The sequence below is a fragment of the Seriola aureovittata genome, chromosome 15 (genome assembly GCF_021018895.1).
Source record: "Seriola aureovittata isolate HTS-2021-v1 ecotype China chromosome 15, ASM2101889v1, whole genome shotgun sequence".
Classification (NCBI taxonomy): Eukaryota; Metazoa; Chordata; class Actinopteri; order Carangiformes; family Carangidae; genus Seriola; species Seriola aureovittata.
In genome coordinates this window covers 21,081,519-21,134,022 of record NC_079378.1, presented here as the reverse complement: position 1 = coordinate 21,134,022, position 52,504 = coordinate 21,081,519, and the positions used below count along the sequence as shown (strand labels likewise).

General features: G+C 43.8%; 1 protein-coding gene across 1 annotated transcript; it reads left to right on the top strand.

The window, feature by feature from the left end:
* Window positions 1-7,266: 7,266 nt before the first annotated feature.
* Window positions 7,267-43,806, top strand: nrip1b (nuclear receptor interacting protein 1b). Its single transcript, XM_056397260.1, has 2 exons — window positions 7,267-7,581; window positions 37,412-43,806. The coding sequence occupies exon 2, from the start codon at window positions 37,869-37,871 to the stop codon at window positions 41,499-41,501; it is 3,633 nt and encodes a 1,210-aa protein (XP_056253235.1). The 5' UTR covers window positions 7,267-7,581; window positions 37,412-37,868; the 3' UTR covers window positions 41,502-43,806.
* Window positions 43,807-52,504: the final 8,698 nt, after the last annotated feature.

Here is a 52,504-nt window from a genome sequence, read left to right as displayed (position 1 = left end):
AATAATAACAGCCTATGTAGGCTTTGCTATCAATAAACATTAGACGTGCAGGCTTTGTGCCTACATGGGTATCACACTACCTTGCACCTGTCATGAATTTCAATTGCTTGGAGAGGGGCTGTCACAGACTACACATGTCCACGCTGCATCCTAATGTGTGTAAGATGTTTTCCTGGCTGATGGTTCGGCCTTCAAATGAATAAAATAGTGTGAGCTTTATGCTTTGATCTATTGTTAGACATACTGTAACGAGCTAAAATCAGCCTCTGTATTATATTGACAGGACTTAATGAGCTGACAGTGGTTGTTGGTTGGCAGCTCATTAGTAGCCACACTACATTTATGTCAACGCATTTAGTGACAATCAGCAAAGCTGGGAAGCTGTGGCCATCCCCCGGGACCCGCCAGCATCTGTGGAGGAGACGTACCGGTGGGCGTTGAGCTCCTGGTGGAATGCAATAACACTGAAGAGTGATCGCTAGAACTAGCTTAGTGGCCTACTGTGGGTTTGAGGGTAGGGTTGCTATGAAGCAGCGGGCCAAAATACCGCTCTGAAAGCAGAGTAATCTGCAGCCAATGTATCTGTGTGTGTGTGTGTGTGTGTGTGTGTGTGTGTGTGTGTGTGTGTGTGTGTGTGTGTGTGGAGTATGTGTATACAGGGTGGGTTAAAGCGTCCCAGTGTGTTCCATGCTGATCTGATAATGAGTGAGCAGGGTCAATAGGATGTTAACGGCCCCGTGGGAATGGCTGGTGGTGGATGGGTGGAGGAAGGACGAGGGCCCAGGGACACTGAGCTGTCTTTTCACTGTCCTCGCTCACCACCATGTTTGTGTGTGTGTTTGTGTGTGTGTGTGTGTGTGTGTGTGTGTGTGTGAGTGCAGCTGGGACAGTAAGGTGCCTCTGTCCCTGATATTTGACTCTGTAGCTCAGCCCCTGCTGTGTCCTCCCAGTAAAGCCTCAGTCAAACAAAGCAGCTCGTCCAGTGTAAAACCAACATCAACACAGCAGCTTTGACTACGGATTAGTCTCTTACTCTGCTGCATTCGTCACACACATATTAAACAATTACGCATATCATATGTCCACAACAAAAAAACAGGAGAAACTTGCTGCTGCTTTCGAAGTCAGGCTTGTTTTAACACGTTCTCTCCATCATTCTGGCGGTGTTTTACAGAAAACTGGTGGTATATAAAATATTAATAGCACATTTGACTGATTATTCTTGCAGATGGGCCATACTGAGTGTGTTAGATAAGCCATAAACCACAAGGTGAAAGAGTAATTGGATCATCCAAACATAAGTAATAAAGCCTCATACAAGGAGACAGCATGTCAGCTGTGTGTCAGTGGAAAAACTCTTGTTACATATGTAAGCTGACAGACCAGCATTGGTAGCTGAATGGTGTGGATGTCTACATGGTCAGGACTACAACCGGACCTCTAATCGCTCAGAAAACACACACGCACACACTGGCACGCACAAACACAATGAAAGTATCAGTGTCACTTTGAACTAGTAGGTCAATATGGGCAAAAAATATGGATGCCTTTTATGTCTGACAAGTGGATGAAAGAAGAAGAGCCATGATAGCACACAAGAATGAGAGAGAGAGAGAGAGAGAGAGAGAGAGAGAGAGGGGAGGTGCAGGGAGCACTAAAAAAACATTGCGTGTAGTGTTGGCAGGCGCTCCAGTCAAATCCCTTGGCGGTTCAGAGATGCTTTTTTTTTTTTTTTTCCTCCACAAGGCCCCGCCTTTGCCATCTGATATTCAAATGCAGAGGAAACTGGAGGAGAGCTCCTCCCAGACCACCCGCAGAACCGTCAGGGATTAGTCAAAGAGCACCAACTAGGTCAACAAGATGCAGGGCCAGTGCGTGTACAGGGGGACGGGAGGCATCTCACCCACACAGGAGCCGGCCTAGTCTTGCCTGCGCTCTCCTATTCACACGCGTGAACTCTCTCTTTGTTTCTCACACACACGCACTAACACACACATATACACACACAAACGCTGCGCTCTCACACAGAGGCAGCCACGCTTACGCAGTGACCTGTTTTCCCATACTTTGACAGTTATCCAAAAACAACTCCAAAATTCCTCTTGATTTCTCTCTTTCAGAGCAAGTGAGTATGGGTTAAGAATTAGATATGAGGACAGGCGTAGGGAGATGTAAACATTCCCACTGCTGTCAGCAGCCTTACAATTGATTCCCTGGCAGAACATTTGGTTTGCCGGGTAAAAGCTAAATGATGAAATGAGCAGTGATTTTAATAAGTGAGGATGTCCTTTTCTGGAACAAACTAGTTGTTTCATCTCTAAACTTTACATGCTGAGTGAGTTCAGGTCATGTAGACTATTGAATAACATCTCTGCAGTTTCACAGTCACACCTTAACAAAACAGCTGCAGGCAGGATGGCTTTTTCTTCTTCTCTCTTCTTTTTTTTTGAAACCATAGGTGTTTATGAAGCTTATTTTCCCCTGTGCTGGTAGCAGACTGAAGAAACTGTTGAATGGGAAAGCAGACACCACCCCTATTGTGAGGCCACCATCATGATATCCCTTCAGAGAGCTCTGCGTTGTGTGTGGATCCTTTCAGGCAGCTCATTGGCTCTCCAGAGAAACTCAACACGGAGCTGCTCCACTAAATAACACTGACATACCTGGACAGTGACCGTAGTATCAACTGTCTGAGCGTCAGTGCCCCTGAAGACATTTGTCAACGTCCCACGATGACCTCAGTCAGATATAAGGTTGCTTACCTGGGTTTTTTTTTCCCCCTACAGAGCAAATTTAAATAACCCACAGAATATATTTATTGTGAGTCTGATGAGAAAATAATGTGAGAAGAGAGAGGTGGGGTCAATCGTATTCAGTACTTTGGCGCCTACACTTTTCCTGAATGGCAGCTGTGACTTTCATGTATCTCCTCTCGTAGCGCAGTGCAGCTTTGTACTGGAACTATCTATCTTGTCTATCAGACACAGTTTCATTTCCCTGACACACTTCAAGGACAAAAGTGGAATATTTACTGAGACGACTGAGATGGCTGTTTAGCATGTCTGCCATAATCCAGTCATAATCACTCTTGTCTGTTTATTTTGAACAGAGGTCATTGATTTTCTTCTCCATCTGTAGTTTGTTGCACCAATAAAAACAGTTTCTCTGGTTAATGAGTGATCCGTTCATCATAAGGCCGGCGTTGAGGCTGTAGTGAGGATGTCACTTTCATGACACTGTTCAATGTTCAGCAAGTTCGTGCACTGACTATTACTTTAACAGGCAAATGTAGATCTCTTAACACTTTATAATGCAGCCCGTGATTTACAGTGTAGCAGGTAAAATACTGAACACTTCCAATTGCTACTTAAATGTTGACAGAAAACGTGACTATGGGAAACAAGAGGGCAACAACTCTCATGATATTTAAGTATCAGCTGGAGCTGGTCAGTATTTTACCAGTACCTGATTCATACAATGAAATTACAATGTATATCGCAGACTGTATCATGAGGTGTTACGCTAGATTTACCTGCTTATTTATTTATTTGCTTTTGAATTAAACATGTGGCCTCTGCAGGGTTTTATCCAAGCAAAACAGTGGAAGAATCCAAACACACCTCATCAGTCTCTCTCTGTGGGGCAAGGTTTTGCTGTGTCATATGGTTTTCAGTAGAACCTTCCCTGCAGCTGTAAACGTGGGGAATGTCACAACCACCCCACACTCATTCCAGTTCAAAGGTTACAGTATGGTGTGACTTCCAGCGGGCCCTCCCACTGCAGCTCGCACCTGCCTCCTCCCCGAGAGGGTCCTCCTTCACTCCCAACCTTGGGTGACAATGCGGCCGACGCTGGGGAGCAGGGGGTCAAAGGTGAAGGGGTTAATGTCTCCTGACACTCCGGCTCCTTCCCTCTGAGACAATCAGGCGTCTGAATCTAAACTCTCCTCTGTTTGCGCTGCTGGGCCGAGAGAACACCGCTACAGAGCTGACCTTTGCCCACGCATTCATATGTTTTTCATCTATTTTTTTTTTTTCTTTTTTCTTGAAATACTGAGTGGAGTACAGTACTGAACTGATTTAAAGAGGGTTGGGGGTCAGATTACTTTATTCCTGGATGGAGGAACAAATCAAATCTGCATATCTCATCCAAAGATTTGAATGATTATCTGCCCCAGTAACCACTAAGTGAACTCGCGCTGATGCAAAAGGTGAATCGCAGATGAACTGGCTATATTACAGTATTACACTGATGAAAATCTCCTTGTGTTGTGTCTGCTGTAGGTATTTCTGCTTTTAGTCCTGCAATGTGGAATCACAAAACACTGTGAGGTCTGCAATTGTTTAATCAGACAAATAATATTCTACATGAGGATATGACTTTTGAAATTCTTGAATTATGCTTCTCACTTGCCCCCCTTTGTGCGTTGTTAAATGATAACTTCTGAAATTTGAAATTCTCATTTCCCTTGTACTTTCACTGGATTTATTATTATTTTGCTAAAATCCTGGTCCAGCAATATTTTACACACTTAATACGACACTGTGTTAACAGGATTGTGAAAAGTCAGTCCTGTAAAACATCAAAGTCCATTTACTGATGATGTTTTAACGCTTGTTAACCTTCCCGTTTATAACCCGCCACACTTTTCCTATTTTCCTCACTTCTTTTGTCCCTGGCCACAGCTGGATCAACCAGCCCGTTAACATCTGTATCCAACCTTCTTTTCCTTTGTCCCTAACAGAATGTGTTTAAGCACCTACATAAATAAAATCATGACAAAATGTTTTCCAAAAGGCCTCAGACTTTCTTTTTTTTTGTCAGCCACAATCTGTTGGTTCAGGTCAAAGGACAGAGTTTCCCGCACCACATTTCAGTGAAAAGCTTCAAGGGCAAAGTTCAACACGTTCTGGTTGGGGGGAGGAATGAAAGGAGGGATATTGTATCTCCATTTATGTGGCACTCAAGGTCAGAGTTCAAAGATGAAAGGTCACTCCAGTTCAAAGGTTACAAGGTGAGATACCATCCAAATTACTAGGCCAGTCAGCTCATCTGACTTAAGGGGGAAAAAGCAGCACTCGTGGTTCAATCAGACAACAACAATAAACGCAGCAACATCAACTTTTTATGAATAGCACTTTGGCGAGGACTTTGATCAGACTTTTAACTGCTGTTGTACTCAAAATGCAAATTGCAGGTAACACCTACTGCGCACAACAGCCTTGTAAAAGAAAACTATCCAATTTACCTGAATGACATGTTGAGTGCCACCTCTGTTTATACTACTGGCAATGAACTGAATCACTGTTTAAACACCACAGTGGGGTTACAGCAGGTTAGGAGGCACAGTATCCAACTGGCTGAATACAAGTGGCCAATAACACAGCGGGATGTGGTAGCAGAGCCCCACACACACACGCACGCACGCACGCACGCACGCACGCACGCACACACACACACACACACACACTCACACCCACATACACACTACGCCCCATTCTGCATTTGAAAAGGGAAACACAGACAGGGATGGGTAGAAGTAGGTTATGTTGTTGTGTTCTTATTCATGAGAACACTGATGTTCCCCAGGTCCTTAGAGACATTTTGTTCAAGGCCATGTTGAGATGACAGGCTGCAGGCCAGTGGACCTGATAGCACAGATTAGCACAAGATGTCAGAAAAGAAAAGAAAAAAAAAGAAAAGAAAAGGTAAGAAAAAAAAGTATTTGAAAGCATTTGGAGCACAATCAAAAGTGTTACAGAGTTCTGAGTTACACCTTCAATGGTCAACTGAAAATTATTTTTTCAAAAAAGAGGCGATATTTGAAGTCATTCAAGTTTCCATGAGTACGTATTTGTGAATGACACCCTGCTTCACACTTTAGCGACACACATTCACACCTGGGAGCTGCCTCGGTGCCTCGTTCAAGGACACCTCGATGGCATTTATGTTGTTCATTTTCTCCACTTGGTCTCCGTGTGCTGAGGCAGGTAGTAAATCTCCACTACTGTGGCAGATATATTCTTTTAACGCTCATATTTTGGACCTCATCCAAGCAGAGGCCTAATGATTTGTTTAGAGATGCTGACTAAAAGGTTGGTCAGGGCACCTCTTACTTAATTCTGCATTTAACTGAAAGGCCATTCTATTAACCCGCCTTTGTTATAAGGGAGGTAGGTTAAAGAATTATCATGTAGTTTCCATTTAGATTTTTGAATTCAGTCCTCCCATTAATTGGTATTTCACTGTTCAAACACTAGGTCTTACATTTCCCATAATGCAACGCAACATGTGGAGGTGATGTACTGTTGTATCATAAACAATGTAATTTCTATTTGTCAGTATTAAGTTCTATGTTGGTCAAACAACAGGAAAGATATTAAAATATTATTCCATTACATTCATGTTTATGACATTGATATTCATCTTACAGTAGAATCTATATATGAGCAGACCCTAAACATGTGCAGCCTTAAAGGGACACTCCAGGGATTTATAACTGCACTTCCACAGACTTGTTAGAGTCACACATTAGGTCAAAATAAATGTATCTGAGACCAGGGTGATCTGATTTTTTTTCTCATTACTAAGGATGAAGCTCCAAAAATACTGTGACTTACATTTCTCATAATGCAACTTAACAGTATTTTCATTAGACTTTGCCTACCCGGTGAATGCCCATGTCTTTCGAACTCCACGCCCCAGGCTGTCTGTTAAAAAGCCCAGACCGAGATAACCCTGATGAGATCATCAGAGGTGGTTTTCCAGACTTTAAAAAGATGAGCCACAGCCACATAAGACATTATCAAACTGTGTTGACAAGCTGAGTGGTACCCCCCTTATAACTAGTAAACTAAACCGTATGTGTAAATTCAGAGGCATGCCCCTTTAAGTCGTTAAATCCAAGAATATCAGCTGATATTCACTCTAAAGCACCTTTTTGGAGGATGTTGTGTTACTTAAGCTTATATGTAAGTGGCTCTTTTGTCATTACTGGCAAGTGCTGCTTGACACAGAAGAGGATTAGGGCCACATGTGAAAAAATTGTTTTTTTAGAAGTCAGAATCCTAAAAAAAAAAAAAATGTAGGACTGTCCCTGCTGATAGAAAAAAAAATACATAAACGCATTTATTATCATTATTATTATTATTATTATTATTATTATTATCATCGCAGCCTATGTATTTTCCTTGTTTTGCACTGGGAGCAGTGGGAGTGTGTGGGCAGCAGCAGAGTGAGGCTTGTTCCTTTAAGGGTGGTGTCAGCGGCAGCAAAGGAGGAGGAGTGTGGCTGTCTCCGCTCACTTCTCCACAGCGAGGAGACTCCGAGAATAAACAATTCACACAGACTGTACGCTACACGCCTCAGCTCGCTCGCAGTCGTAGCACCAAAAAAAAAAAAAAAAAAAATACGAGGCATTTTTTTGGACTAACATTTTGATTTTTAAAGCCTGCCTCCCCTTTTTTTCTTTTTCCTTGCCCAGAGTGTCAAGACAGATGCGACCGTTTTCATTGGATTTGTCTCCTCCTGTCGAATAATAACGATGCGCCTCTCCGGCTGACTGTGGGGTGGACAACGCAGGTAGGGGATCTATGTGCTACAGATAAACGCACTGTCATATGTGGACAATTGTTATTACTACTGGGGGGGGCTGAAAAATACACGGTGTGTGTTATATCCGGGACGCGGTGTCGATGATTGTGCTGGGTGATATGGTGTGTTTTTTTTTCCGAGGAGAGGAAAAAGCTGTTTGTGTGTCGTAAGGCGAGCAGAGGCGCATATGGATTTAGCGCTGAAAACGCTGCATAAAGAAGAAGTGGGGAATAAACCTGTGTGTGTGTGTGTGTGTGTGTGTGCGTGCGGGGTTTGTAGGCTTCTGATTTAGCCCACAGAGTCGTTTAGTAATAACAGCCTCTGTCTGTGTCCCCTGGCTGCCTTCAGACCAGCACATTTGGCCTGGAATAGAGGCATTTCTCTGTGTAAATGTGGCTAATTTGCCAATGTTCATTTATCCTCACGGAGCGACCGCAGCTGAATCAAATGAAACCGTCCTAAGTGTATTTTATGCTTCTTCAGCCCACTACTGAGCATATGAACACTGACTGGGTATTGACACCGCATATTCTAATCTGATAGCAATACACACTATAGGGCTGTTCAAGTCATAGGAGTTGTAATGTAACGTTAGTACAGTTAATGTACTTCATCACATTGAGTCATAACAGTAGCAGCGTCCTATTCTGAGGTGGTGTTAGCACCACCAATGGGAAACACTTCACAGTTGCACTATTCTGTAAATGACTATTGGCAAGTCGTGCTCCTTTTAAAAGACCTGGAAGGCTTGTAAGTGAACCTCAAGGCCTTGAGAAGGACCTGAGTGCAAGTTAGGTGTGTGTTGAACATGAGTCATAAATAGGGTGTCAGAGGTGTTCTGGATGCATCAGGCCACTTCATGAGAAAATCTCCATGGCTGCCCAGACACATACTTCACTGTGAGGTTTTCATGGGTGTCCGTCCGTCTGTCCCAATATCTCAGGAAGGCCTTAAGGGGGATTCTTCAAATTTGGCACAAACGTTTGCTCAGACTCAGATATGAAATAATTCGATATTAGTGGTCAAAGGTTAAAGGTCTAGGTCACTGTGACCTCACGCCTGTCTCGTTCTCATGAATGCAATATCTTGGAAAGGCCTGGAGGGGATTTTTTTCAGATTTGGCACAAACATTCACTTGGACTCCAGGATGAACTGATTAGATTTTGAGGGGCAACGGTCAAAGGTGTAGGTCACTATGACCTCATGTGCATCTCATTCTTGTGAACAGGATATATCAGGAGCGCCTGGAGGGAATTTCATCAGGCCTACATCTGGCACAAATGTTCACTTGGACTCAAGGATGAACTGATTAGAATTTGGCGGTCAGAGGTCAAGGTGACTGTGAGCTCACACTCAGGAATTCATACGCTAATTGTAAACTGCAACTTGACTAGTTGGCGGTTGGCGGAGGCAAACAGCCGCGACACGGTAATTCTAGTTTTAGGTTGAAATTGATTTTAAATTGGATTAATGTCTGAAAGAGTCTTAAATCTGCCTTGCATATACTGGTGTATTCCCTGTAATGTCAATTTCTGTATTTTACATTGCATAACCACTAAGGGGGGGCAAGTACAGTTAATACAGTGTGGGCTGAGATAGTTAGAAATGTTACATGGCATTGTTACTACTAGAAGTCTATAACATTATAAGTATCAGGGCAAGATCTAACCTTTTACTGCCACGGTCTGGATTCATGGCTTAGTTAATGATCCCCACTAATGGTCATTTTGTTTTGCCTGCACCACATTTTTAAAAAAATGGACTTGTCTGGAAGCACTGGCTGGTCCCTTCAAGTTTGTGGAAGGATGTTGGATCAGTGTGCAGACTAAAATGCAGCTGGTTGAAGTTGGTCAGTTGCAGCCTGTCACATCACTGTGTCATCATGTCAGATATGTTTTGATAGAGTTCAAAGACTCAGAGATGTTGTTAAGTCACTGCCAGGGAAGCTTTCTGAATGGCCTTTGCGTAGGTGCTCTGTTTCCTGAAATGTCCTGTTGCTTCACTGGACTTTGGATCAGTGTGGAGGCAAAAGGTCAGGGGCCGAAGTTTGCTGCAAGTTACGGGAAAGAGGGCAGAGTACTTCTTCAGTTCAGGTTCTAAAAGGGCAGTTTACAAAGCCTCCCAGCTGCAGCTTGTTTGGGTGTCGCGATATGAAGATAAACAAAAAGGTTTGCTCAGTTAAATGTGCTACCTTGCAGAGAACCTCTGTAGCTTAGACTAACAAAAAAAAAGTAAGGTGGAGAAAAGTTAAACTTTGTTAAAGCCTTCTAAATACTGTCTGTGTCTGGGGGTCTGCCTTTTAGCCTTTCTTTTGTTGAGCATTTAAGCTGCTTAATTATTTGACCTGAACTTAGACAAGATGTTCAGGGTAGTTCAGCTTGTCCTCTGTTGCCATAGATAACTAAAACCTCCACATTCATAGCCCGACGTTTAAGTTACACTTAAAAAGTACTTTTTGTTTGCGTGGTCTGACCAGACGCGCCATACCTCTAAGAATTCTCTGTATTGGATGCAGCTCGATTTGACTGAGCCATATGCTATTGTCCAGGGAGCTGCTGTTGAGTGATGTGCAGGAGTCTGCAACAGGACCAGAGGACATTCAAATGGCCAAATGCAAATTATGTTGAGGCTGCTGATGAACAGTCGCAAGACTGGACTCTGCACTCCTTGCTCACTGGCTGCCTTTCATAACACCAAATCTTATCTGTCATCAAAACACGACTGCTGCTATATGAAAGTGGCATGTTTTGACGCGCGCGCGTGTATGTGTGTGTGTGTGTGTGTGTGTGTGTGTGTGTGTGTGGTTCATGCAGGTGTGCTCTTGTGCCCTGCTTGTCTTTTTTTCCCAGTGTGTATTTATAGGTGAAGTTTACATTTACATTAAGTAATTTCAGAATCACACAGCTTGTTGCATGTGAGTGTGAGTGACTTTCCTTTCTCCTTTTAAATCGTTTGATGTAATACTATATTTATGTACAGGATGATGCCACAGATACAGGAGTACATGCCCAGGCACTTATCTCCACTAACAGCCTCTCTAACTACTACCACTGTGCCAGCTCAAAGCCCACTGTTAGTAAATCTGTCAGTCACAGCAGTAAGAGACACAGGACAGACAAAATTGAGGGTGGCATCCTGCTTTTTGATTAGTGAGATACTCTGCGAATAAACAAACTAATGTGCAATCTACATGAACAAGTGTCATGCATTTACTGCAGAGTTTTTGATTTATAATAGACCTGGGAGCTGCCCAGCTCCTGTGTTGTTGGCCACTGAACATTGTTCAAGGGCACTTTGACAGTAGATGTTGAGGAAGAGTGCATTTCTCATCCACTTACAGGCCTGGACTGTGTCAGCCCACTGAGGAATCAAACCAGAGACCTGCAGGCCACGAGCTCATTTCTCTAATTGTCCGGGCTCTGTAATATCTGTGCGGAGCATGCATTAAGCCAAATCATTTTATTGTTCACTTTATTGTTTGTTTATTCAGTTGACACTTTGTGCTAATAACAATACTGAATACAATACTGCTGAGATTTACACCACAACAAATGCTTGTCACTTGGGATAATAAAATGTCTGAATCTGAATCTGAATGCGATGTTTATCACAAACTGACAAGACAAAAAACACAACACAAGTCAATGCTGTGCTTGATTTAAGTGTTTGAAATAATCTTTCTATCTTTCTATTGAATGATCGATGTCCATGTATTTTCTGATTATAAAGCAGGTCTAGGTTCTATATTCATACTGTGAAAGTATCAAAGCGCTCAGTCCACAGAGCAATACACACGGCCTGTATTCAGAAACTGAGCCTTAAAACAAACTGTCAGGACTTCTGTAACTTTTGGATGTCACAACGAAGCAGTCACTGCTCTCGGCCATGCCCGAGCCCCGCCCACCTGGACCCACCATCCAACCTTGCAGGATTCGGTTTCTTTTCTTTACCTGATATCTACTATACTTTTATTTGATCGCTCGGAAAAGCCATTCGGGAGAGAGTCTCTGAGCCTCTCTCCCGATTGGCTCACTAACCTGTTGTTACTAGAGCTCCGGAGAGAAGCCCGGAAGATGAGATGTAAAACTACATTTAGATGGTTTTTGGTGCTAAAAACCAACAAATATATCTTCTTATGAATCAATACCACAAATGAAAAAGCCGCACAAAAGTGTAAAATATGGGACCTTTTAAGAGGATATTAGCACTCATTAGTATCTTGACTCTGTGCCTCCTTCTCCACACCTCTAATCTTTCAATGATTTCATGTACACACACACGCGTATCACACAGAGCACAGTATCACCTCTTGATACTGCAACAGGGCCAGATTACATAAAGTTGGAATAGAGAAATGGTTGCCTTGATATGACAAAGACAAAGCTAAAATGTCAAGGCTTGACTGATTTCAGTGTAAACATACTCAGATTGATGTAGAAGCTGATGACCACTGAAGCAAACAAAGTATGCAATACAGACTTTAAAATCAACACTGGAGCTCCACTGTTCCAAGCAGATCATAAATTAGTCAGGCAAATACATAAAGAGGCATGTGGAGACGTGAACTATTTACCGATCAGAATGAATTATTAGTGTATTTTCTCAGAAGAGCCTGCCACTAGAATAACCGCTGAATGAGACCACATCAGAAAACAAAGCACAAAACCACTGAGGTTAATTTTTGCTTTCTCGAATAAGATCATTGTGTGGACAGTTGAAGATTATTCCCACTGTGTGCTGCTGAGGAGATAGGGTTTTAGTGAGGCCTCTCCGTTATAGCGGCACTATCTCACTCAGAGGCAATCACTCCGGCTCCTGTTGGTGCTTCTGTCATGAACAGAAGGCAACCAAAGTCAATGGGACTCATTTTGATGACAAGGCAGGAACTGCTAAATGCGTCTTTACAGCCATCGCTCCTGGATGCGGGCTGGAATGACGAAATGTGAGGAAGAAAGATGGATGCCTCCGCTGCAACCCCTGAGAGCTATACTAGCCAGAGCTCATCTGTTGAATGACTCCCCTCCCTCCCTACTCCTACTCCCCCCCCCCCCCCCCCTTCACCCTCACCTCCAACTCTCCACCCCTCTGCCTTCACGCTTCACCTTGGCCTTGGCGCAATGACAGGCCCCTCAATTATCACCCCCGATTGATCGCTGCTGATTGCAATTGCTGTGAATTATTTAGACTTTGCTGAGAACCGCTCACAGAATGGGAAAGAGCCTGAAAGAGAAAGATGTTGCAGGTCAAATAAATTACATGTTACCCACGTGAAGCAGCGGCTTGTTTCAAAAACAACAGCTGTGGGAGCCTCACTGTGACGATCAATGAGCAGTGCAGGGTAACGGCATCAAGCTACCTTGTACTGTGGTAACAGGGCCGCCGGCTTCACACTGCATCTCCATTGTCCCTCTCCCCTGGTACGTTAAGGAAAGGATGAGGAGATGTAGCGTGGAGCAGCAGACCTCCTGGGTGATGTGAGAGGAGCTGACTCTTTTCCTGGCCAGGCTGGTGTGGTCACAGCAGAGGAGCGGAGTGGAACTGACTCCCTCCCTCGCTCCTTCCCTCCCTCCCTCCCTCTCTCCCTCTCTCCCTCTCTTTTGCTCCTGTAGCAGAGCTGCTGCCCCGGGCTGTAGAGGTGCAGTAGGAAGGTTTCTCTACCCATTGTGGTGAGCGTGCTGCCAGGATGCTGCAGTCAGACGAGGGGAAGGTCTTTGCTTTGCCACAAGCAGGCCAATGTCACATGCGTGACAGAGTGGGGAGGCTGCAAGGGGAATGAAAGGACAGACGCTCATAGATAGGAGGCATACGCAACCTGCGTGATAGAGAGCATCTGCCTTGTTTTCTTACAGAGGAATACATAGGATAAAGACGGCAGACACTTCTCTGTATGTTGGCTGCTTTTGTTGTAATTGTCTAGCTGCAACAGTCAGAGCAAATTTGTAAGAGTCTGTGGTAATACAGTTGTTGATCCCAGGGATCATAGCAAGCATGGATCCACATGAACTGGCTTCAGATGAACCGGCCCCTGACATGCATCAGACGAGGTTACTGCACGTAGCACATTAAATGCTATTTGTGTTGCCGCCAAATGTATTATTGCATATGTCCCTGGCGTGTTCTAAGAAGCCTAAGGGTTGAGGGCTAGAACAATGGGTCACAAAGTCCAGAGACTGAGGTCAGCTGTTATTCAACTGTGTCTTATTTTAACCAGGTTATGTGGCAGGAGTGCAGGGGAGAAGCTGGGGCTAAGTGAAAATGCCACTCATTCCTGAAGAGTCCCTGGCCTCGTCAAGGTTAGTGGCTTGTCTTTGTAAGTTGAGGGATTGATGCATGAGCCTGTCTGGCGCTGAATTCAAAGTCCAAGGCTGTCACAGGGAGCAGCCCCCCCCCCCCCCCCCTCCCTCCCTCCCTTTGCAGGCTATCACAGGGCCCCGTCCTTCCCAACTTCTTAGCAGCCTGTCCTTTTGGGAACCTTGAGCAGCCCAGGCAAGGACACAGCGTCTGGTGCAGTAAGCCTGTGCAGAGGGGGAGGCTTTACGTAACGTTCTGCTTTAAACATGGGTGTATGACTTCCCTGACACGGAGCAGTGCAGTGCAGAGCTACACAGCTCACAGCACATGTCCCCTCGGCCCCCCCTGGACAAGGAGGGGGCAGAGAGATCCCTGCAACTTAATTATATCTTTCTCTTTTAAAAGCTTTCGTTTGAAATTAAATTTTCTCAGGCAATTAACTAAAGAGGAGTTTTTAGAATTTATGAATGAATGATGGATATATTGCACAGGACGACAGGGGAGGGAGGGAGCGGGGGATGCATATGCAGTATATGCTTCGAGGTTGTGTCCCTGAGATTTATTTCCAATGCAAAAAGGGTGAAGTTCGGGGAAATTCAGGCATCATTAAACTTTGTACCACTGCTCTTGTATGCCACCAGCTCAACAACACCACAGAGTTCAGAGTACACCATTCTGCTGTCAGTATTTTGGTTTTCTGTCAGTGTAACCCTGTGAACACTCGCATGCTTTCACATTGCTCAGCTTCGCAGGATGTGTGGAAAATGCGGGGTTTCCCCACTTCCTCGTTCATTCAGACCCACATCATGAAGAAGTTGGATATAACTTGCTGAATGATGTTAACGTGCTGCACACCCCAAATCCTCTTTTGGCTTGAACTGTAATTGTGTAACTTTTTGGCTTCTAGTGATGAGCTGAATTGTTGCTGGGCAACAAGGGACCTGTGCGGGTGGCCGTGGAGAGTCGGAGCTGTGTGAGTTCAGATAGTTCTGCAGCACATTACCCGGGTTTCCAATAGAGGAATGTAACTGAAACCCCCCCCCCCCTCCGAAATACCTCATGTTTTGCATGTTATTCCAGGGTAGACAGTTTGTTGTTTGTCCAAAATAATATTTCATCAGTGTGTCTTCTAAGATGCATAAAGACCGGGCTTGTAATGGCTCTGACATTTCAAATTCTCATCGCTCCATTTTAAATTTGTCAATGAATGCATAAATGACTCATTGCACTTTCAATGAATATCTTTTAACAGAACATGGATAGATAAATGGCACATCTCTAAATTAAAAAAAATGAATGCACTCCTACGCCGCAAAGGAACGACGGAGGACATTTGGCATAAACCCAGTCCCCCTCTTTCACTGAAAGTGGTCTCTTGAATTTCTGAAACATGCCGTCCTTTTGTGAACCTCCAGCCCACTTGTAAATCCATTAGTGAGGTGGCGTTATTCAGTACATCCTCACTAGAGCAGACTAAACACACTGAAAGACCGAGGTTCAGAAGTGCAGCTTTCTCATAACTGTGTTAGAAGGCTCCCAGTAGTAGAGAGGCCATTTGAGAGAAGATGGAGAGCACTGGGCTGATGACTTGAGGCAGCCATATGACCTATTACTTAGGGAGAATGGACTGGTGACCAGAAGATTGCTGGCTCATGCTCTGCTCACCCTCTGCCCTTGAGCAAAGGCAATTAACCTGGATTTCTCCAGTAAATATCCAGCTGCAGAAATGGAAAGAGATGTGCAAGAGTGATAATCGTGTAAGTGACTTTGAATAAAAGTGTCCACTAAGCAGGAAGATTAATACAGCTAATAGAATCATAGCTTGTGTTTTCAAGTTATCAAGGACCCAGGACTGCTGAACATGTAGAGGAGTATGTAGTCACTCCTCCTCCTTCTCATCTGTCCTTATGCACTCTTACACACACGCACACACACATTCACAGACCTCTCTCTTTTCCTTTGGCATTAAGGCTAGAGCACGACCTTGACCTGATTGCTGAGGAGGCTTTTTAAGTAACTCTCCAGAAGGAGATCCAATCATGTGACACCCTTCACACAGCCTCACCCCCGATCCTCTCTCCCGACCTTGTATGTCTACGAGGATGAGGGGGTGGAGACACTCACCACAGGCTTGCATGCAGCTGCAGGGGCCGTCATTCAATTGGGTAATCGCTCCAAGGTCAGAAAGGGTTGAGGTCATGTCAGACAGCAACGCAAGCTCCAGTGATCCCTGCCCTCATCTGAATTTTGGGAATGGCCGGCCACATGTTTCCACCCAGTGTGACTGCGGTGACAAACTGAGCAGGTTTAGTCATCTTCTCAATTCTCAATCACTGATACCAGCATATGTCATGGAAAGGTCGTTTCATGTCCAGAGTGATTCATGTCCAGAGTGAGCTGGCTGTTAGGATTTGTGTTATTGCAGTTGCCTTCACTCGCACCCTACAGCTGCCTGGCTGTTTAAAAACCCACACTGGCTCACCGTCTCTGGTTCAGACTCTTTCTGTGCTAGGACGTTAACATTTCTGCCCCCTGGACATGTTTACCATATGGCTGAGTAAATTGGGATCCCAGCTCATTTTGTTAAAACTGCATTAGTAGCCAAACACAAGTCTGTGCTCCATACGAGTCGATCACTTTTTACTCAGTTCAGATTATTGAGCTCTGCTTTCAGTATATTTCGACAAGTAGACAATTGGAGGGAGGCACTGTTTCCCTCTGGCTCTTTTATGATACATTTCCATACAGTGCATGTTGTGACACAAAATGAGATGTGGAAATAAGGGTGGTTTTGATCTCTTCCTTAAATTCACGGGTGGCTTTGTATTAGTAGCAACTGAGATGACGAGCAAGTGTCATGTAAAATGTTTTTGTAGTCAGTGAACTCGAGTTAAACAACTTTTTCGTGGCATCCTATACTTGAAACATCTGATCAGCCCATTCCAGCAGAATAGTCACAGCACAGGTTAGTGAATCTTAAATATTTATCTAAATCAAAATGTTAAATTGAATCAAATTAAATTAACTTCAGCAAAAGAAAGAAAAAGCATTTTGTCAAATGATGACAAATTATCCATAAAACCCATCTACTGTAAATTCTAATCATGATGTAATAAGAAGCTTAATCTGATGATTTGTTGAGCTACCCCCTGATATGAATATAATACAGTATCTGACAGGAAAGACTTCCAGGGTTTCAGGCAACTGTAAGAAGAGGAAACTTAATCTCCAGCCTTGTTGTCACAGAAATATTCTGTACAGAGCCGAGTGTCACCAATTCTCAAATGCTGTGCCTCTCAACTCACAGTGGTGTTATTAGAACACAGGCCAATTCCTACCATATTCTTCAGCTTTAATAAAATGAACTTATCATGTGCTGCTGGAGGGAGTGAGGAATTACATAAGGCTCTAGCATTAGTTGCCACAGGCCACAATTTGTCTGGATGGATAAGTGAGGCTTTAGAAAAGGGAGAAGAACGAGCCAGATGAGCATATGTTGAGCTCATTGTAACTTTCACACTTTTGTAATCTTTACTTTTCTATAAATGAATTGTGTTTGACAAATGTTGAAGTTTTAATGAAGGACTTTTCTTTTAGTATTTATACTATGAGACTTTATTACTTTTAGACTATTCAGGGCTGGGTAGTCATGGATGCCCCAGTGGTAATTTGATTTGATTTGATTTATTTATTTGGACAGATAAAACATTTCAAATACATTGTAATTTTCTTTTTTTTATGAAGTGTATGTGCAGGTGAGGTTAGAACCCCACCAAGGGCCCTAAACACCTCCATAAGCTTCCTTGTTAGACAGAACTTTAATAGAGGTGATCACCTGCCAGGATTTGACATTTTTTAAAATCACACATCAATTACAGCCCGTCTGGATACACTTGAGGTTCACAGTAGAGGAGCCTGTAGCTTGGTTGTTGAGATGCACCTCTGTGTTATGTATGTATAACTGTATTATGTCCAACAAGCGCAGCACAACACAGGTGTTGCGAACTCATCTTTAAGCTATAAGCCTTGTTTGGGTTATAAAGGCTACACATGTACATGTATAATCTTTTTTTGTTGTTTTTGTGTTTTTTTTGCACACATACACACACACCCACCCACACACACACGTACGCACACACCTAGCGCAGACGAGCTGTGTGCTTGTGTAACTGTGTTTACACGTCTGGGGCTAGTGCTGGCACAAGAGCCAGACGAATGTGTTTTATCCGGGGCCTCTTTCTCTCTAAGCCACCTTCCCTTCCATTCAGCGTTGACCTTGGTGCTTATGAGGAGGCAGGGCTTGACCTACATCCACCCCCTTAACTGGAACTAGAACCTGCACCAGCCCCTGCAGAATAAAGAGACCTGACACCCTATTCTACTTTTTCTTTTTTTTTTTTTTTTTTTTTTCCAACGGCCATTTTCTCATATTTGCTGCACTTCACACTTAAAAGTAAGATACAGCGTAGCTCCACCGTTTTTTGCAGGTTGTCTGGCAGCAGAGGAAAGTGGAGCAGCGGGCTTCATGACTCGTCTCTGAGGCACCAACATGTCTGTGTGCACTAGGTCACCATTAGCACGCAGGGGCTTAGCACTGTGCTGGTGAGAGTTTAGCGGCAGGTAAAACCTCCTCTGGTTTTTTAAGTAGAGTGTCAAACTGTGGCTGATGCAAATGAGTATACACGCAAATGCATGTAGTCGCTAGCATCTGGTGGGACTAATGTTCTTGTACAGGCAAACTGTGTGGCACTGGGGTGCTAACAGAAGGCATGCTTATGTTCAGAGAGCTGTTTGACAGTCTATTTGTAAGAGGTGTGTGTAACCAAAGTCTAAGAATTTACTTACACAAGTCATGCTGTAGTTTTAGAAAGGCTAGGATATGTAAAATCATTGTAATGCACAGTGAGTGACTTACTAGTGCTGTAAAAAAAAAAAAAAAAAAAAGCACCCTATAGCTGAGGTAGAATTGTTCAGTTCAGTAGGTCTCTTTGAAGGTAAAAGGTTTTTTAAAGGTAATAATTAAATGTCGCTCTCAATCCTACAAAAATAGCTCTCCAACAGAAGCTAAACAAAGGTTGCTAAGCGACACTGAGGCACCGGTGAGTGATGAGTGGTGATTTTTGGCTGGCACATTAATATTTAAATTAGCAGTCAAAGGTGTAGCGTTGATGAGGTATTTCACAGCGAGTTCAAACAGGAACCCAACACTGATACAAAAGGGCGTTGCAGAATAAACCATCGGTTTTCTAAATGAATGAAACTCTCAGCTGTTGTCGGAGGAACACGCCACGGTTAATGTGAGGAGGGATTACAAAAGCAATGCATGAGTGAGCGCAGCTTAATGAGGGAAGGGTTTGCATGAGAGCGCCGTGCGTGATCAGAGATATATCATGAGTTGTCCTAACCCACACAGAGGCGCTCAGAGGGGCCAGTGTCATGCTACCAGGCATTAGGGCAGCTCCCGGCTCAGCTCGCCCTGTAATATCTCCCCCTAGCCAAGAAAGGCTCATAATTTTTCTGGCTGGATGACATGTCATACCTCCATGGGTGTTAAATGACTGCAAGAAGCAGTGTGTACGTCTGTGTTTAAATAAGGCAGAGGGTCCCATTTAGCATTCTGAGTAAGACATGAGATAATAGCTGCCTAGAAGAGGTGATGTAGAAATTGGGAGGTGGGGTGGACTGGTGAGGCCTGTGGAAGGTGTTTAACCTCAGGAGCAGCTGTTGTAGGTGTGGGAGGGGTTTTTTTGCCAAACATACAGCAGGCCAGCTGATAAGGGTTGCCTCTATTCCAAAGGCCACAGGAACACATCGGCAGAATGCAGGGACTCATCACAGAGAAGTCTCTGTCTTTTTTTTAAAACTTCCCTTCTTCCTTTGTTTCCCTCCCTCTCTCCCTTTTACTGTCTCCCTCGATCATGCTCTGCAGAACTCCTTGCACGATCTTAGGGAGGGGAGGAAAAAAAAAAAAGAAGAAGAAGAAAAGTGGGTCAGGGCGACCTATTTTTTTTCCCACAGTTCACGGAGGCAGAGGGTGGCGGTGTTATCGTCAGTTAGACGAGGAGCAGGGCCTGATGGGGAGGCAGGGCCTTGTCGTGAGACGCAGCCACTCAGAACTGGGTCAGCAGCAGAGGCTACGTCTTGTAAACGGCTTGTCATACTGGGGAGAAAAGCTGCAAATGAACCATAGATTATACGCCCCAAGCTGAGCACTGAGGTCTCTCCTCACTCCCCAGCCACACACTTCAAAAAACATACGCACATATAAGCCTTACAGTAGTGCAGGAGTCTCTGAAGCACTGCCACCTCCTATAAGTTCCTTTCTTCCCCTCTCAGTCTCCAGTAATAGCGTTTGATTACTGCAGTCAGACCTGACAAGCTCAAAGCCTGAGCCACACATGCTTTTAAGTAAAGGATCTTTTCACATTTCTCTGTCTCTGACACACACACGGGTGCTGTTTTCTAAATATAGCTCGCTTTCTGCCAGATTTGCTCGACTTTATTCAGGTCAGGTTATTTACTGTACCAAGTTCAACTGTGGTTTAGAAAATGATCAATACAGATGCTTATTCAGATGAGATGACCTATTTGCATATCATCTGTGCCAAAGCCAGACATGTGAATAGATAATTTGCTTACATGAGTCCTCATGAGATGTTATTATTTAGCTCATTCCGCTCAACTTCACAAAGGAATCCCAATATCAGAACAGACCAATGATTGATGTCGCGTTAGAAGAAGACACTTTGTCCACACTCACCATATATTTTTTTGGTGTTGATTTCATGTGGGCCTGTGCTGTGGCTCGTTGTGTCCTATTCTTTGTGTCTTCCTACAAGACAAAACAGGATAAACACTGGGTTTGATCGTCTCCTCACAAATAATTGCTGCGGCTGTTGTACTGTGCTAAGACCTTTAGAACTGAGAATCAGAGCTTATTCTTGCATTGGGGGTCTGCTTATGGAGCAATGCAATTTTCAGGCAGTAGAGCTCACTCATATTTCACTATGTGGAACAAATCTGCCTGTAATGAATCTCCCAGGACACTGTGGTGCCTCTACAACCGAGTCTGCTTTTTGGCTCTAATGTGGGGGGTGGGGGGGATCTATAGTAGCTCTTTTTAATATTTTAACGCACCCATATCCCTGATATGAAAACTAGATTTTTTTATTTATTTTTTTTTTTTAGATGGCAGGGATTTCACAGCAAATAAACACAGGGTTCATTAGAGTTTGTCTTTTCTTTTTTCCTATATCAGTCCTGGCTAATGTTAATCATATTGGTTTCGCTCAGTGTAAAAACAGCGCTATTAGCCAAGGTGTCACGCTAGCAAACATAACATAATATCCCGAGGTGGGGCTAAACATGGCGGGGGATCGGATTAGCAGCAAGTCTGGTTAGTACACACACCAAGGCTCTCCTTAGTGCCACAGCTCCAGAGCCCTGCCACTGCCGGGCAGCAGACCTGTCTCATGTTATTCTTAGCCCCAGAACTTCATGTCTCTGTGCGAAAGCCCCTTAACACTAATTGAGGAGACTGCTCATGGCTCATGTCGCTCAACAACAGCCTCTGAAGGGGCGTATACGTGTCACAGTCTGTGTGTGAGTGTGTGTGTGTATGTGTGTGAAGGTGAGACATGCTGCGCAGTAAACCAGTCAGAACCAGTACCTGGCCATTCCAGCCAGTGCTTCTTTTTTTTTTTTTTTTTGGTGACAGGGAGCCACCACAGCGCCTTTAGCAGATGGTTTCCAGCAGGCCCGCGTATGACATGTGATAACATTACAGTTTTGAAAGGTCAGGCATGAAGAGAACCAGTAGGAGGGCTAGGACAGTCTCCTAGTGTCCAAGCCTCCTATACAGTCCTCTGCACACTCACTGTTGTGCAGCGTATGTATGTTATGTTCAAAAGAAAAGGCCTTTTATGAATTTTCAAACACCTTGTATTGAACACATTGCTCCCAACAGGGCAATGCAAATATTTACTGTAGTACTTGAACCTCGGTGGCCCGCGTTGCAGTCGCAGGGAGGGTGCCGCAATATTTGCATGCTGATAAAACCCTTCTTTGTGCTTTTACAGTAGACTATGCTCGGCACTCATGCAAGAGCTCAGTTTGACAGTGCGGAGCCAGACTTTGGACTATGGACCACAGTGTTTACTCTGGAAAATCAGAGGTCTTCATCGGGACCCTGTAGGTCGCCATCAACTTGTCAAAACACTGAGGCACCACCCCCTCTCTAGTCAGAGGACCGTGATTGGCTGGTTGGCTGACGCTCATCCTTGGAACAGAGGCAGGGACATTTGTTTTGAAGCTACAGGTCACTGTGTGCCAGTGGCTCAGAGCAGAGCAGGGAGGAAAAACAGTCTGGAATTTCCTTGTACGCAAACAACACCTCTGGAGTGGATGGTTGTCTCATCACGCAGGTGTATTCCATAAAGCAACTGCCCCCCCACCCACAACCCCACCCCCACCACCCACAGACCTCCCAGTCCTGAAATGGCACAGGGCTTGTGCATGAAGGAGGAGGAGGAGGTGGTAGTTTAAAAATAAATCCACGCAGCCCGGTCAGACATTTTGAAATTCTGTTTCTATCTCAGTCTGATAGAGAGGTTAAAGATACAGCATCCTGATAAATCTCTTCCCACCAGAGGGAACAGATAAGGAGTGGCGTAGATTGAATAAAAGAGCTGAGGAGAAAGGGGGAGGATAGTTGAGGGGTTGGTGGGGGGGTTGGGGGGGTTGGGGGGGTAGTAGGAGGAGGGCTGAGATGTCTATCAGGCCGCATGAAGGTTTTTTTTTTTTTTTTTTTTTTTTTGTCTTGCAGATCCAGTTCAAGGGCGCCCGCAGGCGAGGCAGCTCTCGCTATTGCCGTGCCAACGTTGCTGCTCAAGGTCATATGAGCCAGCCCTGTGACATTAAAGAGGAACAGGAAAGGGGAAGGGGGGTGGGGGGGTGGCAGAAAACCATCAACCACAGACATGCACACAAACACAGAACTGAGCTGTAAGGAAAAAAGTAGCCTTCAACTCCCTAAATCTTTCCTGTGACTTTGTGCACCGGCGTCTGGGTCTACAGTGGATTTTGTGAGGGCAAGAGCTTTTTAAGGGCAGTAATGAGAGTGTCTTATTCTCTCTGCACAGAGCCAAGAGATGCTTGGCTAACTGCTTTGTAGTTGCCAGCCACACATACAGGCAGCATTTGTGTGCGTGTGTGTGTGCCTGTGTGCGTGTGTGTGTGTGTGTGAGAAAGAGAAAGATGGAAGAGAGAAGAGTCACAGTGATAAACCTCAGGGGAAGGAGGTAGAGAAGAGAAAAAAGGTCTTAAAGTTATTTAAAGGGACAGGGAACCAATGGCAAATGTTCCATAGCTGAGGGTATGGCTGAAGTGAGTTTTAGCTTCAATGAATTCAACCTCTGTTGACCAATCAGCCGTCTCTGCAAGGAGCACACACTGCTGCACAGACCAACTATAGTGCATCTGCAGGTGGGTTCAAATCGAAAGTAGAGTTGTGGGCACAGGCATTTAATGTTTGTGACCGTTGTTGTGAGCCACACTGATCACCAACAGCAGCTAAATGGCTGCAGTGTAATAATGTCAAGCCTACAGGTCTTTGTTATCCGACACACCCGCTGGGTTCCTGAAGTGCTCATTCTAACACCTGTGTTTCCCACAAGTCAGAAACACAGTATGCTCGTGGTGAGGGGGTCTTGGTATTGTTCATGCTGGCTCACAGTCGCACTCTCACAGTTTACTGGGACACCAGCCGTCATTAATGTTATCAGAAAGCACCTGCTCTTCTCCCACTAGTGAAAATGTTTCTAAGTTTCCGTAATACGGTTGTGTTTAAACTTAAATGGTGTCATTTTGTTGGATTGATGACTCATTAATAATAAATAATGATAAAATAAATTATAAATAAGTTGTGGCCAGTATAGCCTATGTAAGGGAAACATGGCCCATATTGTGATAGAATAAAGTCTCAATATCTGCTCTATTGTATATATTTAATCTTATAAACTGAAAGCATGTTTTTGAAAAACATGGGTCTTTCTTACTCATTATCCGACCCCTTTGTTTGTTTATTCATCAGGGAAAGTGCAGTCTTATTATTAGTAACCAACGCTGTTAATGCGTGAGTTAAGCAGAAGGCTATTTTTCATCTGAACTTCAACTGGAATATTGTTATTGCTGTTATGTTGGTAAAGTTGCCATTTGTTTTAAGTTTTCATATCATAATAGCAAACCTGAGCTGATCGCTGAACGTCATCCAGGTAAACTGACAGTATAGATAATAGCGTGTTGTATTTGGTGTCCATGGACTGACTCGCGTGTCCTCTTTTTGTTTACATTGGTGTCATGTGTTCGCTGGTCAATCGGGTATTGGCTTGCGGTGCACATTACACCGGCTGCACGCTGAGAACATTGTCTCGTCCGACAGCAGCACACAGCTGTACGTATCAGGGTTGCGCTTAGGGTAGCAGGGCGGTGTAATGAGTTAAGATGCCGCCCTTTAGCGTGAGTACCTGTGTTTGGCAGCAAACTGTGTGCTACACTGAACTGGATCACTACCAGCTCCGGTCCAGGGGCTCTGCTTTGTAGCTGACCTCTGACCTCCCCGTGACAGGGAAAGTGGAGAGGATTTCTTACAACAGACTATGAAACTATTAATAGAATCCATTTATGATTTTATACAGATGGATTTAGACGTGAGAGTGTGCTATTCCCCTGCAGTAGTTCATTTCAGTTCCTCAATCTATGATTTTGCACCAATACACACTGAACTGGAAAAAAGAAGTACAAGGTGAATGTAATGGAGGATGATTTTTGGACGGAGATAAGGCGATGTTGTCTGGAACAGAACTAATAGCCCTACTATCATCTATACTTCCTCATAGATGTAAAAGTACAGGCAGACATTGTATGAATCCACTAAGTCTGTCTCGCAGGCTGCTAATGGAGCTGCTTCAGGCTATGCATCAATATGACATCACAGATTACAATCTTTAGACTTTGGGAGCACTTTAGGTACTTTCAGTGCTGGGAGAACGGAGCAAGAACTGGCCGACAAAACACTGAGTCATTATAATAACAATCACGGAGATGGGTGGAGTCGCGCAGTGATACAGGCTGACATATATTACAGGAGTATTCCCACAGAGACTTGTGTGTCTGTGGGACTTGATAGGGATTTTACAGTGACCTTAATGAACTCGATAGTATCTCTTGTGTCATACAGTGTCACAGTGTTCCTTGTATTCATTGTTGAAGTTTAGCTGCAGGACTGATGTGCGGTAGATTGTTTTTTTTTTTGTTTTTTTTTTAATTTTTTCAATCCAAATCGTATTTACTTGCAGAGTGCACATCATAAAGTTGGTTTCACAAATTCTCTCATATCAAAGTGACAAATGTGTGGTGCCTTAAAATGAGGATTTTATATATATGTGATATATATATGTATTGTATACTGTGATGTATTTATTTATAATGTTCATATAGTCTTTACACTATTTATTGATATATATGTTAATACTAATAATCAGTTTTTGGCTAGTTATTTGAAAACTGTAATAAATGACGCAGTCCAGCTCCGTCAAAGAAAGGGCTTTAAAGAACAAAACAAATAAAATGCAAATGAAACTTTGAAATTCCTCTTTCTGGATAGATTAACTCCCCCCCCCCCCCCCGCAACCAAGCTAGCACATCCCAGACAGACTGGTTCATGTTAGCTGATCGCAGAGAGAACAACCTGATATTAACACACCATCTAACTCCCATCTAACAAACAAAAATGTTAAAGCAACGGAGCGTTACTGGGAGTGGAAACTGTGACGTAATTGCAAAGTTTTAAGGCGTAATCCCTTACACTGTTTACTTCCGAAAACATTAAACATGTCATTAAGGAATGTGTTACTGCTCAACACTGCTGGTAAACGGTAAACTACAAAATACAGATAGAAAATGAGTGTTGGAAAAGTAACTTTGAGTGATGAATAATAAATTGACATTTAAACTGCAGCATAGAAAGTGCTTCCTGTGGAGTGTTGCTCAGGGGATTTCAGTGTTTATCTCCTTTCCATGCTCTAACATAATTGGAAATTTTCCCTCTACATGCATGGTCCTCCCCTTCTGTTTCATACAGTACGTGTGTAAACTGACTGTCTACCACGAAGGTGGGGTTTTACCCCAGACACCTATAGCTGAGTGAAAAGCTTTACTGAGGGAGGGGGAACATGTGTATCCAGTCTGTATGACATCTAGCCTAAGTCCCTATGAACTGTACTTTCTACTCAGACAGGATTTACCGGATAAGTGTCCCTCGCACTTGTGATGCAATCCTTTTGAACACTAACCACTCAAAGCTGGATTTGAAGCTCCACTGAACCCAGATGAACTTTGACATTTAAGGTGGAACCGAGGGAGAAGGGTGTGGAAAGAGTCTCCTGTGAGCAGCTAAAAAACCAAGCCCCCAGGACGTTCGATCACACCTGTTCCATCACCCAGCTGGCATAGTACCATTTTGACTCTTTCTTTTGATTAAACGAAAAAGCATTCAGACTAAACAATCAATAGGTACAGGCTTGAGTCCTGAATCGCTCTAGCATAAATCTTCCCGGTGCCTGGGCCGGAGTCGTCCCTGTATCATTTTTACTGATTAGTTTTCCCATTACTCAAAACAGATGTGTTCGTCGGTGATGAATGATCCAATTATGGGATATTTGTCACCCATTTCATATCTGCTGCTAGTCTGGGACAGACAGAATTTGAGCGTGGTGCTACCCCTCCTGTCCACAGTCCACTCTGGCTGGGGACATTTTGACCCGGCCTTTGGATTTGTTTAAATGACCAACTGGCCATGAGACGGGACTTACCCTGTGGAGTTTTTCTGTCCCAAGTAAAGCCCAGCCATTTCTCCCTGATCATCTCATCAATCTTGCGGTTACAGATAAGAGAGGTACTCAACAGAATACTCAGCACTCATTTCATTGTGAGATAAGAAGAGTTGCCCCGTCATAAAATTTCATTTAACTACTGCATCCTCAAAAGTCTATACACCTCGCTGCTCCTCCTGTTGACATGCCTCAGATAGTAGTCATACATGTCTAAACTGTAGTTGACCCCCAACTGGTCCACACACACACACACACATACACACACACACACACACACACACACACACACCAAAACAATACAACACAGACACTCACAGCTGAAAGGATTCATGTACACCCCCCCACATACACACACGCCCCCACCCCCTTCTGTCTGTGGACAGTAGGCTGATTCTGCAGCCTCCCTCCCTCCCTTCCTCTCTCGCTCTCTCCTGCTCTGCTCTGCTGTGCTGTGCTGAGCTGTGTGTGTGTGTGTGTGTGTGTGTGTGTGTGTGTGTGTGTGTGTGTGTGTGTGTGTGTGTGTGTGTGTGTGTGTTGTGTGTGTGTGTGTGTGTGTGTGTGTGTGTGTGTGTTGTGTGTGTGTGTGTGTGTGTGTGTGTGTGTGACAGCTGCCTAATTGGGCATTCTCCCCTCGTCGGAGCGCCTGCCTCTCCTCTCTCTCCTCCAGCCTGGGCCGGGGCTGCTGACGAATGGCAGCGGATTACAGATGAGGACACGGTGACCCGCCTGACCTTGCTGCACAGCCGCGGGGGAGGGAGAGGGGAGGGAGGAGAGACAGAGTGCTAGGGGTGGGGCGGATAGGGTGCTAGGACTGCAGAGGGGGCGGGGCAGGGTGAGGTGGGGTGGGGGGTTGGGGAGGGTGTAGGCGGCGGTGGGCATAGGTGGAGGGGAGGGGGGGGTGGCAAGTGGCGTCAGGTCAGCGGAGGATGAGGTCGCTTGAAGGTGGGCGAGACATTGCATTGGGGGGGAGGGGGGTTTGCCAGGTGGCTGGGCAGACAGGCGGGTGGACAGGCGGGTGATCAGGCAAATGACAAGAGTGTCACATGACAGTGCCCCCCTCCCTCCTCCACCCGTGTCAGTATGTCAAGGGCACAAGCCCCCGCTGGCAACCGCCACTGCGGCATTTCCCCCCCCCACTTTTATTTATATATTTATTTCTTCACTTCCCCTTCCCTTCCTCTTCTTCTTCTCCTATCCTTTTTTACTTGTGTGTGTTTTTATGTGTCTATCTATATGGCCGCTGGCTTGTCTCCACACACCCCCAGGCCACGATGTGGTCGGTCAAAAGGAGGCGGCGGATCCTTGAGTGTGGTGAATTTTAATTTCTGTGCGCACTATAGATATTTCCATGCCCCCCCACCCACCCCCCACCTTCCTGCTGTGTGTGTGAGACTGCCAAGGTGAGGTTGTGTCCTCTTGTTAAGAGCGATTAATGGCACTCGTTATGTACATAATGAAATATCCCTGCTGATGCATAGGGTGGTGTTGTCTCTCTCTCCCCTTCTGTCATGCACACACACTCCTACTGCCTGTTTATGTGTGTGTGTGTGTGTGTGTGTGTAACATTGAGGACACTTTGTTACAGCCTCCAGGCAACTCCGGCATGTGTTTGATATGGTGTAGAGACCCCCCCCCCCCCCCCCCCCCTTGTAAGCCATCTCTCCAAATGAAAAACGAATGGGAATTAAGGCCCTGTCAATTCTCAGTCGAGTTTGTTCCTCTTTTTCGCTTTAGATGCACACAACACTGCGGTTCCCTGCGTGACATGTGTTCTGAGAGATAGAGATGGGTGGCTCACCACCGAGTCCCGTTTTGACTGGCGGAGTAAATTTAGATCTAATCTTCTTGTGTGTGTTCTTTTATAGCCCGAGAATGTTCACCTAACATATCAGCTTTTAACTTGACCTTGTTGTGTTTGTATGCTCGTCTGAGGCTTGTGTATATGTGTGTGTTTCTGGGACGAGACATTGTTGGCTTCCCTATAGGTTTTTATTTTGACCTCGTGTGTGTGTGTGTGTGTGTGTGTGTCTGCCTGCGCGTGTGTGTTTGTGTGTGCGCTAACACTGTTCGGTGCCTGAGTCAAGCTGTGCAAGCTCTTTTAATCCCACGCCCCGGTGCACGTAGGCTTGATTAGTGGCAGCAGTTATCTGTGCAGAAGACAGCCCGCCCTCCTTTAGCATTTGGTCAGGTCTGGGGCACTGGGGGGGGTGTCAAGTCATGAGAAAGGTGAACGAGGAAGGAGAAAAGCAGAGTGGGGGTGGCAGTGGAGGGATGGCGAGAAAGAAGGAGGAGGGGAGGGCGGAAGCCTTATTAGTATTCTAAAGGAGCACTCCTGCCAGTAGAGCAAATTGATTACTGCACTTTACCTGTATCAGCCTCCACAGCTAAGGATGACAAGGTACGGGAGCATGATGTGTGTCTGTGTTCGCCTCCCAACTACAGCAGAATAGGTGTGCTGGTGTTTGGCTTAGTGTGAATTCTTGTTGAGCACTTTTTACTACGTTGAATATTTTTTTTCCGTCCTTCGTTACAGAGAAAGAATAGGCCAGTTGCAGTTCGGAGCTGGCCTTGTCTATCTCTCTCTCTCTCTCTCTCTCTCTCTCTCTCTCTCTCTCTCTCTCTCTCTCTCTCTCTCTGACTTAATAGTCAATGTCTGACTGAGGGGAGACAGACTCATTTCCTGCAAGCCTTGGCCCTGTGCTTGTCTGCATCTACGCTGACAATTAGCATGTTTCTCTTACAGTAAAGGCAACCCGATCAACCAGATCAACCCGATCAATTCCAAAGCAGCAAAAAAAAACAAACAAAAAAAAAATCATGCTATCAGTTTAAATTGATGGCTTCAGTTCTGGTCGTCAGGCATCAGATCCCTGCTTGTACCTAATCAGTCATGGGCTGATTACACCTGGGCTGCCAAGGCAATTAATTGCAATTAACCTCTGTTTGAAAACCAGCAGTAGTTTGAGTACGGACAACCGTTACTTCTGTTCATCTGCCCCTCTGCTTTTGTCACAGGTGACTGAAGCAAACCATTTCATTTCAGATAATCCTTAAATATGTATTTTTTCCATCAAGAACAATCCTTTCTACTTCCACTGTGAAATTTAGATTCAAAGCCAATTACACCGATCAGTTCGGCTTGTCAGTTCCATGCACTGTGTTGTCAATAGTCAGTGGCCACTGCAAGCATTTCTTATATTCACTGCATGTCACCGGCCTGGCACATATCACCAAATCCTCCGCCCACTGACAGAATGTGACCACTGAAAGTTGATTAAGCACAGTCTTATCTAATCCACCTGTTATAAATGGATCCAGTGTAAATGCAGAAGTAGGGTTGTTATTTCAGCATGATTACGTGGTTATCAACACTGATCCAAATGTATCGGCGAGACTTACTAATACACACCTGACTTGGTGCTCAGAGAGATAAATATATCCCCCTGAACCACACACCTGACCACTGTCAAATGCACTGTTGCCAAAATAAATTTAGAGTGTAATTTTTAAGTCGTTTATTTGGCTCATGTAGCATTTCTTTTTTTTTTTTTTTTTCAAATACTGCCAAATTAGGCCAGGGCATTAACCAGGGCAGCTCAGGCACAGATACTGGACAAAGAGCAGCTCAGGCAGGACCTCACTTCTTCTCTGTTGTAGTGATCAAATGACCCTGCTGCAGTTAGCAAGTAGTGCTGTGTGCCCACTGTGTGTTAGACTTACTATTAAAGGGAAGGCTTAATTATGAGATGGAGGTCATGCTGAATAAAGTGTCTTTTGCCTTGGTGTCTACGGGATGTGGATTTTTCTCTGGTTCATTTGGGGAACATAATGATGTTGGTGCACATCAAGAAAAAGACCTTTAGCGCCTGAAGACCTTAACGTCCTGCTGTATTTAACCTTTATAGAAAACGGTCTTTTATCTTATTATGTGTTATATACATATTTCAGATCTAAGTCAGTGTGTCCAAAGCAATTGTTGGAAACAATATGATAAAGACGGTACACTGTGAGGTCACCTTCCTAAGTCATCTCTGGGGTCAGTTATTCAATTATCTTGTTGACAAGCGATTAACCAGGAACCTTCTGTAACATGTTATAAAGATAGTGATGCCACTTTGAAATGAAGTTTTTTTTTTTACTGTCTAATTCTGTTGTACTATATCGCAGTGTTTTGGGACTTCTGGTTACATTTGAACTCTGCAGTAGTCAGCACTAGAGTCAACTCGTACTCTCACTGATGTGCAGTAAAATGTTTCAAAGGAGAGGCAGTGTGTCTTAAAATTTTTATGGTGGATGTAAAGCTTTATATTTCTGGTAAATCAGAGCAGATAGATGTGTTTCCTGAGTCTGTTTGCAATAACTTCACAGTTACTCTCCTTTTTCCTTCCTCTGCAGATTACACACTGTATTACGATTAGTTGAGTACACACACACACACACACACACACACACACACACACACACACACACACACACACACACACACACTGCTTCAGTCAAGTGTTGGTTCATGTTTTGAACGGAGGAAGTAATGTCTCAACTGTAGTGTAACATGGTTCACCACTTTGTCATCATTGTCCTTCACCCTTGTTGCCATTTCCATGCCCGTGCATATCGTCATCTTGTTGTCCTGTTACCTCATGTAAATGGTAATCAATAAGTGTCTCATATAATAAAGATATGGACTATGTAGTCATGATGTCCATACCAGCATTTTCTATCAGCTAATAACAATCTATAATCATAACTAAATTTGTCTTATTTTGGCCCAGTGGAACTTTGAGAACAGCTAATTTAAAAAAATAAATAAATAAAAAATATCCATTATAATCTCCAGTTTAATTGACTAGTGTTAACCATGCTCAATAACTGATTAAAATATGTTTTGCCCTTTGTCTTGCTTGAAAAGGAATCATAAGAGGCTTTTAACATTAACTTAAATAGCTGGCTTTGCCTGTCTAAAGCTTACACTTTGGTCTTCTCCAGGTTGTGTAACAACAGGGCGCGAGGTGGTACAAGGTCCTCTGGGTTTGTTGTTTTATCGGTGCTATCCCTTTACATTATGTAGAGGTATTGTTAGCATGTTCTAGTTCTTTCTTTCTTTTCTATGTACTTAACCCTTCCCACAGTTACAGTTCACAGTTATTATTTGTCAGTGTACTTCTGTCCGTCTTGATGTTTGTGCCATCTGCAGCTTGTTGCAGCAGCATGTCCTTTATTATGTTTAAGCCTAGTTGGATAATAAACTAGGTTATCTGTTCATCTTACAGATGTATGGATTTGTTTGTGCCACCCTCACCTGACTGCCAAGTCACAAACTTGTATTTAAAGGTGATTTTGATTATTAACCTGGATGCTAATTCTCTGGGTCTGAGACTGTCAGGAATGTTTAGATCGAAGCTGTTTTTGTTGGTTGCACCAGCTATTGCTCTGTGAGCGCTGGGTCGGACACCAGAGCCAGGTGTAGGACTAATCTTATTGAAGTCTCCTGTTCATTGGCATGTACTCAGCTCTGCCCTGCCAGCTGGATTGGTGCTGCTTGAGAGATTTTCAGAGAAAAGGTTGCACATAATTGTTTTATACTTTATTGGGTTAAATGTATCTAATTGATTTAAGAGATTCCTTTAATTGTGTAACTTTGAACTTTGACTTTAACTAAGACTGTATTCCTACTAAGGTAAAACGGAGAAAGAAAATCCAAGTTGTGATTTTGATAATTCTAATGGAATGTCCCTTCACAATCCATTGTACCCTGTAACATCATTCTCCAGCCTCACTCAGAGCAAGCATTAGAATGATTTAAAAACTAGAAAGTAGGTCATTGGGAGCGTTATGAAAGGCAAAAATGATAACAGAGATATGTCCTCTCCTTTTTCTGTTACTTAGACCTCTGTCACACACCATATTACTCCAAACCATCCCAAATTACTCACAGTAAAATGAAAAAAAGCAATACTCTTTTAACCCAATAAAGGCAGACGTCTTGCTGACTCATGGCAATAGCCTTCTCAGGGCTGATGCCAAGGATATTATGGGAATGATTCATTAAAGGACAAGGTTTTTTAGCTGGTTTTATCCAGCTTTCAGGGCAGCCTGACAGTGGGACATTTGATCTCAATTGCAAAGTGGCCCATTTCCCTCAGACATCACCACTGCAGTCTGTTTCAAGAGCCTAGCTCTGCCTTTTGGCGTGCTGGCCATGGGGCAATCAGCTGTTCCTATTTCCAGCACCAGTGTTTACAAATGGAAAATGTGTGTTGTTTCGGGAGGGAAATGAGGACCATTTTGGACAGACGATGTAAGCAGAAGATTACCTCGGAGCCCAATAGAAATGAATCAGGTATAGATTGATGGCAGCCACGGCTCATTAACAAGGAATGTGTGTGTGTGTTTAATTGATGCACTAATTCTCAGCCACTCAGGAAATGGCCCTTGGGTGGGTCTTCCAAATGGCACACAAATATTTACTAAGGACACAAACATTTTTGTAAGCACATCCATGCAAGCCTGGGCATGAAAGGTGAGGGGAGAGACTATCTGGGTCTGTGATACAGTGCAAGCAATATCATCACCGTACTAGCTAGTTTGGCTGGATCCTCTTCCAGTCAGCTGGGCTCTGAACCGCTTAGATGACTCATCAGTGTGCATGAATTCCTCTATGCTCTCTCTCAACCCCAAGAACTCTTTGTACTGATGAGTGCAGATGAAGTTAAAGTCCGCCCCCGCACTCCTCGTCCAAGGCCAGATGCAGGCCAAGAACTTAAGCACTCCGGTCCCATTTTGTTCAAGTCTGAAATGTTAGCAGTCAGTCATCACACAGTGTTCCTCGCATTCAATGGATGGCCTGTGCTACTTAACACAAGAGGCCTGACTTTTCAGCATTCATCACATATTACATTTCCTTTATGTGGGGTACATCCATGGGTTTCTGTGTGGGGGCGTGTGTGTGTGTGTGTGTGTGTGTGTGTGTGTGTGTGTGTGTGTGTGTGTGTGTGTGTGTGTGCGTGTGCTATGCATGACTTGTTTGGTCAGTGCATCCTAAGAAGTGGGTCAGAGTGCCCTAGTTCTCATTGTGTGTGTGTGTGTGTGTGTCTGTGTGTGTATTGCATTTCAGTGTTATTCTGTCCTGATTGACTTATCTGCAAAAACATTTTCTTGCTCTGGCTCTCCTGCTGTTTGGTAGCATGTTATTCTCTTGTTTACCCCTCTCAAGGTGAACAAGAGCTTTTAATTCAACTTTCCTCCGGTGCACCCGTTCACTGGTGGAAGGCCTGGAACAACTGCATTTGGTCAGGTAGCTTATGTTTTGTCTTATTTAATCATGTCAGGGCATATTGAATTTACAAATAGCGGTCACACGGCATGTGTAAGTGAGCTACCCCGTTGAGTATGTGCAGCAGGGCTGGGCTGCAGATTACATGATATAATAGTGTTTAGGCATCGCCTCTCCTTTTAAATTCCTTTAACCTTGACTCCCCTTAAATGCAGGGAGAACACATCTGCCAGGCTGGTGTCAGACATTAGTAATACACACCACTCGGGCAGCATTGTCACTTTTTATTAACGCCCAGAGCTTTGCATGGACACCAGCTGTTGCATCAAGTGGAAAAGCCTTAGCGGTATGAATGACCTTGACTTTAACTGCCGCTCCTTTGGCTCTTCCCCTTTTTAATTCTTTTGTTTGGTCTCATACATTTTAAATGGCTTAAATGGATTACCATTCCTGACAATGAAGGTCAGTTAGGAACTCACTTTTTTAAAGATCAAAAAAGGCTGTATTACCAGCGTGTTCATGACTGAGTGTCACTGGGTGGGGGTGGTGTGTGTGTATGGGGGGGGGGGGGGGGGGGGGGGGGTTGGGGTTATAATGTGGAGGTCAGTGGAGGAGATGAAGGTCATATTTAAGATCTAATTCGTGACATCTACATTGACACATTATTATGTCGACCTTCTGATAAATCTGTGTATCTTAGGAACCGGCTGAGAGTGTAATGACCTTTCCTGCTCCTGGTGTCTTTTTAAGTATACGAGGAGCGAAACATAGATAGAGAGAGAGAGAGATGAAGAGTCCACCATTCAGAGGATGATGAAGCTCTCACCCCTCCACATCACTTGCCCTCCCTCTCACACTCGTACGTGGCTGACTATAGGGGCAAAAATCACTTTAGAGTGGTGCCTGCTCTGTCATTGGCTGACATTGTCAAGGATAATGGATAATCACCACAGAAACCGAAGAGCAGCTCATTGGTGCTGTGGTGTCCCATGGTGGGGGAGGGGGTGGGGCTGGGTGGTGGGTGTTGGAGGTCAGGCATTTTGGGTGCCACCACCTATGAGATGACATGTTAACAGATGTATAAGGTCATTTTCAATGTATACACCAGGGGAGATAATGTAATAGTAATGCACACATCACACACTCTGAGAGGGGAAGGGGGGGGGGGGCTGTTTGCTGTAGGGGTTCAGTACAGAGGACAGCTCTCCCTATATTAAGGTCATTTATTTGTTAACAGACCTCTGTCACTTAGGAGAACATATTTTTTCTTGCTCTTGCTGTGGCAGGACTTTTTGACACTGCTTCTGTCATTACACGTCTCTCAAGAGCCTGAATGTCCCCTCTTTTTTCTTTTTTTTGCAGACTAATCCATACTTTATGTGAGACAGTGAATGCAGTAGTTCTGTCGTAGGAATATAAACTAATATAGTGCAGTATCAGAGTGTCCCGGTGCTGCCTTGTCTGCTCTGTATTGAAAGTTTCTTTGGGCAAAAACATAGACAAGGTCATGTTTAATTCCAAAGGGTCACTGCCAGCAGCAGAGAGATTAACAGAATTTCCCATGTTGAAAGCATGTCAGCGTTTCTTTTCCATTTCCATTCTTTCTCTCACTAACTACAGGGGCTGTATTATGGCATTTTAGTTACTTTTCCAAGTTATTTTGAAGGTAAACATGTTTACTGTGCTAATCGATGTGGTGTTACAGGCCATTCTATTATAACTGCGTTAAGCTCACTGGCGGGAAAATAGCCCTAATCCTGAGCATCTAAGATTAGCATGACAGCAGACGTCAGATGGCCCAGTGTGACCAGGTTGGCTTTTGTTGTTGTCAGATTTAGGTCAACAGCTTAAAGATGGCCTTGAACTGTAATTGACGCTGATGGGCCCATCTCATTTAAGTTTTCCTATTCTATACAATAAGGCGGAGTCTGAAGAGTCTCATCAAACTGTGGACCGACTTGATTGTTTTCCACCTGCTACGCAGATTTAATTGCACACTGATGAACTTAAATCCAGTTTCTAATCCCAGCTCATTTTCAAGGTGTCATTAAAAGTGTCACTTTGTTGCCCTCACTGTCATGACAACCTGTGGACCTTGGCCACGGGGGTGGATTTCAACCTGATTAGAAGCCTGCTGCCTTGTTGTTTTTGGCCCTTGCTACTGCTCTCTGTGAAGTATTTAGACTGGTGGCTGCGTGGGTTGCCGTGGCCTTTCGTCATAATCAAGGGCTGCTGTCCTGTTGTGTGACCTCTATGTTGGTCCACTCAGCGGACACCAAAGGTGAGGACAGCGTCGGGGAAAGGACACGAACAGCAGCTGAGGCGAGGTGGAAACTCTGTATTAATTAACCTTTATGGGATGTGGCCAGGACTGTCGGAGGTGTCCTGTATCCACGGAAACCACGCTGACAGGGTTCAGAGCAGAGGTCTCCCAGGGCAGCACCGCTGACACTGTCATGGCAACTGGCACAATGCTCACCCTGGTGTCACTGGCGCTGCCCTCCTGACAGTGGTGTGGTGTGACAGGTGCACCTGATCCTTAAGCCAGCCATACCCCTTGATACACCACACACACACACACACACAAAATAAATACACACGACTGTCAAGTACAGCGTGTCTGTTAGCTGTATCCTTGCTGCCTTTGTACTGTACTAGTAAACACAGCTCACATCACATCAGATCAGTTCATGTTTTGCTCTGATTTAAAAACAATTCCGCCTCAAAAGAGCCAAGCTCGATAAAGGATTCACAGCTGGCCAGGTGTTGCTGAGTAGCCGCAAGAATGGTTATCAATTTGTGCATGTGCGTCGGCAGTATGCACATCTGCATGCGCGTATTCATGCACGTGGGTGAGTGGGTTGGGCGGCCCCTGCTCTGTGTAGACTGAGGGTTTGCTTGGTGTGAGATGCTGCTCAAGTGCATAAGGAGCAGAAGGCGGTAGGGGGGATAATCCACTGAAATGACAAGCTGCATAAGAAATTATTCACAGCTCTCACAGGGCCCTTCACTTTTGAAAGACATCGCTGTGAGGGGCTTACAGCTCAAGACCTGAATGTTTTCAAGGTAGTGGTCTTGAATTTTCAATTTGGATCCAATCAGGCCTAATCTACATTTGTCGTCTGTTCGGTGGCTGTGAAGGGAGAGTGCAGAGAGGAGAGGGAGCCGTGTGCAGTCAATCTGAAATGTTGCTAAGTAACAGAGATGGCAGACAAGGTGGTGAAATGAATGTGATATACTGCTTTGCAAATCCCTGCTTCTCACACAGTTTCTCCTTTTTCTCCTCTTTCCCTCCACCCAACCGTCCCTTCCCTCTGTTCTCTCTCTCTCTCTCTCTCTCTCTCTCTCTCTCTCCCTCCCATAGGTCCCCCATGTGAGATCTGCAAAGCTGAAAGGCGCCACTGACAGAGCCGCAGCCGGGCCTTAGGACAGACATCCCAAACATCCACAGCCACGGAATGTGTCAACATCTTTGTGGTGAAATCCCGCTGACTCCTTGCTTGCTACTCACATAAGCCTGGAGCTGGGCCTTCTGGGATCCTACGGTGTTTAAAGGCATACAACAATGCCTGGGAGGCCCACCTGCCCCAGATCGCCTCCAAATATGGCTGCTGTTTTATCACAGTGCTGACTGTGTCCACTACGGAGAGGGATCACATCCGGCCAGTGCATCCTTCAGCCTCCAGCAGACTCACTCTGAGCAATTCCCTGCCTTCTTTTTGTTATTTAGGAAGTACATGCCACTGTCAACCAGATGACCTAGTGGACATTTGTTTCCCAGTAGCCGTGCTGAACCATACGAGGGGATCCTAGTATTGAACATGACTCATGGGGAGGAGCCTGGCCCTGAGACACACAAGGATTCAGCTGTTCTAACTTATCTGGAAGGTTTACTGATGCATCCAGTGGTGGCCGGGCCTGGGGCCACGGCAAGCGGGAGATCTGAGGCTGCCCATAGCAACCAGGAGCAGAGTGACAAGGTGGGCGGGCCCTACCAACTGCCCAACCATGGCCCCACAGCTCCCAAGGCTGGAACCAATGGGCCCACACTAGGTTCTTCACAGCACCTGAAGAAGGCCCGCCTACTGCGCTCTGGAGCCTGGAATGATCCAGGGAGCCAGCGGATGAGTTCACCCCCAATGGAACTAAATGGTCAGGGGGGAGGCCTGCAAAATGGAGCTCTAGAGGGATCTCCTCATGCTGGGGAGAGCACCCTGTTGGCTTCTCTGCTTCAGTCATTCAGCTCACGGCTTCAGAGTGTGGCAATGTCTCAGCACTCTAATAAGCCCCCCAGTGAGTGCTCCTCTCCATCCAAGGCACCACCTGCAGACAAAGACCCACTTCCTGTGTATGGGACAGCCTCAAGCCGCTTGAAGGGGCTAATGAGGAAGAGCAAACTTCAAAATCACAGCAACACACCTTACAGTCGACGGGGACACAATCAGGACAGACCCCCTGAATCACCTCGGTCAGCACATAGTGCCACGCCCCCCTCTGCTCCAGCAACTGCTGAGTCAGTTTCCTGTGCGGAGCGTCTGAAGGCGGTGGCCAACATGGTGAAAATCCGTTCTAGTCCAGCACCTTCACCCAAGCCCAGCGTGGCCTGCAGTCAACTGGCACTGCTGCTGTCCAGTGAAGCCCATCTCCAGCAGTACTCCAGAGAGCACGCTCTCAAAGCCCAGCTCTCTGGAAGATCTGCCAGCGAGAGACTAGCTGCCATGGCAAACCAGCAACATGGCCAGGACAAAAGGCCACCTAGTGTGGGAGGGACTCTGCCTGGAGCCCCAGACACCCTAAGCTCCTTAACAACCCAAAATGGAATGACGGCAACGAACACAATAACAACAACACTCTCTCGAACAGCCCTGTCGAGTCCACAGAGCCCCTCTTTGCTGCGTGGCCACAGCCAAAGCTCCCCAGCCACTCCCCCACATGCTGCAAGCCACACTCACAGCCAACCACCGAGGGAGAAGCGAGGCTTTGACTCCCGTCCAACCCGCCCCCCCCAGACATGCAGCAGCCTGCTGCTCCTGCTACTCAACAACCACAACAACCAGAAGCAGCTGACCAAGAATGGGCACCTGGAGGACAGCTGTGGCATTCTGCCACCGAGCGGCTCCTCCTCCGTCACATCGGACAGCGAGTGCTCCACCCAGGAGAGGAGCATGACCAAGGACAGCAGTGATGCAGAGAGCTCCTACTCGAGTTGCTCTCCCATTGACCTCTCCATAAGAAACCGGGCCAACATACAAGACACAGGGCCCAAAACTACCACCCCCTCTTCCTCCTTCTCCTCCTTCTCCTCTTCCACCTCTACCCTCTCTTCTTCCACCACAGTGTTTTCCTCCACCCCAGTTGCATTCTCTCCTCAAGCCTCAGCTCAACCTTCCACCACAACCTTTTCTCCATCCTCTACCATTGTCTCCTCTGTTTCCAGTGCTATTTCTTCATCTTCCTCTTCCTCTATCTCTACCTCCTCCCTGGACAAACTAACAGAATCTTTAATAAACAAGTGGAAACCAGAGCCAAGTCAAGGATCAAAGTTGTCCAAGAACAAGGAGTCTGAAATGAGCCCAGACCTAAAATCCCACCCTAAGGTCACACTAATGCAGCTTCTTCTCGATCGCAGAAACAATGAGATGGTCAATAAGAGCGTAGGTAACCAGGATTTGCCACTTGATATATCTATGGCCACCATGTCTCGAAGCCAACCAAAGGGACTGGTGCCATGGGAGGAGACCAGGACAAAAAGCCCCACAGATAGGCCTGTAGCCCCAGCCCAGCCCCTCTACTCACTTAGTCGTGACCCTAGCGGTGCCCTATCCCCGTACTCCTACCCGTCCCCCCACGTCCAGTCCAGCCCATTGGACTTGTGTAAATCTAAAACCTTCCCTGCTGAGAAAGCTTCAGAGCCTGCCTTCAGTGCCAGTAAACTGTTGCAGAATTTGGCTCAGTGTGGCACAGCTTCTTCCTCCCCACCCATCCCCTCCAGCAAAGGGCTGGGCCAGGAGCTTGATGCCAGCAGGCCTATTGCCCTGTTGGAAAGGCTCAATGCTCCATTACACAGGACCACCACCACTCCACTCTCCGACAGACCCTCAGGCAGTGGCACACCTTTCAGTCGGAAGGAAGCCTCTCCTCCTGTATCACAGATCGAGAACCTTCTGGAGAGGCGCACCGTGCTGCAGCTCCTTCTAGGAACAGGCTCGGCTGCTGCTACAGTCAGCCGCAAAGAGAGGCCCAGTGGGAGGAGGAGTGCGGAGGTGCCAGGGGCGTGTTATGAGAAGAGCCCCGGTGCCTGTGACACCTCCAATGGGCCTCCTTTGGATGTAAAGGTAAAAACGGAGATCATGGAGGGGGTGGGACCATCCTCTGCCATGTCTGATGACTTGACTGGCAGAAAGAGACACAGTGGCTATGAGAAGAGTAGCCCCCTCTCAGACTCACAGCAGGACTTAAAAACAGAACCACGGCCTGCAGAGGTCATAGCAAAATATGGCCTCCTCAGCCAGCTGCTTAAACAACAGACTGCTACCTACTATACCAGTGCTGCTATGCAGACTGAGTCACAGCCCAGACAGGTTAAAGAGGAACAGAGAGAGTATCCAAGCCCCAGTCCTAAGAAGCGACGCCTCTGCTCTGATCGGACTGACAGTTTGAATAACACCAGCTCTCCAAGAGCAGTGGACACTGGTGACACAAACATTTTTGCCTCTTCTGTTGTTCAGGAAGAGCCTGAACAGCAGAGGAGTCTGAAGGAAGAGGAGGTTCCATCCAGGAGCCCACCGAGTGAAACCCTCACCAGAGAGAGCCGGGGCTTCAATGTGCTCAAACAGCTGCTGCTCTCTGACAACTGCCTGAAAGAGCTGTCCCAGCAGCCCCGGGGGGCACCCAGTCCCTCTGTCCTACAGGCTAATGGCAAGGCCAACGGCAGCATTCTCAGTCAGCCTGCCCATAATCACAGCTTCCTCCACCTGCCTGGCTGGCACCCTCACGGTCCCCTCAACTCAGGGCTACAGAGTAATCTCAGACCACTGCCCACCCCCCCTGCAGGTGACAGCCCTATCCGCAACCCCTGGAGCCGCCACCCGGCTCCATGGCCTGTCACTCAAAAACGGGACCCCCCTACTCTTGTCAAACAGGAGCCTGAGAGCCCTGTGCGGTGGAGTAGTCAGGAGAATGAGGAGGAGGAGGGTTGTGACTCAAACCCGGACTCTCCCCGGCTCTCACGCTCCAACCCCATCCTGTATTACATGTTGCAGAAGGGCAGCATTCAGATGAGGAAGGAGGTGAGGGATCAGGCGGAGGGGACCCAGCCTGTGGTGAGAGTGAAAGAAGAGCCAATCAGTGACATGCATGCCTATGAACACAGTCTGCGCTCCACTCCGCAATCACCGACCCACAACGACAAGCACAGCCATGAGAGCCAGGGGCTGAGCCAATCATCTGACTAGAAGTTGTATCAACTACAGAAAAACAACAAACGGAAATCAAATTCATTGACTCTGTTTTTTTTTTCTTTTTTTTTAATGACTTGCCAAATTGGTTTGATGAGACAAAAACAAAGAATGCAAAAATGATTGTCCATTTTTTTTTTTTATTAGTGGAATAGAGCAAGTTCAACTTCAAATGCGTACTTGCATTGCTTTCTCTATTTTTAAATAGTGAGGTCATGGAATGGTACAAAACAGGTCTTTTTTGGCAAAATGTCTAATTGATACAACCAAATCTACACAACTCAAATTTAACCTTTCTCAACAGTGATTATCAAGCACTTCATATTTGATTTTGTCAGCCATGAAGTCCTCCTTTACAATTTGGTCTTGTTTTACACTTATTATTTATATCTTAATTGCACACATATCACTGTTCCATGCCCTCTTTGTTGCCTGCCCTAAAACATTTAGAGAGAACACTTCATGCAACATTTATAATTGATGACTCCAAAAATGTTAGCGCTCAGTTCAGTGGACATTTATTTTTTTTTTTTCCATCAGAACATTTTCCAACAGAGTCCCATCAATTTTAGATAAGATTCCAAATAAAGTCACTCTAGAGCAGGCACAGCAGTCTATTACAACAATGTACACGATGCATTCATTCAGAGGAGGTGGTCAAAAACAATATTCACACTGCAGTAGCTTCAGTGAAGATCTCAACATGATGAATGCTTTGTCTTGCTTTTCCCATGGTTTGATTACCAATGGCGCGGGAATATATCAGCGGAGGTTCGAATGGTCACAACTCATTGTGTTTTGCTTTTATTTGAATTGAACTTTTAAGGCCAACATTCGACGGTGCAAATTCAGGGTAATGTGTTTGCAGATTGTGCAGTTTCTGAGCAGATGGGTCAACAGAGCATGTGTGGTGCTTACAGTTGAGCAACTGTGTGTAAACAGGTTTCTAGAGCAACAGTTAAAAGGCTGCAGTGTCTGAGAAACTTATCTTACCATCCTGGGTAAACCCACGCCACTTCTTTTTTTTTTTTTTTTCATGCAAACAAAACGTTTGAATGTGAAGCACATGGCTTTTTCTTTTCATTTCACCCGGAGTTTGCACTATCGAAGCTGAGTTCTCTGTGTCCTTTTCAGAATAATTTAATGGCATGTAATAAAAAGAATTGTCAGTATTGTTATCTGTTGGGAATTTGACAGTTTGTGATTTTATTTTTTCATCATTTCTTAACTGTTGTGGTTTATGGACATCTTTTTTTTATTTTTGTGGCAGTCTCGTAACTCATAAAAAGTCAAAAGAATTGCATGATAATAAAGAGAAGACCACAGGTACATCTTTGTTTTCAAAGCAGCTGGATATGTGTACCTGCCCCCCAACAATCACCAAGACATGTTGGTGTCTTGAGGGATATCTGGTATCTAGCTCCTTATTTTGATTGTACTGTATTCTCTTCAGTTCTTCTCACACAATGCTTTATCCATTTAGTCTTGTGATCTTTTTAATACATATACCTATGATGAAGTATGTCTCTTCGATTATTAATACATTTTCACAACGGTTAAATATATTTGTGTAAATAGTACTTTCAGTATGAAAGAAGACTATTTTGTAATGTTTAAGAAAAGATATTACCCTAGTTTTTAATGCCCTGATATGTAAATATGAATTATATGCGTACAAGTGTACATACAAAGGCAGAGGATGCTATGCCCATCTTTTTTTTTTTTTTCTTTTTTTTTTGGTTGGTTTGTTCTTTGCATGTGTCTCTATGTGGTAAATGATAATCTATCCTGCCCTGTGTTGTGTAATAATGTCTGACTCTCCTCACTGCTGCCTGTTGCATGCAGACGCATGGGAACTACCTGTGTATCCCTACTGGTGATGGGGGAAAATGTCAAGTCTTAAAATAGGTCTTTTTTTATCACAGAGAGCGGTTCGTTTAGAATATGAACAGTCTCTAAATAACCACAGACTGTTGAGCAAGTTGATAAAAATGTGTGAAAAATAAACGTGCATTGAATATTTTTGTGATTTTTTTTTTTTTTTTTTTTTTTTTTTTTCTTTTCTTTTCTGTTACTGGTTAACAAAGCTCTGTGAAAGAGCTCGGGGCTATAGTGGGGGATTGACGTACAATCATAGATCTGCATTGTGCATCTAAGAAATACATTTGTAGCAGCAAATATAAAAAAAAAAAAAGATGTTTCATTTTTTCATGTGAAGACCTGAAACATTATTTCATTTTTTATGTTTTCATTTTTGGTGTTCATTTGCACTGATATCTCAAAAATAAAGTACTAAAATGCATGACCTAGTATGAATGTGTTCCTCTTTTTCTAGCCATTCAGAATATTTTACATCAGAAGATGTTATGTGGTGGAAGCTCTAGTCTTTGAGTTGCCACCATAAAACATGTTTGTATTTCTTTAAATTATATTAATCAATACCTTTTACCAATTATATATATTCTCTTGTTCAAGGGTCATGTGCAGCCTAGTTTTATTTCATGTAAGCAGTCAATTTTACAGAACATATTAACATAAAGCAGCCAATAGGGAAGTTATCACACATATCCCAATATCAGACTTGGGCGTCGCAATAAAGAATTGTATAATTAAAGATGGACATCAAAGTCAAAGTCTTTTGTGAATCAAAGACTAAAGTAGAGTGAGAGGATGTCCTGTATTTGCCCCAAAACGTCTGCTTCTGTAGTTGGCTGCTGTTCACTACAGTGCTGAGTCTTAACAAAGGCAGGAAAGACACTGAGAGGAGGGAGGACACAGAGAGGTCACCAGATGTACACTGAATACCCAAGGATGTGCCTTACAAAATGGAACACACATCTTCTGTTTAGAGCCTGAAATGGACCTCGTTGTACAGTCAATGCAAAGCCTTAATTTGTGTTGTCTGTCCTGAAAGTTTTCTATTTTGTGATCATTTTCTTGTCTTGAGAAAAACAGCCTGTAGCGTGAGACTTCCTGAAGGTGAAGACGAGTTCAAGCTAAACCTCCCTTGCACTGGGTTTGAATATGAAGTTCAGTGAGTGAACAGACGGCTTTTTGTCTGCAGTGCACTTCTGAAAGCGCAGCGCAGTTCCTCAGCCCTGACTTCCCTTTTATTTAATCCTCCCCATGACTGACTGCACTTCTCTTTAAACTCCCTGTAACCTTTCCCCTCCGTGAACTTCTCCATTTCAAGATTCTTATCAAGGCTGAACTGCCAGTAACCTCTTGATTTCCTCTGATTGCTGAAACAGCGGCAAACATAAAGGAGGGAGCTACAAGTTTAAGCTGAGGTCAAGGTGTAAAACTTGACAATCGACTGTTTGTCTGTAGCTTCTCCCTTTAATTTCCTGACCTCAGCATGAGGCCAAAAGGATGTGAACACTGCGCACCAGGCCACCAGTGACTCAACCAAAGGCCAAGGACTCGGAAGTCCCACAACAGGCATTTCATAGTTACGAGGCCTCCAAAAACGATTTCCTGGCATTGCAGATGCTTATTCTCTGACAAACAACTTAATGACGGCACTTCAGGAGCTCGGTCAAGAGTTTATTTACATGGGAGAGAACAACTGTTAAAAACACCAACTTCTCTTGTGCTTCAATTTTAGTGTTAATGAGTTACCTACTTGTTAGGTGTTTTGTTTATTCACATGGAGGCCATGCCGAGCTGACACTTGTCACTAGTTGTCCTGGTGATTGGTGTGATAAATATGCTCACAGATGTTTGATCACCCTCTCCTCATACAAGTGTCTGAACTCTGAGCACATGGGTCGACCTCATATGTTATGTGAACACACACACACACACACACACACACAAAGATAATGTAATTAGCATTTTATGGGTCACATGACCCCATTTGCAGCGTAATAAAGAATGAATGGATAGAATATACTAAAACACCAGACTGCTTTCCTAACACACACCAGTAGGAATCCTTCTGTGCTTTGCCTGAAGCAAGTGCTACTGAGTGTAAAACACATGAGAGCAGCGCCTCAAGTCAAGAAAAGAGGTTAAAGCAAACACCTGGGGAAACTCCTGTACTGAGAAAGGATGTCAAACTGGTTTATTTTCCCAACCTTATACTGGTTCCCCCAGTGGGGCCTTAGCTTTTGAAGATGTACCTCTTTGTGAAGTCTGTTCCTTAACCTCCAGGGTCATGACCTTATGGCCCCTCCCTTGCCCTGACCTGGCTGATCCTGTTTCCCGGGACAGGATCAACTGTTGGCCTGCAGCTGTGGCAACCCCCCTCTTACCGCCTTTCTCTACACATACACACACAAACCACATAACACACCACCAGCACCTTCCTCCACTCTCTCCTCCCCTCCTCTCCCCTCCCCTCCCCTCCCCTCCCCAGCATTACACTCGAGCCATTCTTCTAAGGTTTCATGTAAATATGACAAGTGGCAGAGTGGCTTAAGTCCTTTCTTTTCTTTCATCCCTGATAGCCTCTTAAACTTTGCTGCTTCCCATGACCTCCTAGTCTACATACATAAAGCAGTAATAAGTCATAAATAAATAATAAGCCTGATGTGCAACGAGTCCACAGAAAGAATGGAAATGGATTATATATTTATATTGTTGCTGAAGTCAATAACAGCTATTTTGTAAAGCTTCCTTTCTGATGGCCGTGTGCAAGCATGTAAACAGTCTCAATGTAATATTCATGATGAGTGAGAGTCCCTGTAGTCCACAGAGCAGCCTGTCAGCTTGAGGGATCTTGGCTGACATTGAAAGAACATGGATGATAGTTACCATGTCCGATAAGTACAAGAGTAAATGTTTTACAAACTGGCTGGGGAGAGCTAGCAATGTCAATCTCCTGTCTGCCTGTGTCTTCTACATCTGCAGATCTTTTAACACAAGTTCTGCAGGTTTTGATTCTCAAAGATAGCAGCAAATCCCTTCTGTGGTCTATATTTTCAGAGGTGATTAATTTCATTCTTGACCTGACCTAAACTTCTTATCAGTTTAAACAATTAACAGTTGTCTCACCAATTTCTTACTCTTTCATGTGAAAAGGCTCATCCTCAGGAAATGTATTTACCACTAATTTCCTGTATGTTTCATCACAAACGATAGCTTTGTGGTTGATCTGCAGGGTCATGAACTTTTCAAGTAAACATCTGTCAAAATCCCCAGTTGAATGAAAAAGGGCAGTTCAGTGTCAACCGGGCTGGCTAAGACCAGTTTGGATGTGAACTTTGTGCCGCGGGGGTTAAGGGCCATTTAAGACGAAGCATGCCAAATTTAACTCTGAGTTTGTGCTCTGATGTTCCACTCAGTTAGAAGTCATACAGGAAAAAAATAATACAGCTGCATCTGGCTTTCAGAGGGTTTTTTGCTTACATTTTTAAAAACGGTTAAGTTTCACAGTATTTAGAAGAGCAATGAAATTGTGGGAAGTAAAGAAGGGACAGAAATGTATTACTTTGGTGTTGTTCCAACAACAACAACTATGGAATGAATTGCCAGGAAATCTTGTGCAAACATTCATGGTCCCCTCAGGATGAGTCTCTTTGTCTTAGCACCACCAGCAGGTTGAAATTTTAGGTTATCCAGTGAAATATCTTAACTCCTACTCGATGAAATAGCATAAATTCATTTTCAGCAGAGGATGTTTCCTCCGGTGATTCCCTTACTTTAATTTAGCCCTACCACCAAGTCTAAATTATGTTGGTTGGAAACCAAATACCTGAAAACTAATGACATTCCCATCAGCCCTGGCTGTTGGTTGTTTAGCACTAATAAGCGAGAGTTAGCATGTTAACACACTTTACTGAGATATTGAACATGCTAAACATTATACCTGCTAAACATGAGCATCTTAGCTTGGTGTTGTTGTTAGCATGTTGCCATGCTCTTGTTAGCATATTTAGTTAAAAGCACCACTGAGCCTAATTGGAGCATCACAGAGCAGCTAGCATGGCTGTGGACTCACAGTCTTGTTGATCTAAATGCGATGAGATTTTTACATACAGTACTGCTCGAAATGATTTTATTTGTGACCAGAAACAGGAACTACATTTTGAGTGACTATTGATATTAAACATGCTTTCATTAGAACTCAGATCAGGTGTGTACAGGAAACATGTGTCTTCCCCATGCAATCTCTGCCACTGAGGAATATTTGCTCCTTTTCCCACATTGTGGTAAAATACTTAAATTCTTATGGACAGGTTCTGGTTTAGGGAATTAACTTAGCTTTGAAAAAAATCATAATAAATTTGTAATGCAGGTTATTGCTGATGGGGACTGACTGGAGGAAGTGTTCAATGTCTATAAGAATTTAAAGCTAGAAAATGGCTGAAATCCTCACAAACAAAGATCTTGTCAAGATGCCCTACTTCCAGCCATGACAGCATTTAACTACTTCATTCTTTACACTGTCATAAAATCAATGTTCATATTGCTCTCTGGGGAAAAACAGCAAAGGTAAAGGACACAATCAGTGTGTTTTATTAGTAGTGAACTATGTATTATTGCTGCCATGACTGTTTCCAACAAAATACATTGATTTTACCGACTGTAACCCTCACTGTGCTGTGATGCCTCTCAGGTAAGTTAGGTTCATATTTTCTGTATCGCATATTAACATCTGTGATAGATGTTTGTGTCTGTATGTGATATTAAATACGAGGATCAGCAACTAAAATCTCTGTGTGACACTGTAATTTCCCCTGACTGCAAAAACACACCGAGGCTTATCTTGTTTATATGAAGGCCAAGACTTCATATATGGTCCCATGGTTTAGTATGAGGAAAAGATGATTTCAGATGACATTTCACTGTTCATGGTTTCATGTTTTATGACAGATAAATATCCTGTTGGGAAATTATATGTCAGCAGTGTTGAAATAACCACTGGGGTACAATTGATGTACTGATTGACTGGCCACTATCTGTAAAGATGCAATGGTTATAATCCATGTGTGTATACTCACTTTATATTAGAGAGTATGTCAAATTATGTATAATTGGATAACCGGTATCAAGATTTACCATTTAAGAAGTGGTGCACTTTAAAAAACTAGTGAAGTTTTAGTATGTGGAGAAACTGGACACTCACACTTATATCAAATGCCACAGAGACTGTGCCAACTCATTTAGACTTAAAACCATTATGTGATAAACTACACTCATAAAATTATCACAACTCAGTTTCATACAGTACGGTGACCAGCACAATGGTCTTTTCTGGAGTGAGTGGATGAATTTGGATGATTTTTTTTTCAGCCAGAACTACAGACATGTAATTGCTGCAAGCTCTTAGTTAATAAAAAAATAACTCCACAATGTCCATCTGTAGCCTTGAAGCCTGGCCTGTCTTTAAACCCCCACAGTAAAACATGGACTGTGAGTAAAACCTGGCAAGTGCACAAACAGACTCAAGAGGGCAGCACAGAGGAGACGACCATGGATGAAATTCAACATTTTGTTTCCAAAACACTGTTGCAATATAATTTGTATGCAGAGTGTCTGCCAGCTCAATCTGGTCTGTTTGCAAAGGGTCTTATTTTAGCGTTGGACTAGACGCAATGGTTGGTGATATTTGCTCAAAAATGAGAAGAGACTGCTCCTCAAAAATATTTTCATCCATTCATTTTCTATACCTGCTTATTCCTTTTCAGGATCCCAAGGATGTGGAGACCAAAGCAAAGCATGCATTGGGTGAAATAAAGTAATAATCAAACTAGAACTAATAGCTAAATCACTTAAATCCCCATCAAACCATTAATGAAAGACAAAAATTCTTCTGCTCCTATAATACAGTAATTAATGCATTACAATATTTCACCGTTTCATTCAGTGTGCAGGATAAAGGCTAAAGATATGGAAAGGTTAACCACTGGACAAGTAGGCCTTGATATTTTGGTGCACTAGAACATTAAGGACCCAAAAGGTTGCACATGCACTGCAAATAAATTTGAAATTAAACATTAAATTTGAATCAGAATACACAGTGTGTCCCTTAAAAAGGCCTGCAGTTCAAGAGACATACAGGACCTTAAAGGTTCGGAAATGAAATGTATCTGTTCTATCTCTTACTTACTTGTTCCTGAATTTGCATGACATGCACATGTTAAATATGCTCTATTTTGTGATTTTTGTTATCGCTGATTTTCTAAAGTACAGCTGTGATATACAGTACATGTTATGTGTGGTGGATTACTGAATCAGACAGAGAGCAGGGGGATTTTAAATATCCTGGTGAGAAGAGTGAAGCTATTATCATACAGCCCTCAGGCTCACTTTCAGGATCCGTTTTGATCTTCAACAAACAAGTCTGAGCTCTTTATATATATCAGCTTGTCAGCCAAGGATCTATTCAGACTGCAGCGGTTACTGTTTGACTTTGCCAATTGATTCATCAACTTATTTTCTGATTAGTTTCCTGACAGCTTCCCAGATTCTCTGACTGATAGCTCTACCTCCTGCCTCGAGGTCAAACTCTGTGATGTGTCTGCTCAGACAAGAGGGCTGTTTTAGGAGGCGTTCTGGTGCTAAAGGTAACCTTCACACACTTTGCTGGTCAGTTAGTATTTTCTTATGCTACATATTGAAGTTGCTGTAAATTGGACACAGACTTTGTGACTTATAATGCTACTTGATTTACCAAATGGAATCATTTTCATGATTCATTTCCTTTTCCACATCCCCGCTGTGACTGTGTAGATCTGTCATTATGCAAGCTGGAGCTCCAAAGGAGGATGTTTCCCTCTGCTGGACAAAAGCTGAATGACACACAATGAATGGCTAATGCTTGCACTGAATGAAGCATTGAGGCTATGACAAAACAATATATTGATATGTACCATACATACATATATATTATTGTATATTGTACTATACATAAATATGTATGTATTTATATATACATATATGATTTTTACACCCAGTTTTTCTTGTAATGAAATTGCAAAATATAAACAGATGAAATCATCCTTCTTACATCCTCGTTGTTGCTAAATCCTTCCACATAACTCGATAAAGTTCTGACTATTCCCATTAATATTTATATGTACTACTTAGATGACACAGTTCATGTTAACAAAGCATGCTGACTGCTTCAGTCATAACTATTACAACAATGCTATTCCTGAACATCTAAAGGATGACCCATTTTCTGGAAGAGGACTGTTCTCTCCCATCTTGCACTGAATTAATAACAGCTGACAGGTTTCAATGCCCAGTGTCTAGATGTTGGTGTTATTTCATCTGTCGGAATAATTAGGCCAGAAATTAGACAACTGAATTTAGTGTCTTTTCCACAAATTGTAAGACCTGTGTTATTCAGCCAATGACAATCATGTGCTTACAATACAGGACTGTACAGGAATCAACTAGTTTCAGTAACCTTTCAGAAATTAGTGTGAGAATCTTGAAAGAGGACAGAATAAGGGATCAGTGATTACTGAAGGTGACAGAAATATTATCTTATTCTAGATCATTTGTGGAACTATTTATATACAATTTAAAAAGTTGGAAATGATCTTACCATAAGGACAGGTTTGTTTTGTTTTAAGAGGATAAGACTTTTAGGGCTGGTAAGATGAAAAAAATACTCTTAATGTTAATCTATAAAGTAAAGTAAAAGTAAGTACGTAAAGGTATCTCAAAATTGGACATAACTACAGTACTTGAGTTAATGTACTTAGTTACTTTCCACAAACATGATCATCTGTGTTGCTGTGGAAGCAGTAGAGGTGATCTGCATCTGAATCTGCCTACTAAGTCCGTATTTCCATATGAAACCAAATGTATTTAAATAGTTTGTCTGTTCAATAACAATGGCGTGCAAGTTCTACAAGTTTGTGCTGCTGTTACAGCACCTCCTGGAGGCCAAAGGATAGCTCTTGAATTAAAAAGGAGCTGGAGATAAAGAGCAGGGGGTAACAGTTGATTAATTCAGTGTAGTTATATTGAAGGGCAGTTGCTATAGGCGTTTATCTCACTATAGCAAAATTATATTGAAAAAACAACACAGTATAAAAATAGAATGGCTACAGGGTAAAATGAGTCTTTTCTAAGGTCAATAAGAAAGCACTGAAGAAATTTGAGGATCAAACAGATATCAACCACTTATTCATTAAAGGGATTTTGTGTCAAAAAAAAGATCAGAAAATAACACACACACACTGAAACCCCTTCATACAACAGCAGTTCCATTAATTTCAACTGGTCGCTCATATGTACAGTATATATATTTGCATATATCATGTTCAATGTATTTAGAATTAAATAGAGCACTGATATGGTCTCAGTATCTGAGACTGTCAGACAGTCACTGCCAGGTTAATGACAGTGGTTATTGTTATGTGAAATCAAACCATCAAATCACTCTATAAATTGTAACAGCAATTAAGCAAGAATCAGTTGCAATTAAATCCTCATTACACTCTGGTGTTGTTTATCATAATAACTCAGTGGTTCAAATCTATTTGATTTCTGATTATATGATGTTGAGTTATTGAGTTATTACTATTACTTTGCTTTGTCTGTGTTGCAAATGTTGTGCATTATAAGCAGTTTGTAAGGACCTGTTGCAAAAATCCTTTTCCCAGAATGTCAATTCACAGGAAACTGAAATAAAACAGACAAAATGCAAAGTACGCCTTGAGGATTTGGTACATAAGGAGAACAAACAATAGGCAATAACTGCAGAGTCTACACAATTTCACAAATGATGCAATGAAAGACAATACAATTTTCAAACTTGTCTGCAGAATGTAAAACAGTATTCATTTTACTGTCCAACAAATATCGAATAGAATTTCAAAGGCGATTTCACAACCAAGTTAAATGCATTTTATGAAAACTCCTTCGCTTATAGATCTATTTGGAGATATATGGTTATAATTTCCTTCCTATGAGGAAAATGGATATGGCACAAATGGATACTGCAACATATGTAACAACACACACACACACACACACACACACACACACACACACACACACACACACATATATATATATATATATATATATATATA

Excerpts from the sequence above, each read along its gene's own strand:
- nrip1b (XM_056397260.1), top strand. The coding sequence starts at position 37,869 with ATGACTCATGGGGAGGAGCCTGGCCCTGAGACACACAAGGATTCAGCT.